The sequence below is a fragment of the Strongylocentrotus purpuratus genome, unplaced genomic scaffold (assembly GCF_000002235.5).
Source record: "Strongylocentrotus purpuratus isolate Spur 01 unplaced genomic scaffold, Spur_5.0 spur5_scaffold_21, whole genome shotgun sequence".
Classification (NCBI taxonomy): Eukaryota; Metazoa; Echinodermata; class Echinoidea; order Camarodonta; family Strongylocentrotidae; genus Strongylocentrotus; species Strongylocentrotus purpuratus.
In genome coordinates, this window is record NW_022145607.1 from 30,047,221 (window position 1) to 30,119,309 (window position 72,089).

Here is a 72,089-nt window from a genome sequence, read left to right on the forward strand (position 1 = left end):
GGGGTCAGAGAATCTGAATATAAAGTTCTTTCATCGATTTGAGATCTCCTTGGGGCTGTCATACTGGTAATATTAGTCAAATCCAAAATGGCCGCCATCTGCGTTACAGGTCAAGTGTATCTACGAAAGGAAATGGGCTAGTATGATAAAAGTTTATACATTAATGGGGTTTTCGGGGCCAGGGAACCTGATTATGTTTTTTCATCGATTTGAGGTCTCCTTGGGGCTGCCATACTGGTCATATTGGTCAAATCCAAAATGGCCGCCAACTGATATTAACAGGTTAAGTGTAGTTTTGAAAGGAAATGGGCTAGTATGATAACAGTTTATATATTAAGGAGGTTTTCGGGGTCAGAGAATCTGATTATGATGTGCTTGTATCAATTACAGGTCTCCTTGGGATTGTCATGCTGGTCATATTAGCCAAATAGAAAATGCCCGCCATCCGGGTTAAAGGTCAAGCGTAGTTTCAAAAGGAAAAGGGTTAGTATGATAAAAGTTGATAAATTCATGGGGTTACCGGGATCGGATAATCTGATAATGATGTTCTTTATCGATTTTATGTCCTATATAAGGCTACAATGAAGTCCATTTTCTGGTTGAAGAAGATGAAGGAAGATGCGCCAAATTCACACTTGAGTGGGTATAAATCTTGGCCTGCGCCCATACGTTTCATCATTATGTTCTATTAGTCTGACATCCGCCCTCGCATTTGCAGAGCATCGTTTCACTGGTTACCCCGACGTGGTCTAAACCCGACCAACTTAGTGAGTCGCAGACATCCTTCATCAAAACTGTTTCAATTTAATTCAGTTATGTAAGTCTACTTATTACTAATGCCCTTACATTGGAAATACAGACGTACCAGTAATGAAGTATTGTTGCTGTTCAACTGGTTGGAAGTTTTACCAAATGGTTCTAATGGCTCAGCTAGACCAGTTGAATTATAACTGGCCTGGATCAACTGGATCATTTAGCCCATTTCAATTTCCAGGGTTACCAGTTGGCATTAAATGATTTATCAACTGGACCAGTTGCAACTAGCTTTCTCTTCTGGGATGTTTGCACCCACCACCACCCCCGCCCCCAACCCAACCCCCTCTAATCCCAATCTGCTTCCGGCGCGCCTGGACGTAATTATGGAAGATCCAAGACACGATGTTTAGAAACGGGATGAGAACGTCATTATTTTGGTTCATTTATTGTGTAACATTTGCGTAATTATTGGGTTGAACGCGGGTTACAGTAACATACTTCCTCTTCGACGTAAATTTCACGTGAATGAAGAACATGATTCATCTCATGTCAGCCTCGTAATATTCACGTGAATTTCACGTAGATATTTTGACTAAAACGCTTCACTAACGCTTCACGTGTTTCTGTGACGCGATAATTTCGTGTATGAAGATGTAATTTCATAACCAAACAAGCACGGGAGTATTAGGTTTACAAACCATGGTCTCCAAGGTAGGGATAATCACGTTATTATAATGGTGATATTGCAGTGACGATTGCGTGATTTAGTGTACGTGTGTTTCAAGTTACCTAATGCAATAAACGTATTAACACATTTACGTAAATGTCCGGTGTTTGAAGAACGTAACTCTCTTCAAGTCGATACCTTGATATTGACGTGATTTTCACGTGATTTTGTTTATTGGGTGGATTTAGAGGAGACACATCCTTTTTAAAACCAATGCACCAACCTATACACAAAGACAAGCTGCGCCATCCTTTCCATTTCTATCTAAAACCACTTGTCAAATATGATTTTTTTTTTTTTATCTGACTGAGTTTCAGAGCTCTTTCACCCCCCCCCCCATCAGTCTTACCATTCTGCGCCATTCGGCCCACCCTCCCCGAAGTATTTCCTTGGTACAAGTGCATATTGAATTCTCGTCCAAGTAGTTCATAGATGGCGTATCCTGTGTGTGCTTCACGAGGGGGCGGTGAAGGGGCGGTAAAGGGGGGGGGGGGTAGCAGCGTTGCCATCATAACATTGGATAACAAATTAAAAAATCTATAGAGTAACATAGATATGCAATAAATTGAGTGTAAGATTAAAGATTACAATAACCAGGATTGATAAAAATTAACCTACTACTGCAGCATGTCTCTTCTGGAATATAATACAGGGATAAGAATAAATTATTTTACTGGTAATACTTTTTACACTTTGTTTTTCTTTCTTTCTCTTTTTTTTTTAATAAAAAGGAAAAAGAAAGAAGAAAAATTTACAACATGACAGTAAGACAATATATAGCCTATATATATATATATATATATATATATGCTTAAATGATTACCAACTTCTCCTACGAGATGACCCAGGCAATAAGACCCTATTTCAAACTGGTGGGAGACAGTGAGCATGGGATGATATATAATGCTTTTTCCAATACTAAATTCCATCAAGATTAATAATAAGGTTACACAAAAACAAAAAACAAACAATCTATTCCTGTTTTCAATGTGTATGGTGAAATGATAGGTGCAGGCCCGTACGCGCATATTTTTTTTACACAACTGTTTAGCCATTTTCGCGGAAAAAATTCCAAGAAGTGCTCTGGTGAAAGAGTCTAGGTCGTCAGCGCACTGTGTGCAAGCACGTATACACCCAGGGAAGGGAAGATGATAGAAAGTGGAAAACAAGGATAGTGGAGAGGATACGGAGATGGAAAAACAAGGAAATACATAAGGACAGAATAGAGGATAAGTCAAAGGAAGAACATAGAAATACATAATTGAAGAGCTAAGAGGATCATAGATCTAGACTAAGGAAAACCAGGGAAATACATAAAGAAGGAGAATTAGGGAATCTATCATATCATATGGAAGTCGATGTGAAAGATCCATGATGTAGGCAGCTCTCCCAATGTGCTCTGATATTCGGACACTTTTCACCGTAAGAGGGAATCAATCTTGTGTAACAATTAATATCATCTTATGAGGTATTCGCTATTGAACAATCTGGAGCATTCAGAAGTAGTTTTGGGTGAGTCATTTTGATAAAATTAACTGATTTCTCTTGTGAAAGTAGTTTACTCATGATCATGACACGGAGCAAGCGTTCAAGCAAGGCAGGGAAGTATCTCCCCTCATCAGGTATGGAGAGTACAGAAACAAAACAGCAAGCATCCCCCAGACGCCCATTTGCAGCTGATGTGGTCACTGACCGCAAGGTCGCTGCCCAACGAGGAATGGCAGCTGCGGCCCATGCCCCGGAAAAGGGGATGTTCATCAATTTTGACATTAATGAACACTTGCAAGATTTGCAAATTGGTGAAAAGGAGAGGATGGGAGATATTGTGGAAAGGGTAGTTAGGGCCACGGTGGAGGCAGCTGTTCCAGCCATCATCAAGGCAGTAAAAGATGTATGTCTCACTGCAGTGAAGGAGGAGGTGAATCCCCATCTCCTCCGTCTGCAGTACAAGACCGACCACCTAGAACAAATAAGCAGGAGAGACAACCTTAGAATAACAGGCATTGCAGAAGAGGGAAGAGAGGATGAATCTGAGGAGCAGCTTGCAAACAAAGTTTGCAAAGTTGCAATGCAGGCAGGGGTGGATCTAAAAGAGGTAGAAATTTCATCTTGCCATCGTTTTGGGAAGAAATCAGCAGATAGAACGCGTCAGACTTTTGTTCGTCTGAACAACAGGAGGCAGCGAGATCGCTTTTACGATGCCCGCTTCGCACTGAAAGGAAAGGATGGATGTGAGGGAGTCTACATCAATGAGGACCTCACTCCGATGCGATACGCTGTCCTGAGGGCAGCAAAAAGTTCTTCGTCTGTGAAGCGTGTTTCCACGAAGAACGGAAACATAGTATGCAAGAAAAAAGATGATGAATACGTAACGATTGCTTCACCAGATGACCTCTTTGAGGTTGGCTTCAACGATATTAATTACAAGGACTTCAAACTACATTTCATGGAATAAAGCATTTTTTAACCACCCCATGTGGGCACACTTTAAAACATCCTCAAAATGAACGATATGCTAATCTCTCATAAATTGACTCCTAATTCATTTGATACTGCTCTTAAATTTGATAAGTCAAACTCTTTAAAATTATCTCACATTAATGTTCGTTCTTTGTCTAAAATTTTTGAATCGTTTAAATTATTGTTTGAAGAATGCATTTGTACAAAGTTTGATATTATTGGTATGTCTGAGGTATGGAATGTAACCAACAAGTCAATATTCAGTTTGGAAGGATATTCGTTGGAAGTAAATTGCCGTCCTGGTGATTCAAGAGGGGGAGGAGTTGGAGCATATATTAATACATCTCTAAAGTACACGCGCCTTGAATATCGCGTCATTCATGCAGAATCCCTCTGGTTGCATATTGATATTACAGATAATGTAAAAGTTACAGTTGGAATAATCTATAGAAAACCTAATACAAATGTTAAGGAATTCCAAGATGATCTGTTGAGTGTGTTACAAGAAATGAGAGTAGATAAACATAAATGTGTACTTTTGGGTGACTTCAATGTTAATTCTTTGAGTGAAGAAGACACAGTAGAAGAGTTTCTGACATCATTACAATGTATAGGCTTGGATCAATTGATTCAATCACCGACAAGGGTAACAAAAGAGTCTGCTACTTTAATAGATCATATATATTCAAATATTAATATATCTGAAATTCATTCAGGTATTATACAATCTGATGTGTCCGATCATTTCACAGTTTTTGCAATCTTCAAGAACTTAGCAAAAGTGCAGTCTAGTAAAAAAATAATTCAATATAGATGTTACAAGAAATATGATATAAATGTATTTAGAGAAGATCTTGCAGCCTATAACTGGGAAACGGTATATAATTCAAAAGATGTCAACACAGCTTATCTCAATTTTTGTAGTTCTTTCTCAAACCTTTGTAATAAACATGCACCATTGATTACTAAGCAGTTAGGAAAGAAGAAAGCTGCCAAAAACCATGGATATCTCGAGGGATCATGAAATCTATTCGTGTAAAATATAGAATGTATTCAAAAGTTATAAAATCAAATCATCGACAGGATCTTGTTGATAAGTACAAAAAATACAGAAATGTACTGACCACTCTACTAAGAAATGCAAAAAGAAATTACTATTGCGATTTGTTACAAAATAATATGAAGGATACAAATAAAACTTGGGCCATTATCAATGAATTGTTAGCTGGAAAAAACAGATCACCGAGAAGCACTGAAGTGGACAAACTAATTAAGAAGGTTCATGGAGAAAATATGCAACTTACATCTCAATCTGATATTGTGAATGAATTTAATGACTTTTTTGTAAATATTGGACCAAATTTAGCAGATGAATTGCCGAATACAGATGTAGCATATGGTGATTTTTTGGGGCAGAATATAGAGCAATCTTTATTTTGGAAACCAATAACTGCAGTTGAAATTAAGAGTCAAGTTCTGCTACTTGATACCAAAAAGGCTTGTGGTCACGATAACATGCCAGTGCAATTAATTCGAGATAGTGCTCCATATATTTCACATCCACTAGCATATATATTTAACTTGTCATTAGAAACTGGCAAGGTTCCAGATGAAATAAAGATTGCAAAGGTTACTCCCCTACACAAAAAAGGGCCAAGAGAAGATCCAGGTAATTATAGACCAATATCGGTTTTACCTGTCATCGGTAAAGTTTTAGAAAAATTGATAAATATCAGATTAATACAATTTCTAGAAAAAAATGATATATTCTATTACCATCAATATGGATTCCGAAAGAAATATAGCACTAAATTGTCTTTGATCAACTTGATAAATTCAACTTTGAAATCTATAGATCAGGGAAAAGTAATTCTGGGTATGTTCATCGACTTTAAAAAAGCATTTGACACAATTAATCATAATATATTACTAGGTAAACTATCTAGTTATGGCATTCGAGGGTTACCTCTAGAATGGGTTAAGGATTATCTCAGTAACCGATTTCAGTTTGTCCAGTGTGGTCAAACGTTATCAGGAAGGAAAAAGATAAGATGTGGTTTTCCACAAGGATCAGTATTAGGGCCAACTCTGTTTTTAATCTATATAAATGATTTGCCAACTGTTACTGATTATTTCAATTTTCGGCTGTTTGCCGATGACTCCAATCTATTTCATACTTTTTCTGCTGACCAGGGTGAAATTGATGTAAATGAAGTGAATAACAACATACATAAGATACATAACTGGTGCACTGCTAACAAACTTACAATTAATTCAATGAAAACTAATTTCATGTTAATATGTAGTAGGAGGAAAAAAATAGGTATAAATGGTAAACTAAAAATCGCTGACGAGGAAATTAAAGAGGTTGATGTTGCCACTTTTGTTGGGGTTCACATTGATAGACATTTGTCTTGGAAGAGTCATATTCGTTTTGTAAATCAGTGTATTAGAAAGAAAGTTGGAGTGCTATTTAGATTGCGACATTTTGTTCCTAGCCGTACTCTGATATTATTATATAAAGCATTTATACAACCACACATTTCTTACGGAATAGAGGTGTGGGGAAGCACTTATAAGACTAGTCTAAGAAGTATATTATATTCACAGAAAATGGCAGTTCGTGCCATAACATTTAGTGAATGGAGAACTCCTTCAGATCCATTATTTAAAAGATTGCGAATCCTAAATGTGTATAATTTACATGATTTATCCATTTCTACTTTCATGTTTGATCTAGTCAATGGCAATTTGCCTCATATTTTGATAGAGTACTGTGACATTATAGAACATAGCTATTCCACAAGACAAAAAGAAGATGGACAATTACGTCTTCCAAAATTAAGAACGACACAAGGTCAATTTTCATTGTCTTTTGTGGGCAGTGAATTTTGGAATAGATTACCTGTTGATGTCAGATTGACAAGGTCGAGAAATAGGTTTCGGAATTCTGTTACAAGTCATTTGTTGAACAAGTCATGAATCTATGTTAGTTATGAATTCATATTTTACATTATTAGTTTGTATATTGTAAGACATTGTTGAGTACTGATTCTTGTTGTTTTTTAAAGCATCGATTGTAAAGGTAAATTCATTAATTTTTGTTTTGTTATATTCTCTAAACTGATTTGTACCAATATACTTTGTTAAGCTGTTTAAGGGGTTAGGCTCGACTAGCACATGTGCTATTATCTGGCCCCTTTTACCAACCAATAGTTTCTCTTCCTGTATATGTAATTATTGTATAAAATGTATGAAATGTATTGCTGTTGGTAAATAAAATCAATCAAAACAAAGAAATAGATGCATGACGAAGGAGAAAAGGATAGATTGAAGGAGAAACAAAGAAATACATAAAACAAAAGATAAGAGGTTAGAATAAAAGAGAACAAAGAAATACATAACGAATGAGAACTGGGGGATAGATTGAAGGAAAAACAAAGAAAATTAACGAAGGAGAAAAAGGATAGATTGAAGATTAAAAAAAGAAATGCATGACAAAAGAGAAGAGGGTAGATTGAAGGAGAACACAAAAATACATAATGAAAGAGAAGAGAGGATAGATATATTAACCCGAAACAAATAACGAGTATGTACACATGTACAACTCCAGCAATCTAACAAAACTGCTAAGGGTAATGCTAGACTCTGTCTCTAGTCGTTTTTACAGTATATTTGACTGAAGTGGCTAAACAGTTGTGTAAAAAAAATATGCGCGGCCCGTACAAACTAGGGGTTCGGGGGGGGGGGGGGTTCGCGCGAACCCCCCCCCCCCACCCCCTTAAAAAAAAGAATAATTTAAGGAAACGTCAAAGCTTCCCCGCTTCGCGCGGGAGTGGAGGGGGGGACTGAATTCAGACAAGTAGCCCTATTAAGCCCGTCTGTGCTCTAGTTTGGCTAGGGAGAATTACACCTCCCCGCAAGGTCACTGACACCGGGGCACTGACGTGTGGTTATCTCACCAAATCAGCCCTCAACTAACATAAGAAAAGGGGGATCATGGGGGAGCAACAGGCACAACTTAGGCATTGTTTGCTATATAGAGGGCGCAAGTATCTATAAGTAGTGCATTGTGGCTTTAATAGTCGAGAACGGTACAACTAATCGCCTTCTTTCTCTATAATTTAAAGAAACGTCAAAGCTCCCTCGCTTCGCACGGGAGGGGGAAAAGTCCCCCCTTCCTTCACCCCCCTAGGAAGCGCTCTTTAAGTGATTCGCATGTATCGCGTGCTCACTACCGCCCCCCTAAGATCCCGACCCCCCCCCCCCCACTCCGGGGTCAGAGGGACCGCATGCGTGTTCCCAAAATGTCCGGTTAACGCACCAAAGTCCGGCTCGTAGTACACAAAAAATCCGGCCCGTATTGACTTTACACACCGGACTTAGGTTTTTTTCTTCAAAAGGAGGGAACATGCATACGTGTACCCTAAATAACACGCCGTGGCGGGTGCCAGATAAAAATATCAGAGGTAAAAATGTCAGAGGAAAAAATGTCAGAGGTAAAAATGTCAGAGGTAAAAATGTCAGAGGTAAAAATGTCAGAGGTAAAAATGTCAGAGTTAAAAATGTCAGAGGTAAAAATGTCAGAGGTAAAAATGTCAGAGGTAAAAATGTCAGAGGTAAAAATGTTAGAGGTACAAGCAAAAAAAATGAGTGCCGTCATAATATCTCAGCACTTTTATCAAACAGAATGTCGAGACGTACAGCTACTGCATGGGCTAGTCTATTATATTCTTTTCTTCCATAATGTAAATTTTTATAAATGGCTGTGTGTTGTATTTCGTACATGTCCTGAGGATAATACAATGTGGAAAATGGATTTTGAAATTGATTTTTTTGTTGTGATTAGGCTTGCATATATATTATGTATGAATGTCTTTTTTTGATATTTTAAATTGGTTGATGTGTTAATGTTTGTGACTCGGACCGGTTTGGCCGGTGGCAGCCTACAACTAGCTAGCTCGTGTAACGTTCCAGAGACGAACAAAGTCCAAACGAAGAAATGAAAGTTCTCGACAAAAGTCAAGTGTTAAAGTGAGTAGTGCATTTAGTACAAATAATTACATATAATCACAAGGAATCACGAAAAGTTACATATATAGGCTGGGCGCCCCGAACTCTGCTAAAGCTTTAGCACCTCATGGCGGCAAAGGAAGTGGAGTAAGAATGAGAAAAAACAAGAAGTCGCCCGAAAAGTGAAAAATCGCTCCGAAAACTAAAAACCCGCTCCAAAAAGTAAAAGACCGTCTCGATTCAGAAGCTCATCCCCATTTTAAACCCTCCGACACGTGTGACCCCTTATAAGGGCGTGTCACTACGACGCATTGCGTCAAAATAATCCACTCCTCTGTGGCGAACGCAATTATTCTACTCCGAGCTTGGGGACCGTTGTCGTAGAGGAGGAACTGCGTTGGGTTGGGCCCATCCGTCATCGTTTGTTCGGGATCCATGTTCGATTCTGCTAGAGTTGCAGGCTCCAGAGGTCCTCTGCGTTGATTAAGGATTGTCCTTCTGATAACGGTGCGGCTTGGCAGATTTCCCTGTACTTCTCTAGGCAGATTTCTCACCGTATCCGTATATATTTGTTTGGGCGTGTCGTTGGTGGTCGAGGCCCGTGCCTTCATTTGCTGCCGCGCTTTTGCTCTCTCCGTGTGGGTTGGCTGTGTGCGGTTGGGCCCGCTTGAGATCTGTTTTTAAGGTTCCTTTGCACCCACGTGTACGCCTCACACACTTCCAAAGAATGGACACCTTGCCCTCAAATACTTTTATGTACATATGCCCCTCATTATTATGACCTTCATTCCACCCTTATTTGATGCAATTACCTCCATCGCATGTCATTTGTCCTTTTTGATATCTATACGTTCATGTCGAGGGAATGATTGATGCCCATTGCTGTTCTCACAGACTATTTATACCTCAATAGTAATCCACAATCAACTTTTTTGCACATCATTATAGAAATAACGATGTAACTTAAACCGAACCTCTGCAAAGCGCGCGCTTCTCTGGAATGTGATGGTGCGGTTGGCATTTAAAGATAAAGTTGAGTTCAGGGCCCCGTCTTACAAAGAGTTGATATCAATCGCAACTTATTTGCAATTAATATCAATCGCAACTATGTACATAAGAGATAGGAGACTGCAAACTTGCGATTGATTAGAGGACTTGCGATTGATTTGGATCAATCGTAACTCTTTGTAAGACGGGGCCTTGGTCTTGCGATTGCACTGTGAAAGAAACGGTGTGGAAGCAATCAGAAAAGGTTGATCATCTAGCATAAACATGTAAGTATTGGTGTGTAGTGCAAGGTTTTGGAGTATTCAAAATGATAAAAACTTTGGTCCAGTCTTGGTAAAGTAACAAGCACTGTACACAGAAAGATATTGATATGGGACTACACAAACATATGGCATTCAAATCGGGCCTCATTTTAAAGCTGTTACTTGTCATATCTATGACATGAAGTCATTTGAAATAGATTTTCAGGGAATAACTTTTTTCTTTGATGTTCTTCCACACTTGCATAATAAGAATGATAACAAACGCTCACAAATTATTGTTCACCTTGAACTCAACCTTCTCTTTCATTGATGTAACATGGGGGGCTTTCTGCTTTGTATCGGAGTAACAAAGCTGCTTATTGATTTTCTCTCAGACTATTTGATACCGCAATAGTAATCGACAATATTTTATTGCAACGCGCGCACTTCGGGAATGTGATGGGTTAGCACTGATAACATGGCTTTCAGCTTTGTTTCAGAGTATCAAAATACCAAGCCCACAAGAAAGTGGAATTGTCGGAAATATGCATTTATATGCATTTATTGTAAATTACATATAATAGTAGTCATTGCCACGCAGTTAAAATGTCCAACAATCTTCAAAAGTGAAGGAGAAGTGGGGGGGGGGTTCATAGATATCTGATCCTATTTTGGGGGCTGTACTGACTTTTCTTTTTATTTAATAATTACACCATGCATGGAGCGACAACTCAGCCTATAAAACATGGCCAAACTTCTCGATTTTAGAAATCTTTTTCCCCAGAAGTTTGCTCAGTGTACCAGTACCATTTGCTTTTACAAAAGCATAATATACCGGTATATAAATATTGAATAAGGCAGACTTATGGGACATGCATGGTTGCTACTCCGAGTTTCACGCCTTGCAAGCGATCATCAGACAACTGATAGCATTCTTACATGATTCCGCTGCAACCTTGGTACAAATACGCTCAAAATAAGACTTAACTAATACAATACCTGAATACAATATAATAAGAATTACTCATGAGTAATTATAATTGTATTTTATTAGTTAAGTCTTATTTTAGGGGTATTTGTACCAAGGTTGTAGGATAATCATGTTTAAGAATGCTATCAATTGCGTGATGATTGCTTGCAAGGCGCGAAACTCGGAGTAGAAACCATGTCCCATTAGTCTGCCTGCTCTGCCTAGGCATTGACCACTGTTCGGAAGGATTTATTAGCAAAGCATAATATAAGAGGAAGGGGGAGACTAGCCGGGTCACCGTGCCCCAGAAGAAGAATATCCCCCCCCCCCCCTCGTCTTCCTTCGGCAATAATCGGGCAAAAAGTCACCATTTGGGGACATTTTTACCTCTGACATTTTTTCCTCTGACAGTTTTTTACCTCTGACATTTTTTTCCTCTGACATTTTTACACCGAGCCGAGTGGCGGGGGGGGGGCCTACGATTATGACTAACTTGACAAAATAAATCGTATATTTATGTCGTCTAGGAAAATGACCATCTGCGCATACCCGAGTACTATAGATAGTTCATAGGAAAAATATTAAATTTGTAGACATTTAGGACATTGGTCGATGAAGGATAATAATAATAATAATAATACTCAGTTATTTTATAGCGCATAAAACATTACAGGATAGCATGTCCCTATGCGCTTCAAATAGAAAGGAAAGAATTACAAGAAAAAGTCATACAAATTAGAAAATTCACTTAGAAGCAAAGAAGTACATGTAGTGTTGGACGCTGAGTTCATGAGTGTACACTTTTAACATTGAATAAATACGTTTTAAGAGAAACCTTAAACTTGTTTAAATTATTGTGATTTCTCATGGAATCTGGAAGTGAATTCCATAAAACTGAGGAGGCGTGCGTAAAAGAACGTTCACCGTATGTTTTTGTTGAGGTGGGAGGAACAATGAATAGATTTTGAGCTTGATCTTAAAGTACGAGTAGGCCGATATAATGATAAAAGTTCACATAAATAAGAAGGGGCAATGTCATGAAAGCATTCGTATGCAAAAACTAATAGTTTAAACAAAATACGGGAGTGGACAGGAAGCCAATGGAGATTTCGTAGTATAGGTGTAATTGATTCGTATTTCCGAGGTCGGGTCACTAATCTTGCCGCTGAATTTTGAATAGTTTGCAATTTTTTGATTTGTCGCTGAGGAAGACCGAAAAGAAGACTGTTACAAAAATCAATGTGGCACAAAACAAATGCATGGACTAATTTTTCAGTGGTGGGCCTATCCAAAAAAGCACGTATTTTTCCAATCCTATACAAAGCATACGAAGCTGCACGACATTTTTGAGATATAAAATTCTCAAATGTCAACCGACAATCAAGAATCACTCCAAGGTTTCTACAAGATCTGTTTGCATGTAACAATGTCGCATCTAGATCTATAGACTGAATAGATTGCGTTTCTCGAAAACGTGAAGAAATGTGGAGGAACTCTGTTTTACTACTGCTTAGCTTCAGGCTATTTAGCCGTTTTGTCGTTAATCGATGGCGTCTACACCCCCCCCCCCCCTCACTGAAAAAGGTCTAGCGATGCCCCTGCTCGCAATGACTCACTATCACCTCTGGCTCAAAGTTGGCAACCGTAAGAACCCCCCCCCCCCCCCCCCAAAAAAAGTTTGTACAGGCTTGCAGGTTGTGTGTATTATTATGATGTGTATGTTCTATAAATTTCTATCTTGTTTCAAGACAACCTACCTCAGCCTCATTCTTCGTTTGGTTTGTTCCTTTTATTGTATTTGCTTTTTTCTTTTGGTTTGGCTATTTAAAGTAAATTATTCTTTATATTTCGTGTGTGAACCTTTATGCATGTATAGATAGACTTGAATAACTATTACATTTATCATGTCTCGAATTAATTAATGTTTAACTTTTTCTGAACCTGCACGCATATTTATGTTTACATTCTTTCTTTCTTCCTGTGTTTGTTCTGTATTTATCATTATAGCCTACCCCCTTGTTGCTACGAGGGCCAGATATCCCATTGTTGATGCACTATATATACCTTAGCAGACCTCCTTACCCATCACAACCACCATCGCCCCCACCCTCAACAGAAAAAAGACAATAAATGTTCGGTACATATTCGGATTTCATTACCTCTTTGTACGCTTTATATGACGCGAAAACCTTCCAAGGTCCAAAAACTAAACATAATTATAAAGTATATTAAACAATTGCTAGTTTCTTTAATAGCAAAGTCAGTCCTTAACTACTATGATGATGGGCCTGCTTGGTCTACTTAATGTCCCAGTGGCGTAGCCTGGATGAAATCAGTCGGGGGCAGGGGTGGGGCAAGATTTCCAACAAGGACGATATATAGGATTATATGTGTGTTATGTTTCATTTCATGCTTTCGTCCCAACAGGAGCGGGGGATGTCTCTATAAAATTATAAAATATAAAAGGTAAAGATAAACCTACTTTTAAAAAAGACAAATATTCAGGGGCATGTGTCGCTCCCCACAAACACACCTACGCCACGGTCGTGGGGGTGTCCATTTGTTATGAGCATTTCGTGTATTAATTAGGCCTATTTAATTTTTATGAATTACAATCCTCACTCATTTCGTATTATGAATAGCGACCCCTACTCCTATTATGAATAGCGACCCTCTACTCCTAATATGAATAGCAATTTTCTAGTCCTGTTATGAATAGCGACCCTCTGCTCCTAATATGAATAGCGACCCTAGTTTCGTATTTTGAATAGCGACTCTCTTCTATTATGAAAAGCGACCCTCATCCCGTATTATGAATAGCGACCCTCTTCTCCTATTATGAATAGCAATTTTCTAGTCCTGTTATGAATAGCGACCCTCTGCTCCTAATATGAAAAGCGACCCTCATTTCGTATTATGAATAGCGACCCTCTTCTCCTATTATTAATAGCGACCCTCAATTCGTATTATGAATAGCGACCCTCTTCTCCTATTATAAATAGCGACCCTCATTTCGTATTATGAATAGCGACCCTCATTTCGCATTATGAATAGCAACCCTCATTTCGTATTATGAATAGCGACCCTCTGCTCCTATTATGAATAGCGACCCTCATTTCGTATCATGAATAGCGATCCTCTTCTATTATGAATAGCGACCCTCATTTCGTATCATGAATAGCAACCTTCTAGTCATATTATGAATAGCGACCCTCTTTTCTTATTATGAATAGCGACCCTCTGCTGATATTATGAATAGCGACCCTCTTCTCCTATTATAAATAGCGACCCTCATTTCGTATTATGAATAGCGACCCTCATTTCGCATTATGAATAGCAACCCTCTGCTCCTATTATGAATAGCGACCCTCATTTCGTATCATGAATAGCGATCCTCTTCTATTATGAATAGCGACCCTCATTTCGTATCATGAATAGCAACCTTCTAGTCATATTATGAATAGCGACCCTCTTTTCTTATTATGAATAACGACCCTCTGCTGATATTATGAATAGCGACCCTCTGCTCCTAACATGAATAGCGACCCTCATTTCGTATTATGAATAGCGACCCTCATCTCCTATTATGAATAGCGACCCTCATTTCGTATTATGAATAGCGATCCCCTTCTATTATGAATAGCAACCCTCATTTCGTATTATGAATAGCGACCCTCTTCTCGTTTTAATGAATAGCGACCCTCTCCTTCGATTATGAATAATGACCCATATGAATAATAACCCTTATGAATAGCGAACCTCGTTCTCAATTATGAATAGCGACCCTGATTTCGTATTATGAATAGCGACCCTCTTGTGGTATTATGAATAGCGACCCTCATTTCATTTTATGAATAGCGACCCTCTTCTTTTATTATGAATAGCGACCCTCTTCTTGGTTGATGAATAGCGACCCATTTCTAGTATTATGAATAGGGACCCTTATGAATAACGAAACCGATTTCGTATTATGATTAGCGACCCTCTTATCATATTATGAATACCGACCGTCTTCTTTGAACTTGAATAGCAGTCCATATGAATAATGACCCTTATGAATAATGACCCTCTTCTAAAAGTATGAAAAGCGGTCCTTATGAATAGCGGTCCTTAGGAATAGCGGACCTTATGAATAGCACTCCTTATCAATAGCGACATTAACCCCAGGGTCCGCCCCCCCCCCCCCCCCCCCCCCACTCAGTGTTATTTAGGGTACGCATATGCATGTTCCCTCCTTTTGAAAACACCCCCTTAGTCCAGTGTGTAAAGTCAGTACGGGCCGGATTTTTGTGTACTACGAACCGGACATTTTGGGAACACGCATGGTATCCTCCGTTCACGGAGTGGGGGGGGGGCGGGGCCCAGGGGCAGTGAAAATAGGGTACTAAGCGGTTAAATGGATAGTTGAGTTCTGTTGCAGACGGCGATATAAATCAAGAAAAGACAATTAAGGTCATTGATTTGTTTAAAGTATCAATATTAAACAGCAAGTTGTCTTGAAATTCTTAAATTGAATTAAAATCTGTGATCAAATGCTCACCTGTAATATATCACGCTGTTGTACGGTAACCCGACACATGCTCCGGTGACGATCACTCCGGTAACAAATGCTCCGCAAAAAGCGACAATTGCTTCACGTGATTTGCTCCGAGACATTTCCTCCGACGTCAAATGCTCCGCCGACAGTTGCTCCGCCGACATTTGCTCCGACGACATTTGCTCCGCCGACATTTGCTCCGACGACATTTGCTCCGCCGACATTTGCTCCGCCGACAATTGCTCCGCCGACATTTGGTCCACCGACATTTGCCCCGCCGACAATATTTCTTTCATTGGTTATTGTTTTTGTTTTGTGTGATTTGATTTGTTGTTGCTATTCAGGGCCGTAGTCAGCATTTTGAGAAGGGGGCTGCGTTTTAATTATACGATCAGGAGACACTGATGGAAAAAAGTGATAAACCTTTGAAATTTGTTCCGCCGACAATTGTTCCGTCGACATTTGGTCCACCGACAATTGCCCCGCCGACAATATTTCTTTCATTGGTTATTGTTTTTGTTTTGTGTGATTTGATTTGTTGTTGCTATTCAGGGCCGTAGTCAGCATTTTGAGAAGGGGGCTGCGTTTTAATTATACGATCAGGAGAAACTGATGGAAAAAAGTGATAAACCTTTGAAATTTGTTCCGCCGACAATTGTTCCGCCGACATTTGGTCCACCGACATTTGCCCCGCCGACAATATTTCTTTCATTGGTTATTGTTTTTGTTTTGTGTGATTTGATTTGTTGTTGTTATTCAGGGCCCTAGTCAGCATTTTGAGAAGGGGGCTGCGTTTTAATTATACGATCAGGGGACACTGATGGAAAAAAGTGATAAACCTTTGCAAAAGACGCAATCCTGTTTTCGGGGGGTGGGAGGTGCAGAAGCTTTTAAGTAATAGATAAACTTGTCTCAACCTTGAGTAGACTTTCATTAAAAAAATAATGATTACTTTTTTCTTGGGCACAATATTACAAATATTTATTCCCTTTTGGTAAGCGATGGTATATAGCGAGAGAGAAAGAGAGAGAGAGAGAAAGAGAGCCCCAAAATGTAGACTAAACATTATTATTGAATAGCATCTTCCTGCTTAATTTCCCTCCTTAATTAAATGAGCCTGTTTATACCATAAACCGACGAGCGAGCGTTTTAAACCAAATAATTGTTTTCCAGAATAATGAGTATCAAACAGAGTTTTCTTGCTGCGGGATGGGTCGGGCACATTCATAGTGAAGGCGATGTCAATTTCATTTTTAGCGAACGGGCGGTTTTAAGCTTATTTTATATTTAATATCATCCACCTGCCTTCCGCCCTTCTTCGTCTGACGTTTAGGAGCTGCAAATTCTTCAAATGAATATGTTTAAAACTATAATCGCGAGTTAGCGTAGCAAGTAAGCGATTTTTTTAACACTTCTCTTTTGATAATAATTATAGGCATAATTTTGCCATTAAGTGACTGTGTCTTGTTGTCCCGAGAAACGGAGGGCACAGATACATTTAAGGGGACGTTTGTTTTAAATATTATTATTTCTTTATTTGGCAAACAAGGAAGGTAAAAATCATAGGTTATAATCTTGAATAGAATCTTTCTACATTACACCCTTTTTAATCAAATGGGCAAGTATTATTTCAGAATTATTGTTTACCCCATGTTGCCGGGCGAGCTTTGCGAATGGTCGAAGTTCTTTGGCTTGCCATTTCATATCGAAAAGCATATGCGTGCCTAGCATTGCTTTTCTTAATCAATGATTATTTCACGAGCATGTAGGCCTATATTTCATACTCCATTCATGTCTTATTTTCCCCTACGTGTCGCGACGCCGCACCGGCAGGATTAATCGTCATTAATTATACCGACATCGTTCCGACACAAAGTTGTAGACCAATGCAAAAATATGGAAATTAGGTCTTCCTCTATTCTTTTTTGTGTCCCTTTTCCCTTGTCTTTAGCCTTTTATTTTCTTGGAGCATTTGAATTTGTTGGAGCATTTGAATTTTGCAGAGCACTTTTGGGGGCGGAGTTGTCGGAGGAGCAATATTGTCGGCGGAGCAATTGTCGGCGGAGCAAATGTCGCGGAGCAATTGTCGCTTTTTGCGGAGCATTTATCGGCGGAGCAATCGTCGACGGAGCATGTGTCATGGATTCTGTTGTAAGGCTCCCTTGCCACGTGGGGAGTGAAAGAGACTGGAAATGAAAATGTGAATAGCTAAATATACAACTATGACTATGTTTTCAAGCACAAATTGAACACATGCCAAATACGCCCTGGGTACAAGTCAATATACTATATCGAACAAATATTGGTAAATTTATTTGAGCTGCTTACCTATGCAAATATAATTTAGGATGAATGGTTTGATTTATATGAAGCCTTTGATATACGCTAGATAGTGCCAAAAAGGGGTTTCCATTTTAAATCTCCTCAACGTGTGTCTGACACACAATCCCACATACCATCTCTTTCCCATTCTCTCTCTCTCCCTTTCTCTCGCTCTTCTCTCTTTCACCATTTCTCTGACCTTTAAAGCTATTTCTTGAATTTGAGTGTAATTCGCTGCGATTAAAACTCCCACATACACAGGATACCTTGTAATGCCTTCACTATAAATAGCTATATAATAAATTATATATCACAGTTCTTCAAATTCGTATCAATTGTCAGGTGTGATTTTAGTCAAAGTATTAACAAAATTATTTTGAAGTGATGGCGTTATATTTTGCTTTAGTATTCACTATGTAGGCCTATAGCCCAAACACAGGTTGTTATATTTTTACAATCGCTTAAATATCGGGTTCTGTATGTATATGTTTGCTGTAGTTGTACTTATATATGTATAGTGTAAATCTTAATTTTCTTAATGTATATTATGCCTTCGCTATCCAGCTGTCCGGTTACGGAGATGTGTTAATAAATCTCGAATCCTCTGTATTTTGTTCTACGTTAAGAGTTATTAATACCTATCAATTCTAACTACAATGGTAATGATAATTTAAAAAAAAATCATATTGAAATAATGATGATGTTGATAATAGTTATGATGATGATAATAATAACAATAATAATAATAATAATAATAATAATGATGATGATGATAATAGTAATAATAATGATTATGTTAGGCAAGGTTTGTGGTCACACCACGTATTCTTTCGACAACATTAGTTGGCCTTGAAAAGGGCCACTCATGCTCTATCTTGACATGTCCATAGGTTGTACCTACAATGTATCGTATTCACGAAGAGTGTGTTGTTGTTATTGTTTAGTGCTATCGACGTTCATTCGTTGAGAATATATATCTAAACTTTACGTTTTTTACTCTTGATATGATAACATTTTTGTTCATCATGATAATCTTTACAAATTTTAAAGAAATTTATACATATATGTTGTTTTATTCTAGGAAGATAACAGAGGAGTAAGATCTCAGATCTACTGGTTCATAAGCTGGTCTGAAACTTGAATGAAATTATCCCACTTTCATAATTATGAAAACAACTTCATAAGTGGGAAAACGGAAGTTCAATTCACTGCGATATTACACCCCCATTGAGTTACCTGTTTAATGAGACACCTTGTAAATATAATGTTTATTATGAAGATAACAGACTTTAATTTCGTAGTAGTTCTAAGATATCCTACTCATCAAAGTACATGCCCTTTGACCGTGAATGGGCAATGTATGTTTGCTTAAGAGTAAATGGAAATTCAGGCTGTGCTGATAATTCTCCCGCCAAAACTTTGCCCTTTGAAATAGCGTCTGTTTGGGGCCCTCAGGGGGTAATCTCTGTGTTTAAACAAAAATATGTACATAACGCCCTTCTGGCTAATGTGGCTTTTTTTCAATTCAATTCAATTCGATTTATTTCAAACATAAAAATACATGTACAATAATTCATGGGAATATACAAACATAGGGTTAGGAGCCCTATAAAAAAGTTTGAATACAAACTTGTCGTTGGGGCACCAATCATGACATATATCTCGAAAAATTAATGGGAAACAAATATATACCAGAAAAAGATTATAAAGACCTATATGACTGTGAGCATGAAACATTTATAAACAAAGCACCTGCGATGAGCGCACATGGCCACGGCGTCAAGCGACACTGCATCCCTATGCTCCCTAATGCCTAGGTCACATATAAACCGGGCCCCGTACGATTTTCCCTACCCGGCGGCTTGCCGTGGATTTAGAGAACGTACGGGAACCGTCCGATTTGCATTTCTACGGCATGTGTGGTCACATATTCTGCGGCGCCCGGGAGGTGCCCGGAGAAAATTGGTCGAGTGAAATGCAAGGCACCCGTAAGGGTGCCGGCAGTGTGCCGGCCGAGTGCCGGCCGGTAACCTTACGGGCTCCGTCCGATGAGCAGGTGTACCGATGGCTCCCGGAAGGTACCCTGCCGGGGCCCGGCCGTGGTCCTCAAGGCGCCCGGCCGGGTGCAGTGCGGTGCACTGAACTACAGAGTGAGTCAGAAAAAATGTCCCACTTTTTAAAAGTTGTATTGTTTGAAGTATGAATATTTAATCATGGGTTTCATGATATATCAAGATAGAGTTATCCTCCCAGTACATTTAGGTACCATTTTCATTTGAATCTCTGCATGCATCACTGAATATCAGACAATCTTTACAAGACTGCCAGATCTCACTTGCGCCAAGTTATGCCTAGGTCACATATAAACCGGGCCCCGTACGATTTTCCCTACCCGGCGGCTTGCCGTGGATTTAGAGACCGTACGGGAACCTTCCGATTTTCTTTTCTACGGCATGTGCGGTCACATATTCTGCGGCGCCCGGGAGGTGCCCGGTGAAAATTGGTCGAGTGAAATGCAAGGCGCCCGTAAGGATGCCGGCCGATAAGCTACGTGCTCCGTCCGCTGAGCAGGTGCACCCGTGGCTCCCGGAAGGTGCCCTGCCGGGATCCGGCCGGGGTCCTCAGGGTGCCCTGCCGGGGACTGGCCAGGGTCCTTAAGGCGCCCGGCCGGGTCCCGTGCGGTGCACTTAACGATGTGTCCTCTGAAATCCGCACCTCAAGGTTCCCGTAAAGATTTTTCATGAGAATTGACCCCCAAAAATCGTGAGGGGCCCGTCCGGACACCGTCCGGAGCCCTCACGGGACCCGTAAGGTGCCCTGCGGGCCCTTCACGGGCTCTCTACGACCTAACGGTCAGATAAAAACGCCGGGAGAATTGGGAGCAGCCGACTCAGCACCACGGCGCCCGTACGGCTTCAAAAACTGTCCCGGCGCCCGTAGGATCTTTACGGTAGCCGGCCGGACACCGGCCGAAAATTCCCAAAATGTCTGTTTTTACTAGCCGTACGGGCCCCGGAGTGTATATGTGAAAGCCCCATTACTGGGTGAAAAATAAAACAGTGCATTGAACAAAGAAAGTCACACACACACACACGCACACACACACGCACATACACACACACGCAGGCGCGTACGCAGGATTTTTTCAAGGGGGGGGGGGGTTTAACATTTATAAATCGGGCCGAAAATTTCGCAACGACTCAGCCAGCCGCTGAATAAGGGGGGGGGGGGGGGGGGGGGTGGGGGTGGGGGGGGGGGGGTAATAAGAGGACATTTTTTTATATTTTGTTGGTCCCAAAAAAATCGCAACGACTCAGCCGACCCGACCGCTGAATAAGCGGGGGGGGGGGGGGGGGGGGGGGGGGTCTCAAAATTTGAAAATTAGACATTTTGCTCCGTTGGGGGGGGGGGGGGTAAGGTCACCTTTTTTAGGTCAACTATGGTTGTTTTTGTGTTTTTTTTACTTTAAAAAAAAAAAAAAAAAAAGGGGGGTTTTAAGGTGTTTTTTTTTTTTTTTTTTTTTTTTTTTTTTGGGGGGGGGGGGGTTTACACACATAAAAATACCAAAGAGGGGGGGGGTTAACCACCCAACCCCCCCCCCCTGCGCCTGCATATGATATGAAAGGGCCGAACATGAACTTTCTATAAATGTGATTTTCTCTCTGAAATTCGGATACCTCCCGCCTAATGACCTTTTGGTTTTCTCTCTTCAAATTGTTTTTAATCACTCATGCATGAAATATGCATCATATGACTTGCATCAAATGAAAGAAGTGGATCAAACCTTACAAATATGTGTCATTTATTAATTATTATTGTGATAAAACAACGTTAATTCTCGGTTTCGTTTTTTTCTGGGAGGCATTGTTTAATTAGCATTTGTATCATTAGTATTATTATAATGATTGTTATTGTTATTATTATCATTATTATTATTATTATTATCGTTATCATTATCATTATTAGGATTATTATTCTTATCAGCATTATTATTATTATCATTATCATTATTATCATTTATATTATTGACATCAATATTTATATTAATACATCAACAAAAATTCATTTTAATTCAGAACACAATTTCAACAAAAACCAGTCTCAGAGCTATTGCACGATCATAATTTGACAGATGAAGGTTAGCCCTATAGCATGTATATGAAAATATAAAAATTTAGATCATACTAGTAATAAAATTTTGGAACGGTTTGGAATGGTTAAAAATAGATTGTGTACACTGCAAATTCGTTGTGTAATGACTTTACACAACCATTAGGAAAACATCTCATTTGAGCTCTGCTCACCAGTTCACCATTTTTCCTGGAGCTACCATAATCTGATAGGAGCACTGACCACTGATAAAGGGATTACCAGTAGGGTCCATGGGGAGAGAGACAGCGGTCAATCATAGCCTAGTTACTGATAAAGGGATTACCAGCTGGTATCTGATATCCAGTCCAGATTCATAGTCTTCTCATCGCAGACCCTACACCTATATTTATAATAGGCCTGGATTCAGTGTGTCTAAAGTCTCACTTCATATTTTTTTTTTTAGCAAGTACTAGCTATTTAAGTTTCTTTTACGTATAGAAGAGAACATTGATGTGCTTGGAAATGGAAAAATGCAGAAGGAAAATATAAAGGGAGGATAAAATAGGGAAAGACGGGTGATAATAAGGAAAGATGGAAATGGAGGGAAAGAAGGAAGAGAAAATAAAGAATAGCATAAGGAAAGATGGAAAAGGAAGATAAAAAGTTTAAAAAGAAATACATAAGGAAAGATGGAAACAGAAGATAAAGAAGGTTAGAAAAAAAAAGAAATACATGAGAAAAGATAGAGAGAATAAAACAAGGTGAAAATAGAGGAATACATAAGGAAAGATGAAAAAGATAAAATTAGGAGAAAATAAAGAATAACATAAGGAAAGATGGAAAAGGAAGATAAAAGAAGGTTTAAAAAGAAATACACAGGGAAAGATGGAAACAGAAGATAATGAAGGTAAGACATAAAGAAATACATGAGAAAAGATAGAGAGAATAAAACAAGGTGAAAATAGAGGAATACATAAGGAAAGATGAAAATTAGAAAGACGGAGAAAATAAAGAAGGGCATAAGGAAAGATGGCTAAAGAAGATAAAATTAGGAGAAAATAAAGAAATATATAATGAAAATTAGAAAAGAGATGTTGAAAGAAGGAGAAAAATAAAGATTAATATCAGCCGAAAGGTATATAGAACAAAGGTGATAATAGTGAAAAACATGAGGAAACATGGAAAGGAAACATGGAAAGGAAACATTGAGAAGATAAAGAAGTTAATTGGACAAATAAACTTTAAAAAAAAACACCAACCAACAAGCGTTAACTGGACCAAACTTTGATTGGTCATGTTGCTGCATAATAACCTAAAAAGGGCGACTTGAAATAATCGCACTGTCACAAGTATTTTAGTTTTTCTGCATAAATATAATCATTACCTTAAAACATAAAGGTTAGATGGCTTATGTATTGAACCAAATCATTAATAGGCAAGCTTGCCCAGTACCTCTTTGATCAAACGACACGGCGAATTTTTAAGAACACTAAAAGAAAATACACTGAAAAACGGCCGCTCAGAGTGCCGGGCGCATTCACGATACTGCATGTGGCAAGCTGTTCCGAATTGGGTGGTGGAGTAACGCCTTTAACAGAGGCTATATTTGTCGACCTTACCCGACTTTCAAATGGAGAATCTCACTTTTCGGTGAACGGGGACCGAAATACCCCACTTGCGTGTCTGGTATTACAGACCGCTTTCTTTCCCGATATCTTCGCGTACACCAAGCTTCGTGAGAATGAGCAATCTCAGAATCTGGATGAATGTTGTCCTTGTAGTGTGAGGGGTGTGAGGTTCATGAGTAATTATTGTTATAAACTACGACATATAGTATGGATGATAATGTTTGTCAAGTTTATTGCGGACTATGTCATCCTCATGAAAGTATTAGATCAAGTAAAAAGGCTTCAATTAAAATAGTTAAACATGACCAGAAATCATTTCGATGTTAAGATATTTTTGACGCACTTCTCGTCATGATATTGAATTTATAACATAGAACGAAACGAGGACATCATAATCATAAAGACGTTCGTTGTGCAGATATGTATTTGCTTATTAATACATACAGTGACAAATAGAATAATGCGCTATAATCATGAGCAAAAAACCAAGAGGTTTCGGAGAAAGGTAAAAAATCATCAGAGCAGTCAATTAGGCAATTCTTCAACAATCTTTAGTATCAAAAAGTGAAAAGGTTTAACTGTCGTGATAAAAATGAGCTTGTCATAGAGATTTATTATACAAGTGAGCATCGAAATGTTTCTTTAACGGACTGCTATAAAATTTTGAAACCAAATACACTTGTGCTGAAATTTCATATCCTCAGTATCGAGAAGCATAATGTTCCATTATGGTTGCATCAACTATTGTAAAATAGATTAAGTCCTTCGATGTCTTGTAATGCCCTAATTACTCGGCTAATTATTATCTTTCTAAAGGATTGAAGATTTGAGAGTTTCTGTTTCTTTCGTGTTACATGCAATGGACATTCAATCATCACGGCTTGATGTGTTGTGGGGAAATAAATATTGTATCCTATACGTATACAGATCATATTAAATCGAATAAAAGTTTGATGAAATTCAATTCTTATCTTGCCAGAATCATCATTTTTTTAAATACCGTCTTTATAACGAATTCCAAGAAATATGCCGTCTGCCTAAACAACCACCCCCCCCCCCCCCATTTCAAATTTGACGTCTGAGCCCCGGCCACTCCCTATTTTCAAATCCTTGATCTGCCGTTTGGGGGGGGGGGGGCAAGAAATAGGCAAAGAAAGTTGAGTAGACCTTGAGATTACGCACGGAATAAATGTAACGAAAAAAATATTTACAACATTCTATTCTTGCTTTAATACCTCAAAAATATTTAATGGTCAAACCAACAAAATGTATGTTTTCCCGGCCTTTCCTTATAGGCCTAGGCCTACACCATTTTTCTAAACGCGTTCGAGTTTATTTCGTCTATGCGAATAAATTTGGTGGCGGAGTAACGCCTTTAACAGAGGCTATATTTGTCGACCTTACCCGACTTTCAAATGGAGAATCTCACTTTTCGGTGAACGGGGACCGAAATACCCCACTTGCGTGTCTGGTATTACAGACCGCTTTCTTTCCCGATATCTTCGCGTACACCAAGCTTCGTGAGAATGAGCAATCTCAGAATCTGGATGAATGTTGTCCTTGTAGTGTGAGAGGTATGAGGTTCATGAGTAATTATTGTTATAAACTACGACATATAGTATGGATGATAATGTTTGTCAAGTTTATTGCGGACTATGTCATCCTCATGAAAGTATTAGATCAAGTAAAAAGGCTTCAATTAAAATAGTTAAACATGACCAGAAATCATTTCGATGTTAAGATATTTTTGACAATTTTAGACAATATCATATTTAATTGTGTCCATGTACTATATCGAACTAGACAATTATGATGAAACTTGAAAGGAACATAATTATCACCAGGAAGTTCCTGATATAACTATGCTTATAAAGTGAAGCAAGGAAGATGAAACTGGCATCTCCCATGTATACCGGTAGCTATGAGAATGGACATAATCCGAACCTATATGAGACTGCGAATAAGACTAGAACATCATGGAGGAGTTCCAAGCAGTACTTATCAAGGTTGGGCTGGCGATGTCCTGGCAAAGTTTGTTTATACTGCAGATTGCTCTGTGGTGAGCTTACCACCAAAATGCACCCCACTTTCGGGTCCAAAGTGGGGTGAAGTTTAAATGGACTGTTTTCGTCATGATTGGGTGGATCACTCCTTACTCAGGGGTTGTGTTAAAGGGATAGTTGAGTTCTGTTGCAGAGGGCGCTACACAAAATATTTTTTTGTGAGATAATGAAAAACTGAGTGTCAAATGTGAAAGAACATACAATTTCAATGACAAAATCATCTTTGTTTGATCAAAATCGGTTCAGAGACGGCTGAAATATCCATAAATATAACGATTTCTAATAGTTGTGTACCACCACAGATATAAGATCATTTGAAAAAGCCGTTGAAAAAAACAAAATAGCGCCTTTTACGTCGTATTTCAGCCAATGCCGATGTTGGCTTTTTTGTTGGCATTTTCGTGTTGGTTATATTACGCAAACAGCCGACCCATGTATTGTTATTTATAATTAAATAATTAATAAACGGTCACCGTATTTTTTGAAAGTGGAGCTGAATTGGTATAATCGTATTGGCTAAAATTCACACATTTTGGGGTTTACAATTACCTTCATAGCAATTTTAGGATCTAAAAGTGCACTAGAAATGTCATAGATAAGAATAAGAGCAATAACCATGCACTTTGAAGGCATTTGCGGTCTAAAAACAGAACTCAACTATCCCTTTAAGTTGTGTAAAAAAGAAATAACACAACTTTACACGACGAATTTGCAGTGTAAAGTTGTGCAATTTAAAGAGAAGGTTGAGTTCTGGGAAGAGGTGAAAAATAATTTGAGAGCGGGAGAGTTTCTTCAGCCATTTTTGCCTTGTTTGGAATTCAGTACGATCGAGATTGCGCTTTTTGCCGTATTAAAAATACTGACCATTTTTTCGCACACGTACGGTATCCTCGATCGCCCAAACCAGTTTTTAACATGTGAACCTATGGGTATTTCACCAAGACTGAACTATTTTCTCGGTAACTGGAATTTTACCGGGAATTTTACAGGAATAGTTAAAACCATGACTGCAATTTTGACCAATCAGATGGCTGGATTTCTTAAGTGAGGTATATAATCATTACTGTCAGTTATGACTTAGGGCCGTAGGTCCACTAGTTGATAAGCATAGTAGCACACACGTGTTTTAGCAGTCACGTAACACAAAACACTTGCAAACTATTATTAGATTAACAATCTGAGAATGTATACTATTATCTAGATCTATTAAGAATAAATCATTGTAAAAATCATTCCATAAACTCGGGTAAACAAAATATTATTCCACCGTTATCACCAACAGTGTACTTATACATATTCAATTGAATTGAATTCAATTCAAAAATGGTTTTTATTGTAGCACAAACATGATTCATACAGGTTGAATTTTTACATGAAAGACAGCCATGACTGGAATATTCATGTTTACATTTTAGACACATTGAATAATACTTTTAGAGATATATACATGTACAAACTAGCAATATAAAAATAGGAATTAGATTCTGTAACTAAAAACCATGAACACATTGCACAAGTTTTCAACAATACAACAAAAACACTCATGAGCTGTTATGATTTAAAAATATCCTATCGAGTCATAAAGTCAACATAGCAAAGTTCAAGGTACAATGAGGGGACAAATACTGTCTAGACAGCATTTGTCCCCTTATTCATGTTGAAATCCTGTACTTTAAACATTGCTATATTATGTACGTTTTAATTAAAACGATAAAAATAAGTGACTTAAAAAGATCAACGTACAATTTTAATGACGAATTTAAAGTTAACCAATGTAGATTTGTCCACCCTGTGCCCTTTTTTCAGACGTGGCATTGCCAGTGGCCACAGGGCCTTCTAATGGGCAATTACGAATGAATACTATATAAGAATGCAGTCCGGCACTGGCGTACTGATCGGGATGCTTGGGGGCAGTTGACCCCCCCCCCCCCCCCCCCCTCGATACCAGTGAATTACAAATGATGCTGAAATGACAAGATTTTCCTTTTTTTTCTCTCTCATTTTTTCCCATTATGCCAGAGACGGCACTCCCGGCGCCCCCACTTTTCAGGTACCCCTAAAAGCCCCATTTTACATAGGACAAGTGCCCCTTTTCCCCTGTCCTTTTCCTCTCTTTTCATCTTGGATGAGTACGTCTTTTCAGGTGCGAAAAATTCTCCTTTTCACCTCTGATATGTTTGCCTTTTTTCCCTTTGACTCGTGCCCCTTTTCCTTTTTAATAAGTGTACTTTTTCCTTCTTAATAAGAACCCCCTTCACTTTCTCTTAAATGCCACTTTTCACCTCTGAAAAGTTCCCCTTTTTTTGTCACGAGCACCTTTTCTTTTCAAATAACTGTCTTTTTCCCTTTTGATAAGTGCCTACTTTTCCTTCTCTATAACATGCACCCCTTATTCAAGGCGACTTAGAGCCCCTTTTTCTTTAATTTTTCATAAAGCTCGCTCGCTCGCATTTATAAATGTTATAGTTATGTTACTTATAAACAAAACAAAAAAAATCTTTCCTCATTAAATTGTGCTTAATACTCATCGGGGTTTTTGTGTCTTCTTAATAAGATGTAATATTGCGCACTGGGACCTCGCAAATCACTCGAAAATTAATATTCAGACCATCACATTAACTGCAAAGTATGTTGCTTAAATAAGCAGTATCTTGTACCACGTAAAGAAAGAAACAAAGATTGATATCATTCCTGGTAGTGATAAATGGTAACAGACTAGTGCAAGTCAACCACTTCAAGTATGCAGTGTGCTGACTGAAGATGGCAAGTCTGCAAAAGAGGTCAACTTGCGCTCAGCTCTGGCAAGAGCTGCCTTCTTTCAACGACAAGATATCCTGATGAGCCACAACATTGACCTTAGTTTGAGAAAGCGTCTTGTGAAGTCTCTAGTATGGAGTGTACTGTTGTATGGGGCAGAGACGTGGACACTTGCCAAAAAGGACATGCAGTGATTGGAGGCGGTCGAAATGTGGAGCTGGCGCAAATTACTAGGTGTGTCTTGGAGGGACAGAGTTTCGAATGAAGAGGTGTTGCATCGAGCTCAAGAAAAGCGAGTGCTGATTCAAATTAATTAGAGAGAGACACACGAAATGGCTTGGACATATAATGTGGCATGATGAGGGCTTGATGCTCAGGGTCATAGAAGGTCGTATTCATGGAAAGAAGAAGAGAGGAAGACCTCGTAAAGGCTTTCTAGACGATTTAGGGGTATATACCAATGTCTAAAAATGGTGTAGGTTTTGTTGACGTCTCCTTTTGTACGTGCCCCCTTTTTCCAGAAAGTGCTCTTTTTGGTTGGTGCCCCCCCCCCCTCCAATTTTGGAAGACGCTCCGCCGCCCCTGCATTTTTATTCATGCTACTTGGTGGTGATAGGGATTTTCTTTCCCCCCCCTAACGTTTTTGTTCATTACGCCGAATTCTGCGGTCCGGTAACAGGTTCAGTTGCTGATAAGTTGGGTGAAGTTGTTTCATTCGTCCAGTAGTCGCACTGTGTAATTATTTGGTCTGCAGTTTGCGTCGTTAATCCTATCTAGCCCGGGCTAATTTGAAACTGCATAACCCTGCCCCCCTCCCCCATGATCTCGGCCGTTGAACGGCCGATCGCCGCGAAAATTAAGTGTATAGATACTTCACTCATTTGCATATTTATGGTAATTTATGCAAATAAGGTAATACAATTCACATTTTTACCTATAAATCATAATTGCTTTCACTACATATATTCTTTAGACCATTTCAGATAATAATACCAAATAAATTGGAAGAGCCAGGTTATTCCTTATGTTTTCTATTGATTTTATAATTTCTTATGTATTTCTTTGTTTTTTTAATCTATGTATTTCATTGTTTTTGTTGTTTTATTTTAATTCTAATTATAATTCAACTTTTTTGAACCCCGAAATAAACACCTAAACTATAAACAAGACCAAATAACCAATGTTTTATCTCTTTCGGGGAAAAATGAGATTTCCAGATGTTTTGTTCACAAATCACGAACATTTCGCCGGGCGTTCTTATTCATGATCACGCCACCTTCGGCTGGCAGCAAGTATGTAGGTGGAGGTCGCATATTGTGTTGGTGTGGTGGAGATCAAAATTTAAAAATGCCAGATTCTGGAGGAGTTTTTAAAACTTTTTTTCTTCATTAAGTGATATCGATATTCATTCTTTTTCGGCGTTTTTAATGCCAGGATCTAGGCTCTGCTTGAAGGGAAAGTCCACTGTAATAATAAGTTTGTTTTAATACGAGGGGGAAATGAGAACAACAGATCATTGAAGGTTTGAAAAAAATCGGACAATAAATAGGAAAGATAATGATTGTTGGTAAGGGACATTAATTTTGTTTAAATCCATAACTTTTCATGCAATACTTCGAATCTGTAAAATTAATGTAACAGTTAAAAAGTTGTCTCATTTCAGTTAGTACATTTCTTACCGTCTTCCTTATCCACTATTGCATGTTCATTTATATATTTGCATTCTTCATTTGCATATTTATTTTCCCAGCTCATGTTCCCTTTTCATTCACCATCTTACAGCACAGTCTTTCAGTTGCACTACTGCCACACCCTATTTTCCTTCCAACTCGTTCCTAGCTTTGTTGTCTTCTCATTCTCTATACATCGTTGCCTTTTCCTGCCCTAGCAACGTGCACTTTCTCTTCTCTCATTCGTTCTCTTTGCCTCTCACCTTTGATCTATCTAGCCTGTTCACCTCATTGGTTTCTCTTATCACATGACTTTCCCATGATTGGTTTATTTTGTTATGATGCCTGATTTGTACTTGGACACATGTTATAATTTGGGAAATTAAAGTGAGTTCTGTTCCGTCCTTCTTCGAGTGAGGTTGTCATTATCTACTGGCTTGAGTTACTTGAGTTTAGTTGGAGAGATTATTTTAATTTTGATGCAGCATGTTTGATGATTGATTTTGGTCAGCTATATTTCCCTCGGTTAAATAAACACGTTACATTAGCAACGCGGTCTTTAGATATGATGTCACCCCTCACATATTATACTTTGTTGAATGCAAGAAATGTCATTAAATTCCATTTTGATCAACAAATATATTTTCTTCATGCCTATCTCGATCAAAAACACCAATATATGATAAATCTACTATACCATTAACATTCAGGGAAATTGAGATTTTGGGTCATACTGTCGTTTAGATCAGGGGTGAATTGTGCGGGGATGACATCACAATTTCTGACCGCATTGCCAATTTTTCTCAAAGATTCCAAGATTTGCATAATTTCGAAAGATTCATAACTTTCTTATTTGTTGTCCGATTTTTCTCAAACTTTAACTGAAGTGTTTCTCTAAGGCTGCGTTCATGCTTAAATTTTGAAGGCAGAATGAGCGATCTGAAACGCTCATCGTAAACGCTCATCGTGATCGCAGTTCCACGATGTAGTGTTCATGCTTACTTCTCTGGCTCCCCAGGCAATTCTCCGTGTGTGGCCTTAATTGGTCTTCCAGCTGGATTCGCAAACCTTCACTGTGCATGCTACGTAGACCCACTAGAGGTCAGTGCGTTGACCCCATTTAAACGCGTTTACAAATTGTAAACGCATCTTTTTGTGAGTTTACGATCGGCGATCGTGATCGCCGTTTTTCGGTGATTCTACAAAAGTGAGCTAAGACGCAACCGTGTTTTAAACTAAACGCGTAACAGATGCCTGATTCTGGCCGTCAAAATCAAGCATGAACGCGCCCTAAGTTTTCTTCTACTATTAAAATCAATTCAATATAAGGGTGAACTTTCCCTGTGAGGCTTAATGAATTGTCGAAAGGTGTCAAATTAGCTGCATACTAAGCAAAGACTGACGTAAACCGTTGGAATGAGGAGGGCAGGGGGCACACTGCCCCCCCCCCCCCCCCACTTTTTCAAATACCCCAAAGTGCCCCTTTTTACAAAGGAAAAGTGCCCCTTTTACTTTGACAAGTGCCCATATTAGTTTTTAAAAGTGCCCTTTCCCCTTTCCACCTCTGATAAGTGCCCTTATTATTTTGACACGAACGCCTTTTCCTTAAACAAGTTCACATTTTCCTTTGCAATAAGTGTCTTTTTTAATCTCTAGTAAGTTCCCCTTTTCAGGTACAAGAAGTGCCCCTTCCCCTCCTGCTCTTTTCAGCTTATATAGATGCCCCATTTATGTTGACACGCCTCCCATGTCCTTCCTAACAGATGCTCGTTTTCCTTCTTATGAGTGCCTCTTCCCCTTCTCATAATTACCCCATTCAATCTTTGATTAGTGCCCCGTTTATTTAAACATGTGCCTCTTTTTCTTTTTTATAAGAGCCACTTCCCCCTTCTCTTTATAGATCCCCTTTCACCTCCGATAAGTGCCCCTATCAAAATCTGATCGGTGCCCCTTTTTTCAAAAAATGCACATTTCCCTTTATCATTAGAGCCCCTTTTTCATTCTCATAAGTGCCCCTTTTCACCTCTGATAATTACCCTTTTTAAAAATGATATGTGCCCCTTTTTCCTTTCTGATAAGAGACCTATTCTTTCTCATAAATGCCCCTTTTCACTTCTTATAAAGGTCCCTATAAAAAAATGCCCATTTCCCATTCTTATAAAATCCCTTTTCATCCCTGGTGCGTGCCTCTTTTTTTGGGTGTAAGAAGTGCCCCATGTTCACCTCTGATAATTAACCTTTGTACTTTGACACGTGCTCCTTTTCTTTTCTAATAAGTGATTTAACCCTTTCGATAAGTGTCCCCTTTTCCTATCATCATTAAACGTGTCCATAATTTCAAGCGACTAAGAGCAATTTCCCCGCAAAGCTCGCTCGCTACGCTCGCTCGTAGTTATAGCCAAATGCTATAATTATGTAACTCATCAAAGGTCTTTTTAGTCTTCCGTTATGAAAATGTGTTATAACCCCATCAGAATTGGGGTTTTCCTCTTTAAAAGATGTAATTTTTCGCACTGCGACCTCACAAATCTTTGAGATTTTCCTCGCTCGCTTTGCTTGCTCGCAAATGAATTTTCAGACCTTCATACCCAACTGCAAAGTATGAAAGCAATATCTTATATGACGTAAAAAGATAAACATATATTGAAATCGTCCATGATAATGTAATGACAATATAGGGTATTTACCAATGTCTAAAAATTGTATATTTTCGCTTTGAGGATTTCCCTTTGAAGGTGCCCTTTTTTGTTGGTGCCCCCCCCCCCTCCCCTCCCCCCCCCCCCCCCCACTTTGAAAGTCGCTCCGCCGCCTCTGCCGTTATGATTCACCTACCTGGTATACGCGTGTGATGATGTTGTACATATAGCTAGTGTGTGAGCGGGCGCACACGTCAGTAGGGCGTACGAATAGGGAACAGACCTTTGTCATTAAAATGCATAAGGTAGGACCATCACATGATTTTTATTTCGGTGCAAGCTTAAAAGGTCTCTCCACTTTGATGACGACTTGAAAGGTAACAAATTTCCTCCGATATTATTTGGTTTTAATCTTTGTACTTTAGTATTCTCCAGAAACTGTTATAATCATACTGGAAGAAGTAATACTTGATTATCAGGGACAAGAATGATTGATGTACGGGGGAAAAATAGAGAATTTGAATTGCTGCATCGACAAATCGGCGCCATCTTGATTCGTTAATTCTCTCCTCTAATTTACGTTACTCTCGCAATCCATTAAAGCTTTTGATGATTTGGGTTTGAGAACATTTTACAGTATGAAGCCCACTTTGACAATGTCCTACTTGCCCCCTCTATATAGAAACATTCCCTAATCGGTGCCTGTTGGTCCCAAATGATCCTCTTTTTATTATGTTAGTTGAGAGCTGAGTTAATGAGATAGCCACCTGTCAGTGACCTCGCTGTGTGGTCTAATCCCTTCCGGCCCAGTAGTATTGACGGTCTTTAACATGTCATATTCTCAAGAAACGTAAATCGGGACAAATCAATTGTTCACATACTTGAACAATGACAAAGTTTGGATATTAGCGGAGGGACAAAGTTGTTAAGTTGGTTGCCACTACCACACAAAATAAGCGCACTTTGTTTAATCGAAAGATTTAATCATAATACACAATATTCCAGAGGTGTTTTTTTAAATAATTTGTAGCGAACACCCAGAAATGATATATTTTGTTTTTAATGAATTAAAAAATCTGTAACTTTTTTATTTTTTTTCTAATTTTTCTCAAACTTTCACTTATCTGTTCTTCTCATTTTTCTCCTTGTATCAAAACAAACTTATTATCAGGTTTATCGGTGGTAGTAAGTCCTCTCCGAGGAGTTTAGGGCTAATGCCATGTCAAAAGAAACTGGTAAATCCACTTGGTGTCATCATCTCACTCTTGAATGTGTGTGTGGGTGTGTGTGTGCGCGCGTGCGTGTGTGTGTATGTGTGTGTGCGTGTGCGTGCGTGCGTGTGTGTATGTGTGCGTGTGTGTGCGTTGTCTGTGCGTTTGCTGAAACGTTTTTCATGTAAGTTAGTGTCCCATTTTATTCAACCATGTACATTATCTAAATTTACCAAATGTATTTTTTCCTTTCCTGTGTAATTTGCAGTGTTGTAATATGTACTCGCTGTTTTTCAAATGAGATGTGGACAAAATTAACTTGAAACTTGAAACTTGAACTAGAATAAGAAGTGAACAAACCTCCTCTATTCAATCCTATGTTCTATAGCATCACTATAACATATTGGATGGGGGCTGATACGAACATACTTTGCTGAACAGATATTGGCATACTGTCCAGAACGCCAGGAAAAAGGGGGCATATCTACCTTATCTAGACTTGCTATGATGCACACCATGTTATAACTTTAAGACCAAATTGAAGGATACTCAGGAAATGATGGAGATGCTGAGAACTGTTGAGGTCACACTCAGCTCCAGCTATGCAACCCTAAGTCGTCAACCTGCGCACAATAAAGAAATTATGCACAAACAAACTTTAGTACGCGAATTTCAGTTCAGTTCAGTTCATTTATTTCAATCATAAAACCATAACATAATATATATACAAAAGTAACATGAAACAATCATAATCTTATAATATTGGAATTAAGAAATTGGAGACTAAAAAGGAAGTTTGAAAAACTTGTAAGTAAAATAGTCCCCTGACATAAATAATAAATAACGAGATTACATGGTTGTATACGTTACGACAATAATAACAATATATAAATAATATACTACACATTATAGATACACACACACACACACACACACGCACACACATGCATGGTACATTGCAAGAAAAAGAAAGAGTTAAGGGAAATAAGAAGAGACCAACTGTCTCTTCAATAGAACTTTAAAGGATGATATAGTTGTGCATAATGTTAGCTTATCAGTTAAATCATTCCAAATCCGGGGACCATTATGTCTAAAAGAGTAAAGCATTAACTGGGTAGAGACCTTTGGATAATGATATTTGATACAGGAACGAGTATTATACGAATGAACAGATTTATTAAGGATAAACATTTGACAAACTCTTTTAGGTACATAATTATTATAAACATTATACATCATAATAGCACTTTGAATTTTATGTATATCATAAATATTGAGTGTTCTTAAGCGAAAAAACAGGGGACGTGAATGAGCTTGATAATGGGAGTTTGTACAAATTCTTAAAGCTTTCTTTTGAAGTTTATGGAGAGGTTCTAGTTTAGTTGTTCCCACACCGGCCCAGGTGATATTACAGTAATGTAAGTAAGGCAAAATTAAACAATTATACAACATAAACAATACTTTTTCAGGCAGAAATACACGTAATTTACAAAGAACACCAATGTTTTTAGATATTTTGTTAGTTATATACAATCGATGATCCTGAAAAGATAAAGTATCATCCAAAAGGATACCACGAAATTTAACAGAAGAGGACACGTTTAAATTTATATTGTTTATAAATATTTGTACATCATTAATATTGCAAGGATTAGTTTTATTATGGAAATAAAGTACACTTGTTTTGTCATAATTTATAATCAATTCATTAGCATTAAACCATTCAACAACCTTTTCTAATTCTTTATTTACTTCTGACATTAATTTATCAAAATCATTATGAGATGCAATCAGGTTTGTGTCGTCAGCAAATAAGACAAAATGAAAAAAAGATGAAGCAGAACTAAGGTCATTTATGTAAATTAAAAATAGGAGAGGACCCAGCATGGAGCCCTGTGGGACTCCATACTGGATCCTCTCTCTGTCAGAAATAAAGCTGTTGTATGATGTGAATTGAATACGATCACTTAAATAGTCCCTGAACCATTCCCAAGCAATACCGCGTATACCAAAATGTTTTAATTTAGTGAGGAGAATATCATGGTTAATAACATCGAAAGCTTTCGACAAATCAAGAAACAAGCCTAATGTATGCAATTTATTATTTAATTTATTGAGTATGTAATCATGAAGGTCAATTAGAGCATGTCCACATGATGAGTTTTTTCTAAAACCATATTGAGAAACAGTCAGAAGATTATTTTTATTAATATGATTAAAGAGCCTATTATAAATTAATTTCTCCAGTATCTTAGAAAAACAGGGAAGTAATGTTATTGGTCGATAGTTAGAGAATATGTGGGGATCACCTTTTTTAAATATGGGTATGATTTTTCCTACTTTAAAATTCTTGGGAACTCTTCCTGACAAGAAGGAAAGATTACATATAAAAACAATAGGTTTGACAATGAAATGTATAACATGTTTTATAATGAACTGACTTATTCCTTCAAAATCTGTGCTCTTGGTTGAATTGAGCAATTTGACAATATTCAAAACTTCTGTTACATTGGTAGGATGAAAAAATATTGATTTGCTACAAGGATCTCGTAAAAATGAACTAAAATTGCATTTCGGTTTCTGAATATGTTGAGATTTTAGTTTTGTAGCAATACTAGAAAAATAAGAATTAAATTCATTCACAATCAATTGACGATCAGTTAACTTGTCCTTATCTTTAAGAAAATAATTAGGAAATTGGCATTTTCTTCTCTTTCCTAATAAATCATTAATAACTTCCCAAGTTTTAGACATATTATTCCTATTCTTCTGTAATAAATCACAAAAATATTTTTTTCTTACAGACTGCAGGATTGAGTTTAATTTATTTCTAATTTTTTTATATTTACATTCATTGCTGTCGTTTCTTTTCTTACAAAATGTTTTATATAATCTATACTTTTTATTAATCTTTTTTAACAGTGAAGGGGTTATCCAAGGTTTTCGTGGCAGTTTTCTTTTCTTCACTTTACGAACAACAAAGTTATGATCATACACAGTTTTAAATATGTTTAAAAATGAATTATAGGCCTCATCTACATCACAAGAAAAAATACTTCATTCCATTCTAAAACAGATAAATCTCTCTGAAATGAACTTAAACTTAGAGGATCTGTTTTCCTTATGTGGAAAAATGACGATGGTCTATGACAAGGACTAATAGAGAGGTTGGTTATTTGGAAAATAGGTAGATGGTCCGTTATATCACTATAGAAAATACCAGAGTGAATGTCTTTAGTGACTACATTTGTCAAGATATTATCGATTAAAGTGACAGACTTCTTACAAATTCTTGTAGGTTTGTCAATTAATGGGCGAAATGAGTTGTTATACATAATATTTACAAAATCATCAATGCATTGAAGCGAATTATATTTAAGTAGATCAATGTTATAATCTCCCATTATATAAACTGATTTTTTTTCTAAAGATATTTTTTCAAGACAAGCATTCATATTCTCATTGAAATCACAAATGGGTTTATTAAGGTCTCTGTAAATTATACCAACAATTATGTTTTTACAATTATCCAATATGATTTCAATAAAAAGATATTCACAGAGAGTTTCAGGTAAATAAATATCATCTCGAACTTTAGCATCAAATAATTCATTAACCAGGAGTGCAACCCCTCCACCTCTCCTACCTCGTCTGTCATTATGATAAAATGTGTAACCATCCCTATTAAATAATAACATTGTGTTATCGTGAATCCAGGTTTCACTAAAACCATATATAGAAAATTGTAAGTTAAGTTGACTAATAAACTGATCAACAGCGTTAAAATTTTTATTCAAACTTCTAGAATTAAAGTGGAGAATGCTAAATTTTGGTTTATAGTTATTAATTAAATCTTGGTTCACATTAAAATCAACAGGTAGCCAGTACTTAATGGGATTATTAGATGTGAAAAAATTATCATCTGGATCAATATCATTAAGCGACCCATTTTCATCTGTATCAAGCCATGTCGAAAACATATCAAAGTTCATATCATTATTAGTAATATCATATTGCACTTCAGAAAACATACATTTAAACTCTATATCATTTACTTGATTGAAAGGAAATACATGCTGAGATATATCCATACAGTTTCAATAGCACACAATCACACTTCATGCACACATTCACGCACACCAAGATAAGAGATACAAATTACAAAATAGCAGATAACGCAAGTTAACACAAAAATATAATGAAAAAAGAAATACAATTAACTCAAAGTGAGAGGAATAGGTCATTAACCTAGGATGTAATTCAAAATAGAAAAAAATTAGACTTACATAAAATTTTGGAAAATATTGATGACATGTCTTTTTTTCAAGATATCAAATAGGTAACTTCAAGAAAGACTTGTAATTTAACTTCATGCAGGCAGAATAAAATGTTCTTCATCATTTCATCAGTTTTCATATGTTTTCAATGTCTTTCACGGAAAAAAATCCGCTTCTTCATTGTTTCATTGTCCCCAGTTTTGATGGATACAAGTATGCGTCCATCCATTGACCATGCCGACTCTATCTTGCTTTCAGGTTTCCAGCTAGCTTTTTGGGCCTCCCACAGAATAGATCTGTTTGCAGCTGTTAGGTCTTCGAAGATGCTGTACCCAGTTTTGTTTACTTTGAGTTTTTTCTTGTTTTGCAGCAACAGTTTCCGAAGTCTGTAGGAAGTGAGTTTAACGATGATAGCACGCGGTTTACGTGCCGATCCTCCTGTCGGTTCTACCCGTCGACGCACTCTATGAATCCTGTCAATGTCATCCTCTCTGATATTTACTCCAAGATGATTCCTAGCAATATCGCAGACCAACTCGTCTGTGTTTTCCTTTTCTTGCTCTGGCACCCCAAACAGGCGTACGCAATTTCTTCGAGAATATTGTTCTTGCGCATTTAACTGATGTTGTAACTTCACATTTTTATCCTCACATGTCTGCCGCTGCTTCTGTAGGTGCTTTAAATCATGTTCAATGATTTCCATTTTGCTTTGGAGATCCAAGATGACACCATCCTGTTTGTCAAGCCTGACAATTAGATTTTGGAATTTGACATCTAGAGCTTGACAAATCGTTCTTTTGATTGTTGATAAAACCTCATCATCCATCAATACCTCCTTAACTTGGCTCTTTAGTATACTGTCAGAGCGTGTTTCAGGCATTGTGCTTGAAGGCGGTTCCAAGTAGCAGTCCAAGGTGAATGATCAAAAGGTACCAAAATCTAATCCAAGATGAATGGAGTTATTTCACAAAGGCACCATAGACTTAGTAAAGTAACCACTCAATTCAATGATGACCAAGGGTCGATGACCAAGGGTCCAAGTCAGCTTTGGCTTGAACGAAGATCAAGTCTACTCCAAAACGTATAGATGGGGCTAGGTTGAAAAATCACTCACAGAAGCAGGTATCAGATCCAACAAATAAATGACACAAGATTTGCTTACATGCCACCAAATTACATCCAGGTCATGATCAAGTAGACTAAAAAACTCCTATACTTCACAAGACATCTCACCTCTAATAGAAAAACATCAAATTCTGGTAAAAACAAGCAAAAGTTCACAAAAGTTCACAATTTATCACTAAGCACGGATTTGCTTTCTTATTTTATCTGGTCTTCTTACTCTTGCCTTCCGACTCCGCCCAGTGAATTTCTTTCTTTCCTCTCTACGGAAATACAAATAGACTACCTATTATGTGGCCCTACTCTTACCTTCTCATCCTTTTTTGTGTTTCATCACATGATTTTTCTTTTCTTTTCTTGTCATCTATTTAATTTTTCTATCGTTCATTATACGCTTGTACAAAATACTATTGGACCATCTTCGGCGTGTTGTCTGGTTTTTCCCGTGTTTGTTTCCGGAAAGTCTCCGGACGCGCGGGTTCGGCTGCCTATGCCGGATCTTTGTAGTTCTTTTGTCGGGCCTATTCGGTGCGCAATATTTTCTGCTGTTCGTTGCTAGGTCGGATAAACCTTGAGCTTGCTCGACCTGGCAGCGGCAGACTGATGTACGCTGAATGGGCCTTGGCGGGGGGAGACCCGATGATCTGGCGCGGGCGTGTGGGTTCGCGCGTCTCTGGTCTCTCTGGCAGCGGACATGTGCATATTTTGATGCACGTTGTTGATGGTCCATTATTTTATTCATACTGGGAATCTCGCTCAACAAGCCGAGCTTTTCTGAGATTCCCTTTTTTCCCCTCTCAGTTAAATCAAGCAATATACAATATTTTGTTTTATTCTCAAACTTAAATGTACTCTGAGACTGTAAACTTATTTGATTACGAACATACTTGTCAGTATTTCGTTACTTGTATAATTCATTTGTTCGATTATATATTGTATTATTGTATGGTTATATATGTCATTTAATTTGTGGATATTTGAGTGGAAAATAAATCAAATCAAATCAAATCAAATATTGTTTTTTACTCAGAAAATCCAATTGTGCACTTTACAATCAGACAATGACCTTAATAAAACGTTGAAGAAAAGGAAAAAGACCTTGCATACATGCCAATAATGAGTATGGGAACGGGTGTAGGGGATTTTTTTTCTTCTTCTAGATAGGTTACGATGCACAATATTTTCCCTTTTGAAAAGAAAACAAAATGTTTAATATAACACAAATACATGTAGGTTGGAAAAAAGTCCTTTCCCACATTATGAATAATCTGGGATTATTTTATCCATAACAACGTGATTATAATTGTGAAGAAAATGATGGATGAATGCAGCATATGCATGTATTTTATAGGGTAAGTGTGAAAGAAATGTTGGAGACATTAAGACCCCAAAATTGCTTACGTTTACAATGCTTGATTATCATCAGTTTTTGCAAGAAATAAAAAGAGCACATCCTGGATGAGTTTAGTAACGAGTCTCCCACCCCAATCACTAAGATTTGCAAGAAAAGTCGAGATTGAAAACTCCCGAAATGTTAATCAAACTTGTGAGTTGACGTCAGTGATGTCAACCCCCCATCCCCACCCACCCACCTATCTCTATGAGACATCGACAATTTACATATGGATTTCCATTATTACAAGTCAAGCAAGTACAAATGTTGTCATAGTGAATAATTTATGACTGGTAAACTATTTCCATTCAAGATTGACAGACACTAGACCATTCTCGTAATGTAATCAAATGACATAAATTGGTGCTAGGTAGCACAAACAATATGGCTTGTCCTACCTAACAACACGTAATTTATGCAATTCAATTTCTGACTTTTAAAATACAAATATTCATAACAGGTGAATGAAATAAATTGTAACCAAGCACTTAACAAAGATTCTGCATTAAATTTAATTACATAAAGAAAATGTCCCTTCAGTAGCCTACGTTTTCAATGCGTGCAGGTAATGTTCTTATAAATACTGAATGAGATAGGCAATGTGTGTCTGGGAATGACACTCCCAGTAGGTACGTGAGACTTGAACATGAATTACGAGGAGTTCCGAAGGTCACATAAACAAATAGTATCCAAGGAACTAAGCAAAATAATGAATGTACGTATCACACTGTACCACTCAAGAGATTCAGTCACCGCCCTGTACCATGGACCTACTAAAAGAAGGTTAATGCTTGTATATACAAACACCAAGTGTGGAATGGATATTCGATTTGTTATTCATTTATAAATCCTGAGTTATATGTGGACAAAAACATGATATATACATACATATTGATATTTATATAGAGCCTTTACATAAACATGCTCAAAGCACTTTACATCAGTAAATAAAACAGAATATTTATTGTGCTCTCCTAGTGCATAGAGCGGCCTGTGGGGGCGGCGTTACACAACGAAGAAAAAGAAAAGAAGAACGCGTTTACATAAGAATTTTAAGTCCTTTCTTGTTCACAAATCGGTATATGCCAGGGCATGTCAATCCGGACCCCTGCTGTGGGCAGGCTTTTTTTTCTCTTTTGCTTTTAAACTCTTAAAGGACTCGGTAACATTGTTGAAGGTTGATAAAAACAGATGTGTAATTTTTGTATGAAATGTTACTTATTATATTCCTTCTACTGTACATGCAAAGAATTCTGAGAAAATTCTCAAACCATAAACTTTATGGTTTGAACATTTTCTCAGGATTAAGATATTTATGGTTTTCTTTGAAGGCGTCACAGTGCAACACCCTATAACAGTGATTGACAGTTAATTTTCCCACTGAACCACCTTTGAATTTTCCCAACCTTTTTCAATGAAAAAAGACATAAGACAGGCTTTTAAAAATCTGTCAACACTTAAATGTCTTAAATGGTACATATGGTCAATTCATTGCTTTGTGATGATTTAGATTCACCTAAAATGTTATCAAATTGTAATAATATAGTTGGGAGAATTAAGGAATCGATCACATCAGTTTTTCACAATATTTATCATTAATCATTGTCCGTTTTCAATCAAACTTTCAGATTATACATCTAGCATTGAAGTCACTACCTTAGCACCATTTTCTATCATCTGAACAATGTTACTAAGTCCCTTTAAGGGGCAGGGGTCACAATCCACATTGCTCCTGTCGTTCTTGTACCAAATTTATATAATTCCGACCAAAGGGTACCGTAGATTCTGCGTAGTGTCAACAAATTACCGCGCTGCCAAAATGTACATTTCTCCGTAAATGATATATGAAGGGTGACCAAAGTTCGCGGAGATTTTGACAATATTATAAAATGTGATATTCGATCTATGAATTCTAATATTCTACACACATTCATTCATTTTAATTATTACCAAATGGGCGGCAACGTTTTTCACTACAAATTGGTTCAACTAGAAAATTTATCGTCAAAGGATTCCGGAGATATCGCGATCTAAAATTCGATTTCGGATCAGCGTGCGCGCTGCAACTAAAAAAGTCATCAAACAACGAGACCTTACTTCGCGCACGGGGGTCTACAGCTGATTTATCTGATTTAAGAAATGCGATCCATCAACAATAAGGTAATATCATAACTTGCAAGGCAGGATATTATGCAATCAGTTGGTACCACTTTTGCTTTACAATTTTGAGGATATCTGCTCTCAAAATGAAGATTTCCAGACCCTTATCGGTAAGTTGATAATTTTTCGGAACGGACGCAAATGAATGCAAAACTTGCCGATATTTTGTCAATAATTTCACAATTTCATACCCAATTCCAAAGAAAATTACGTCTCTGGGTAATTTTATAATCCTCTTTCCACTGATGATATCAGATTTTCGAAATCTTACCAATTTTTTTATTGAGATAGCGAAATTAGGTCCCGCGAGAACTATGGTCACACGTCCATACTGTATACAAAGCAGAATTACCGCTTTGCTGATATGTGAACAGTTAATTAGTAATCATTCAAAAGCCATTTTTTTTTATAGATAGATATGAAAATTGTATGGACATGTATAAATGCACGTAATATGCCTCAAAAGATCGCGATGTTTTGCGCTGCCGTTTACACTTGTGCTGAAACATCACCGACTGAAAAGATCAGTGATGTTTTGGCGTGTTTTGGTTGGTAATGCGCATGTGCGGTCCCGACCTTTGACCCTGGCCCTGCCATTAAATAATGGTTAAAAAACGGAAGTGCCGAAGGTCACGTGCCAAACATACGATTTTCACCTGCTACCGTTTACATTACCAAATATCACTAAACATTACGCGGACATGAAAAAAACAAACACATTCCTCATTGGAATGTTTCTGGCTAGGCATCTTTGGCGGTTTGCCGATCTTCCAAGTAGGCAGCCCCCCCCCCCCCCCCCCTTGACTGAGAGCTCTTTTCGATTGAGTTTTGGAAATAAAATCATTTGAATTGAATTGAATTGAGTACCACAATAACCCGGCCTTTTCAGGGTGAACTGTAACAATTCGCATAAGATCAGGTATATAGACCTACACACAAGCCTAATCCCCCCCCCCCCCCGTAGAGTATGCCTCGCCGGTGTGGAGTGGAGGCCTAACTAAAGAACAATTGGTTCGATTAGAAAGGGTGCAGAAAAGAACTCTGAAAATAATATTGGGACCTAATTACCAGTCATATGAGACAGCACTGAATCTAATGAATCCGTCTTCTTTGGCTAACAGAAGGAAGGAACTGTGCCTGAGCTTTGCAGAGAAACTGATATCAAACGAGAAGGTATCTTACCTCATATACCTCCTTGTAAGAATATTAGAAGCCTACGCAAATCAACTGCCAGAGAACAGATAAAATTTCGTAACAGTCCAGTTCCCTACCTAATTGACTTGCTAAATTCACAGTAGTGATCATGCACTTTGTACACATTTGCATAACATGTAAGCTTATCCCCATGGAGCCTGTCTAGTCCTTTTAGACTTTTCATCTGCATTTGATTGCCTGGACCACGCGACTCTCTTCAATCGGCTTGCTACGGCATAAAGGGATCCGTTCTGGAGTGGATAAAGTCTTATCTTAGTGGTCATTTCCAGACAGTAACTGTAAAGGGGTCACTGTCACAATCCTTTCCTCTCCGTTGGGGAGTGCCTCAGGGGTCGGTAGTGGGCCCCCCGGTATTTACCGCCTATACTGGTCCTCTTTGCCATGTGATCAGTTCGCACCATGGTATCCAGCACGCCATGTACGCAGATGATACCCAGCTTTACCTCGTTATGACAGCTGCTGTCGGTGACAGAAGAGATGCCATTAGTAGAATTACAGATTGTTTACATGATGTCAAGACATGGTCCTCAACCAACAACTTGAAACTTAATGAAGCGAAGACTGAAATGCTGCATATATCTTCTAGGTTCAGGCAGCAGTCTGATGATTTCTACCCTCTGGATATTTCTGGAGTTTGTGTGCAGAAGTCAGAGTGTATACGAGATCTTGGTGTAACTTTCGACAAGCACCTCTCCCTTGCTCAACATATACGCAACAAGTGCAGGGCAGCTTCTTGGGGAATAGCCAGGATTGGCAGAATCCGAAAGTATCTCGACAATCCTGCTACGGAAAAACTTATCCATGCATTCGTTTCATCTCACCTCGATTATTGTAATAGCCTTCTAGCCGGTCTACCTCAATCCCACATTGCACCCCTTCAACGCATCCAGAATACTTCCGCTAGACTAGTCACACGTACCAAGAAATCTGAACACATTACCCCAATCATCCAGTCTCTTCACTGGCTACCGATACAGGAACGCATTGTCTTCAAAATCCTCCTCCTTGTCTACAAAGCTATCCACGTCCAAGCCCCATCATACCCACAGAACCTCATCTCACTCCGAACCTCATTAGCTTCTTCTGCATCTCGACGTTTACGCTCCAATGGTACTGCCCACCTTCAACTGCTACCTGGACCTCGCACCAAGACACGCTACGGAGACCGCTCATTTACAGTTATTTCCCCCAAGTTATGGAATAATCTCCCCATTTATATACGAGCAGAAGCCCTTACATTAGAATCATTTAAGTCTCTCCTGAAAACCCACCTCTTTCCATAACTGTGATTACCCTACCTCTCCCCAAGTTATTTATTTTAAGCGTAATTAATAATACCTTGCAGTTTAATGATATTGTAATTTCTATTGCATAATCTTGTATTTAAGATTTAAGATGTATAATTATCATATTGAATGTAAGAATTTGTATTTAAGTTGTATTTTAATATTTCACATGGTTTATGATAATTCTGATTCCATATCTGGTTTATTTATAATCTCAATCAATTTTGATGCAGTCCTTATTTTGCAGTTTAATGATATTGCAGTTTAATGATATTGTAATTTCTATTGCAAAATGTTGTATGATAAGTATTTTAAGATGCATAATTCTTATATTGAATGTATATAATAGTTTGCATTTAAGTTGTACTTTAATATTTCATATGGTTTATTATAATTCTGAGTCCATATCTGGTTTATTTATATATTTCAATCAATTTCGATGCGGTCCTTATTTTGTGTAATGTCATATTCTTCTTTGCCGTTTACTTGTAATTCAATGTTTTTAAATGTTCCTTTAGTATTTCTCACTTTTCCTTCCTTATCCTTTCTTCTTTCTCTTGCGCTTAGAAACATTGTATTGAGCGCATTATAAATGTAATGTATTATTATTATTATTATTATTAGTGATGAGGTAGAGGTGCTGTAGAATTATTTTATTTTATGTCAAATAGTATATAACTTTTTGTTACCAAGACAATTGTACAACCTTGATAATTGATAAATGAAAATGATGATATAATAAAGTAAATCAAGATTACCATTGTTACCTTTTGAAATGATTGAAACATACTTACCACATATTTATTACAAGAAAAATCTCAAAATTACAATATTTCATGTCTTTCATCTGATTGCATACCGACCTATCAATTTACAATATATGTTATCCATAACTCACCATTGGAAATGTAAAATGTAATTTATTAATTTTTACAACCAGTATTCTCTCTGTCGAAATTGTACTTTTTACCTTATTTTCGATATGTCTGATATACACTCTCATCCTCAGCATTATCTTATATATATATATATATATATATCTCGCTTTGTCTCTCTTTCTCTCTTCCTTTCTCCCTTTCTCTCCCTCTGTCTTTCTCTATCTCACACTTTTCCTGGATATCCTATGCTGTCTGCACTATTATCCTCCGTACCTCTCTTCTATATTTCCCTCCAGCCCTGTGATGATTGTGGAATAGAATTAAGCGACTGTTAGCTGTTAAGCGAATTTTATGAATTTTATTAATTTGTATATACTGTATATGTGTACACTGATTCATTCACTGCGTGATATGTCTTAATACGTTTTATGTTTGTATAAATATTTATGTTTTTACAATGTACAAAGTTCTGCAATTCAGCCATCTGGCTACAAACGAATTTTTAATAAAACCATTACCATTAATTCAATTCAATATTGGCTTATTATGCAATTTCAAAATACATGCATCTTAATTGTCATTTTACATGAAAAGCAGCAGTAGCTCGATTGTTCATGTTTACATGTTGACATGATAGAGTGATAAATACATATAGGCCTATATCAATCGCATTTTTAAATATTTACACGTTAAAAAGATTGTTAAAAATACATTTGAAATAACATTACACATTAAAAATGACAAAAAAAAGTTTCTTGACATTAGCATCAGTATACGGAAGTGTGAGGTGATCCTGTTGAAACTTCCGGTCGTTTAGATAGTATGTCATAAATTACTGTCGTTACGTACACCTTTATTTTCATCTGGCTCGAATTTTGCTTGGTTATTTGGTAATGGAGGATTAACGTGAAATAAGATTACATTTTTTACATGATCGCACTATGTCTGATTCATTCAGTTTCTAATGTTTTCTGACTGTTTTCAAGACAATTTCATTTTTGTCAATCGTAGTTTTATCTAGCTTTATGTCCCATCCACGGTAATATTTAGGGAAAGCAATATTAGCAATGATCGTTGCTGAATTTTAGATGTAGAAATAGTCTGTCCTTTTCTAAAAGTTGATACACTATGACATTTATACTTCATCTATATGTTGCATCATTAGAATATAAATCATTCTCAGAATATTAAGTTGTTACCATGGCAACAGCTATTCTCAAGCGTGACCATGACCCTGGATAACCCCTGTGTTATTTGCAATCTAACATGTAGCTTGATTTATATATATATTTACGCTTACAATGTGCTTCTATGTATTTCATTTTAAAATATGTTATATTCTGAAAACAATTATTCATTGTCATGCCAACGTTTCTGGCAATGTCACCAAAACCACGTTTAATGTCAAACAGGCAGTTAAGAATAGCCAGTCATCTGGGTTCCACGTACAATTTTTGGTCAGTAATAACACTTACCTTCAATATTAACATCTCTGAATATTACACATTACATTATTTGTGTTATCTCCATATCCGCCTTTTCAGCATCTACCAAAAACACGAATGCTCCAGAATTTCCACGATGGTGGATAGTATTTCAAAACCGAGACTGTACTTCATCACAGTGTGCTTCGTTGTCATGACGACCTGTGTCTATCTGAATAGTGTAACTATCGGTACGAAGCTATACAGCCACGGCAGGTAAGCACTCTCCCGAAATAATTGTCATGTTTATCCATAATTTTAGGATCAGCTCAATACGCCACTCTTACCAAAAACGGGCTAAAAAATGAAGAAAAAAAAGACGTGTAGAATAATTTTTGACGGAGATTCCGAACGCGACAATGATTTTTAAACATGACTACTCAGAACGCTTAGGAAAAAAGCCCAGTTTCGGAGCTGTGTTGCGCAATAGCATATGACGTCACTGCAGGAGCCTCTCCGGTGAAAAAGAGGGTGATTTAGGCATTAAAATGTCTTTATAAAGGCAAACTATGATATTAATTGAAGAAAAAAGACATTTATCCGAAAAATAATATGCACTTTATAATCTCAGTACGTTTCTGGCAATTTCGCCATTCCTAATAATGAATTGCAATGATATTGTAAGATCCTCAGATGCGTCATCAAGCCACGAGACCCTAAATGGATGGATAATGTAATTTTGGGGTCAATTTCGAGATTTTCTGAAAAATCAGAGGCTGGAATATTTAATAAGTAGAGGTGTATTCATGTTTTGAATGACTATGTTAGTAGGGTTAGAGTGGCCCTTTAAAGTCTGATGACATCCAAATTTAAGTTGATTTCTGTTGATGTGCAGGGATGCATAAAACTCATATTTTGTTATTCAAACATCTAAAAATATTTTATCGAATTTGAGATATTAAAGGGAAAGTCCACCCCAGGATTTTTTTTAGCTGACGATATAGACCTAATAATACCATGAAGAATGATACAAGTCTCATTAAAATCCATGATCACATAACGAAGATATATCGACTTTTTTAATCGAAAATCAGCCGCCCCCCAAATGCAAATGCGTTACATGGGCATGAAACGATCGCCACAAAATAACCGATAGTATCGAAATTGTGACGTATGTTGCGAGCTGCCTTCTTATTTCGCAGACATTCACTTTCGCTCGCGGTACACTGTTATCGCACTGACACGACGAATCATGAATGAAAGTGAAAGCGAAAGTGAATGTCTGCGAAATAAAGAAGGCAGCTCGCAACATACGTCACAATTTCGATACTATCGGTTATTTTTTGGCGATCGTTTCATGCCCATGTAACGCATTTGCATTTGGGGGGCGGCTGATTTTCGATAAAAAAGTCGATATATCTTCGTTATGTGATCATGGATTTTAATGAGACTTGTATCATTCTTCATGGTATTATTAGGTCTATATCGTCAGCTAAAGAAAATCCTGGGGTGGACTATCCCTTTAAACAAACAAATTATTTAACTTGTTAAGCCGAGGTGTATTGGCGAGTTATGACGAGTTGTGATGAGTTGCCTCAAAGAGGCACTCGCAATACTCGCGAATAGCTCTTCTTGTAAATTGGGATAACTCGCGACAACTTAGTATGGCTCGGCGTAACCTTTTACAACATTTAACGGCTCTCCTCGAAGTCGCGAGCAGTTTCAGAATTTTGAACATGTTCAAAATGTTCACTGACTCGTTGAAACTCGAGGTGAACTTGCTTACACTCGCAATATAATCGCATTACTCGTAACAAGCTTGCACTGCACTCTTCATAACTCATAGCATCTCGCCACCTTCAGGTATACGCGAGTGCTATTCGAGTTTCCAAGAGTGGAGTACGAGCACGACGATCGTGCTGCGTGTCATGCCGAGTTGCCTACGATATTAACGCGAGTTTAGATCGAGTACGGGGACTTACGACGAGTTTCGTATGAGCATGAGCAGGGTGCAAGGCGATCATATCGAGCATGACGAGCGCACCATGATACGCCAGCTGGCCTACAATATTGTGCAGACGATCAAGGCCTGTTCTTTCTCCAACATATCGAGCAAATATGCTTCTGGCATCCATCTTTATTTTGGAGAGCGCCAAGATCAGAGGCAGCCCTCTTCGGGGGACAGGAGAGCAGGGAGGGGTGCCGGGGGCACATTGCCCCCACTTTTTTAAGTACTCGAAATGTGCCACTTTCTACATAGGAAAAGTGCCCCTTTATCTTTGAATTGTGCCCCTATTAATTTGTAGAAGTACTCCTACCCCTTTAATAATGATAAGCGCTATATACAAAATTAAATATTATTATTATTATTATTTTTACCTCTTATATTAAAGTGCCCTTTTATTTTGACAAGTGCACCTTTTCTTTCGACAAGTTGCCATTTTCCTTTGCAATATTTGCCCCTTTTCACTTTTAATAATTGCCCCCTTCACGTCTGATAATTTGCCTTATTTAAATCTGAGATGTGCCTCATTTATTTTGACAAGTGCCCTTTTCCTTTGTAAGAAGTGCCCCTTCACATGTTAATAACTCTCTCTCTCTAAGTGCCATATCGATTGACTTTGGCGATCATGCTGTTCCACAACCCTCGGTTCCTAGCCTTCTGTATTAGTACCACTCCCAGTTCTTTCATTCCTCTCTGTTCCAACAATTTCTGCAGACTGTCCATCCAAAGTATCCTCCTTCTTCCCCTGCTCCTTCTTCCCACAATTTTCCCTGTCAAAGCAAGATTCTCTAGGCCTTCTTTACGTGTAATGTGACCCATGAACTTCTACTGCCAAATCAACATCTCACGTATCATTTTCCTTTGCACTCCAGCTCGTGTAAGAACTTCCTCATTACTAACTTTGTCAGTCCAGGGATTTTCATCATTCTTCTTAGAAACCACATTTCGCAACTTTCCAAACGCTTTTTAGTATCAGAGGCTAAAGTCCACGTTTCACTACCAATACATAAGTACTGGGTAGATGTAACAATTCAATACTCATTGTTCGATTTGTCAGAATTTTCCCTAGCTTTAAAAATGCAGATTTAGCGAGAGCTATCCTTCTCTTGATCTCTGTCTCACATCTGGCATCCTCGGTGATCATGCTGCCGAGGTAGTTAAATGAGGAGACTTGTTTAATAATCTGTTCTTTCAGTTTTCATGCAAATACCATACAAATTAGACAATTTCAAGCGAGTTCACGCGAATTTACGCGCGTTCAAGCTCGCGCCAGCTCGCCACAACTCGAAGCTCCAACTCGGCTAAGTGGGAGCCCTGCTTGAGGCTCCACCCTAAAAAAAAATGTTCCCCAGATCTCATTCATATTGTGACTTCATCTGTCAATCATTAGTGATCTAACAAGAGTCGGTGGTATGTAATTTACCTCAGCTCAGCACATGCTCACAAAAGAATTGTCTTCTCACATGCAATACCTCCACATTACCTTTCTTTTCCTGGTGATATTCACTATGAACATGACGGACAAAGAAAGAGGACGAAATATACAGTTCCTCAGGTAGACATAGGAACATCCCTTTCCTGCTATTATGTAAAAATGTGTAGAACAGGTGTCACATGTATATTCACCTGTTCTACACACTTTTACATGATAATAGCAGTGAAGGGATGTTCTTTTGTCTACCACAGCAATTGTTGAGGGTAGAATGAGGAACTGTTTATGTTGTCCTCTGTCTTTGTCCGTCATGTTCATAGTGATTACAGCACGTCTGACATAGCAACTCCTATGTTGGTATTAAATGGTCTATTGTTAACAGGTGGTCAGCCCTGGTGAAGCGTCATAGCAAGGAATAACAAAGTTCTGTTTATTTATAAAAGTAATGCTTGCATTTCCATAATTTTATTAAACGAATTCGTTTTGACTGGGTGCCTGCCGTATCAATAAATAGAGTTGACAACAGATTTTAATGGCTGATCGTTAACGAAACGGATTGGTGAGTAAAAATGATTGATTGCTATTCTTACGTCTTCTTTGTTGTTAGGGGAGTTGTTAGGGCAGTCAGCATGTGGAACGGATTCGTTTAATAAAATTATGGAAACGCAAGCATTACTTTAAACAAACAGACGGCCGGTTGAGCATTACAATATTGGCATTATGCGCTATGCATGCCTGCATGGTGGTCTGACCGCTCTCATCCATATAGCTATCGCTGTACTACGAAGTAAGAGCGGGGTACACGCCCGCACCCACTGGACTCGAGTGCGGCGTTTTAATACTTGTGAACAGTGCGAGTACGTCGCTCTAGTAAATCTTTGGGCCGAGTTTCGGCTAATTAAGCTATATATCGTTATACTCGGGGAAGGGGAGGGGGTCCCAGTTTAACAGACAACTTCTCGACAGTGGGCTAATAAAAGAGCTAGCACCACCTTTCTTTCTTTTTCTTTTTTTTGAGGGGGATGGGCCCGGGGGTGGGTGGGTTGTAGTTTCATTATGTTTACTCTACATTAATGTACTTATTCATGATACTTATCTAGATAGAGATAGCAGGCTGAGGATTATATTTTTGCTCATCAGTGAAGGTTTTCAAAAAGTGGAACAAGTCCTACATTTATATGGAAATGTCTATAGTACATAAATGTACATTGTGCCCCACGCGTTACCACAGGTAAATAATATATTGTGTTAATTAGATAAATCTGATCCAACCTCTTTTTAATGGAATTGGGCTGTCCCAAGGTATTAAGCTCAGAACTTATTAAAGTTTCACTCAAATTCAATGTCGCATCTGTAAGTAATTCAAACATATTGGCCCGAATTCACAAAGCAAGGTTTGAGCTCAGACCAAGGTTTAAGTTTAAACCTCCTTTTGTTATTTACAAACCAGGTTTATAAATAACAAAAGGAGGTTTGGCGAAACAAAAGGAGGTTTAAACTTAAACCTTGGTCTGAGCTCAAACCTTGCTTTGTGAATTCGGGCCATTATCTTCAAAAGGTAACGCGTGGACATGCACATTTTGGAACATCCCTCATTTGGATATTCAATTGGTTGACGACCTGAAATTTCTAATATGGATGACCTATCCCGTATGCTATATGTCTTTGTTGATAATATATATTAAAAACTATTGAAATACATTAAAACGGATGAGGTGTTTTTTAATGTCCCACGCGTTGGATTACATATGAATATATAACTTTGGCACGTGACCGTGATTACTTTAAGAAAAGGTATGAAAAGACGAAGTGTGATTGTTGCTTTGGAAAATTTCAAGTATTATAAAAACAAAACAAATAACCTAAACAAAAATATTTGAAAAGAGTCTTACCAAAACGAGTTCTCAGAATGCAGAAATGATTTGAGCAAAAATTGGAAGGTTTTGAAAAAATTCATGCCTTCAAATCAAAAGGAGATAAACAACACAATCTTGATTGATGATAACAAATAATTACTGACAAAGTAAAGGTAGCAAGTTTATTGAATGAAACTTTTAATAATGTGAGTTCAAATCGACACACTGGTACATGTCCTAGCATTGTAGATGGTAACTTCAATTCTTTACAAACGTTATTTCAAACCGATTTTGCTTTTGAATTTCAAGGAATCAAATATGAATTTGTTAGAAATGAACTACGCAACATTGATTGTAAAAAGGCTATAGGAATGGATGGTCTACATCCCAAGTTACTCAAATTAGCTGGAGATATCATTGCAAAAAAACTCACTATCTCATTTAATCAATCATTAAAATCTTCACGATTTCCATTTGATTTCAAAGTTGCAAAAACACTCCGATACACAAGAGAGGTACCTTTGGTGTGGGTAATTTCAGGCCCATTTCAATACTGCCCTCTTTGTCAACAAATCAAGAGAAAGCCGTACATAAACAATGTATTCTTACCTTAACCAAAATAATATATTATCAGAACGTCAGTCTGGATTTAGACCGCTTCATTCCTCAACCACATGTCTCACAGAAATTACTGATTACCATTTTTTAATAATATGAATTCAGGTCAGATTACTGGAACAATATTTAACGATCTTAGTAAAGCGTTTGACGTTATTCCACATAAAATAATACTTGATAAACAAATTTTCGAAGGCATGAGTAACAAGGTATATGAATGGTTTAAATCTTACTTAATTGGTAGACAAAATTGTTTTACTATAAATATTTATTGTAGCGAGTATTTAACTGTTAAATCCGGGGTGCCACAAGGGACAATTCTGGGCCCCTTGAATTTTTGTTTGTATATTAATGATATTAATAATTTAAAATTCATAATAACTCCAAGATGTCACTTCTTGCTGACGATACTGTCAATTTAAATAATTCTAACGATTTTTCTGAAGTTCAAGAACATTTACAGAATGACTTTGATTTAATATGTAAATGGTTTGATATAAATAAGATGTATATACACCCTCAGAATAACTATGGCGATGTCCTTTGGATCAAAAAAAAAGTTGGAGAACAATCGTCTCTCAATTAAATCAAATGGTTATAACTTACAGTGTGTCGAAACAATAAAATACCTAGGAGTTATACTTGCCTCACAATTTACGTGGTCTGAACATATAACATAAATAAGTACTAAGATATCCCGTTCTATTGGATGTATTCCTCAAATAACAAGCCTAATACCCCAAAAAGGGATAAGGTAGAGGTGTTGTGGTCGAGTGGATACGTCGCCGAACTGTCGATCACAAGGTCCGCGGTTCGCGTCCCGCCACCGCACTAATGTCCTTTGGCAAGACATTGATCTACATTTTCCACACTCCACCCAAGTGAAGTAAATGAGTACCTGGTAGGAATTTATTCCTTGAAATGCTAAAGCGCCGTATGGCAGCCGTGCTAAAGCCAGGGTTATAATCGGGAGCGTCAGGAGGGTCAAATCTGACTGACATGAGCGCTATACAAGAACCCACTATTATTATTATTATAAAACTTTTGTAAACCTCTATTTTGCATTAATGTTACCACATAGCGACTATTGTTGTACTGCTTGGGGAAACTGCTAAAAGACAAATCTATCGAAGCTGCAAAAGTTACAAAATAGATTTGCGAGATTAATTTTAAATAAATATTTCGACACACCACTTTAAATTGGCAATCGGTCGAACAAAGATTACAATATCACTACGTCACTACGGTTTGTTAGTTTTTAAAATTATAAATGTCATGGCCCCAACTTATTTAAAATCACTTATCAATTATCGCACCTTCAAGTACTGTACCCGCTATTCATTGAATTCTCTTCTTGACATCCCATACCCGAATTTAAAAAAAAAATCTGTTATAAAGCAAGCAACCTGTTTAACAAACGTCCTTTCTCAATTCAATCAACCAAATCAATTGAAACATTTAAGCGAGGATGCCAATTGGCAAAGCATTTATTATAGTAGAGTCTCCGTTCTGTTTCCCTTTACCTGTATAATTATTTTTTTCTGATGTTATATATATTTGTACTCTAGATGATGTCAACTATGTCAATATTTAGTTTTTATGAATGTTCTTTTTTCATGTATTCCTTGTGTTTTTGTGTAGCACATGTTTGTTATGTCGTCCTAGAGGGCGTACTTGGAAAGCAGTTTTTTACTGAATGTAGTCCTACCTACCGTCTATTTTAAATAAAACTTAAATAATAAATCATCATTTTCAGAAAGAGGATTATCATTATTATTGTAATTACTATTATTATTTCGTCATTATCTCAGCTTGATCAATGCTGCTTTTATCTGATTAGCATACTGAGGGCAAGCTACAACCCGTAGCCTTAGGCCTCAATTACTTTTCATAAGAGTCTTGCGGTACCAAGCAGAGCTGCTTTCTGCAGGAGCTCTATCTTTGTCGTAACCCAAATCTTCTTCAGATGTTTGGGAAGATTGCTTGTGATAATGCCTAATGCACCAACCACCACGGGGTAACCTACATCATATTCATTATTAGTATTATTCATTAGTAGTAGTATCAACGCTAACGTGTTGTTGTATTTTTCCGCCTTTAGAATGATGCCGAATGCAAGTTCATGGCACCCTCATCGTCCACCTGACCCAAACGTCAACTGGACATGCAGTCCAAAACAGCGGATTGTATTCTGCAAGACACACAAGACCGGTTCGACAACCACTGCAGCTCTTCTGGAAAGGTTCGGTTACCACCGAAACCTGAGTTTCGCTATGGGTAGAAACAGTCATATTATCTCCCACACTAAACTATTTCATCATTCTATGGCTTTCAAAATTCCTAATAGAACACGCCAAGACTTTGATTTCCTGGTAAACCACATTCGCTTCAATAGAAAAGAGATGGATATTTCGGTGCCGAACGCTAAGTATATTTCGCTAATTCGAAACCCGATAACCCAACTCGAATCAGAATTCGGATACTTCGAAATGGCAGATAAGCTCAAGATCAAAACCAAAAATCCGTTCATGACCTTTATGTCGAATCCGCAGAAATATTATCACATGAATTCAAATATGTGGTGGCGACGGAGAAACGGACAGTTGTACGATTTGGGACTCGATCATAAATACGATGAGAATTTGACAGTCATCAAGGACAAAATTCAACAATTATCCACCGAAATAGATCTCATGATGATGAACGAATATTACGATGAATCAATGATTCTTCTGAAAAAGATGATGTGTTGGGATTTTGAGGACGTTCTTTACATTAAGATGGGAGTTCGTAGCGACTCGCACCGTTATCCCCTAACTGAAGGCGCAGTGGAGAAAATCAAGGTATGGAACGCGGGCGACGTGATGCTCTACGATTATTTCAATCGCACTTTTTGGCAGAAAGTTCGCGCTTACGGCTCGACATTCTCCCGTGATCTCGCCCATCTGCGGACCATGCTACGTAATGCGTCTGATCAATGTATACACTCTGATAAGAAAAACCTTAAAGATAAACGGGTCGAACAATTCGTCCTTAAACCTAACGCATCGAAATATTGTACAGATTTGAAACGCGGCGACGTCCAATACACAAAGCTGATAAGGAACGAGATGATCGAACGGGGTCGGCTTGAGTTTGAGAACAAAAATCGTTCCCTCGGATAGGTAAGTAAACTATTGAATATTGTAACATTTACTTTCTCTTGAGTGGTATCTATGAATAGAAATGTGACATGAGGAGAATGTATTACCGCAAACTTATGAATTTATACACACCAACATGCATCACCAAACATTTAGAGATCTTCTTAGGATGGTATTGTGTAGGGCAATGACCAGCGTGAGTAAAGCACAGTTGGATTGAATGATCACGCTTGTGAGGCTCTTTCGCACCGTCCAATGCAGCGAAATATCAAGCGGTCAAGTATTGCACATAACCGATTCAAGAAATCCTTTGCATTCGATGCCATTGGTAAACTTTGTATTTGAGAGGGGAAGTCGGTGAAAGTGATAAATACAAAGAATGATGTATGTGTGAACGATTGGCCGCAGTTTATCTGATTTGATGAAGCCGATTTTACAATGAAATGGAAACAATACCTGTCATGTTTGTACACCATTAATTTCTCATGGTTACGAATGAACCTCACAGAGACAGAGAAGCGTGATCTTTCAATACTGTGCTTTGCTCAAGCTCTTAACGAGCATGTTATCTCAACCAACACGGATTTTGTATAGATGTAATAATTTATAAACTTATGATGGTTTTAGTAAAGTTGGTAAAGAATAAGAAGTGATACGAATGAATTGAATTATGCATAAAGCCTCGGCTAGATCTGACGCGGTAAACCGCAGCGGGTTTTATTTTCTGATGACGTCAGTATCATACGCTTCATATTCTGTATCTTCTAACACAGAGAACTTGAAGAACTTTGATTTAAAGAGAAGGTTCATTGATTTTAAAAACTAACTATAATGTCATTAATGCAAAGGTAAAACTTTGATTAGACAAGGTTATCACAATTCCATGTTTGGAAACATTCGAAGTAATGATTATTATCAATTACAAAAAGCTTCAATACAGCCCCGGCATAGCACCTGAAGAGCTTTCCGAACGCAGTTGAGATGTGTGACGTCACATGTTAAACATGATTTGCACATTCAGACAATGTTCCATGACATCTCACATATTTTTAGTGCCTGTTTTGTCATCTTCTCTTCAGTTATTTCTTTACTTCACTACCGTCAGTCTAAATGTTCAATCTATTGCCTCACTGATGAAAATGCAAAGATAACAAATTTAAGGAATCCGTCGCTTGTAAACCAAATAAGACGCCATTGTATTTTCAGCTGCATACACCGCGGTATGTTTGGCGTTTCAAGGGCGAAAAATGCCGTCCATCCTATTATTCCGGGGGGGGGGGGTTAAATTTAAAAGTGTGGTCTCTTTGATTGTTCATTAACCCCTATCCTGTGTATTTACAAACAAAAACAATTTAGTTATCAGAATCGATTTCATATCCCTTTTTGAATGGTGTAAAATGCCATTACATTTATATACACTAAACTTATCATCATTTGAGAAATAATAGCATTGCAATTATGTAAGGTAAAGCAAGGTAAAACACTTTGAATTTGCATAATTATTTCTAAGTTTATTCCGAAAGTATTTATCGTACTAATTTTTGCTATGTTCATGATGCTTGATTATGATTGAGTGATATTCAGTTGGTATGCCGTGTATATTTGTTTATACAATGTATTTGTTTTTGTATGTGTTTGTACTTCAGAACCTGAAGAAGGCCTCACAAGCCGAAAGCTCGTAATAAACTTGTAAAGTACAGCTACGTGTCACGTTCCCAGTTCATTTTCTTCACGCCTATATATACAGTGCGTCCCAGAAAAAACGAAACCGAGAAGTATCGATGTTCTATCATAACTTAATCACAACTATAATTAATGAATGATACATATTTGGAAAGCTTAGAGTCTCCTCTTTCAGTTGATGCTACTCCCGTGATGCATATTTCACGCATAAGTGATTAAAAGCAATTTAAAGGAAGGAAACCAAAAATACATTTGGCGGGCGGTATCTGAATTTCGAAGAAAAATTCACATTTCTAGAAAGTTGAGTTTCTGCCCTTTCATATGACACCTCAATCAGGAAAAATGAGCAAGGAATGACAAAGTTCTGTTTGTTTAAAGTAGTGCTTGCATTTCCATTATTTTATTAAACGAATTCGTTTTCACTGGCTGCCTGCCGTATCAATAAACGAAATTAACAAAAGACTTAACTCCGTTTCGTTGACAATCAGCCGTAGACGAGAGTCTTCATGCATGGCTGATTGTCAACGAAACGGAGTTAAGACTTTTGTCAAATCTGCTTTTTGCTACGGCAGGCACCCAGTGAAAACGAATTCGTTTGTTAAAATTGTGAAAATGTAAGGGCTACTTTAAACAAACAGAACTTTGTTATTCCTGGCTCATTTTTCTTGATTGAGGTATCATATGAAAGAGCAGAAAATGAACTTTCTAGAAATATGAATTTTTCTTTGAAATTCAGATACCGCCCGCCAAATGTATTTTTGGTTTCCTTCCTTCAAATTGCTTTTAATCACTCATGCGTGAAATGTGCATCACGTGAGTAGCATCAACTGAAAGAGGAGACTCTAAGCTTTCCAAATATGTATCATTCATTAATTATGGTTGTGATTAAGTTATGATAAAACATCGATACTTCTCGGTTTCGTTTTTTCTGGGATGCACTGTATATATATATATATAAGCAAGTTTAGTAAAACTGCAATTTCTGACAGTGCTCAACTGTAGGAGCAAATGTAGATATAGGAGTTGGAAGGTTACACTTTATTGGTACGAGTTATACAGACTGTTTCGCCAGAAGGCTCATCAGTAACTAAATACATTATACAATCATGGCGAAGTTAAAAACACTCATGTGCAGTCAGGCAAGAATACAAAAGAGATACAAATAATACCCAAGTAAGGGTGAACGCAATAATACAATAGTGGAATTAAGTGGTTTAAGGGTAAGGGGAAAGGTCATGGTGGTACAGGGGGGGGGGTTTAACCCTATTTAGAGAGTAGAAACTTTCTCTTATGTCTACATGTGGAAATGAGTTCGGTTCTAGAGTTTAGAATGGTGGATTTATCAGAGTGATGATGTGGTACTTTTCCCATAGGCAGAGATTGCAGCGATTTGTTCTGGGTGAGTATGGTTGGGCGTGACGGATGATTCTCCATGATATTGTGTAGGGTGTCCCGTCGTCTTTCAGCATCCAGGTGTGTTTGCTTAGCTCGGTCTGGTATCTCTTTTCTTGGTGGGTGAAGCTTGCTTTGTGCGTTGCATATCTGGCTTTGAAGGAGGTGGATGTGAGTCCAATGTAGAGTTTCTCATCGTTAGGGGTCACAACCTTGGCTTCATAGACGATATTTTTGGTTGTGCATTTTCCTGGGAGGGGGCAGTCATCTTTCTTTCTGCAGTTGCAGGTTGCTGGATCTCGGTTGGGGTTGTGGTTGATGACTCTATTGTTGTGGGCCTTGGTTATTGTCGCTATATTATCCATGCAGCTGTAGCTGATCTTCATTGTGTTTCTATTCTTGCCTGACTGCACATGAGTGTTTTTAACTTCGCCATGATTGTATAATGTATTTAGTTACTAATGAGCCTTCTGGCGAAACAGTCTGTATAACTCGTACCAATAAAGTGTAACCTTCCAACTCATATATATATATATATATATATACTTAGCTATACAATGGTTTTACACATATATATACTCAGTTATACATACAGTATATTTATATATAGAGAGATATATATATATGTATACATGTATATACCTTCGTAAAGAAAATGTGATACCTATCCGAATGAAGTAATTTAAAATTCTTTTCAAAGTTGTAATAACTTCAAATGGACAGGTACCAAATCTTCTTTAACTAAATATGGAAAAAAATTCCTTTCACCAATTTACCATCATGCTTTCAATATGAGTATATTCTAGACAAATATTAGGTAAAAGCAAAATGTTATGATCACTGTTTACCCTATATTTGGTAGATACTATATTATTTGTAGATTTTAAGTGAAACATTGCTTTGTCTAGTTGACAATCAAATTCTCTCAAGTTATAAACTAGGCACCAGTATGATTTCATTAAACTTTTTGTTAAATAGGCCCTGTTTATCAAGCCTTGCTGGCAACTAAATCCTCTGTAGTTTAGTATTATTGAATCTCTCATGTCGTAAGAGAAGTATCACAATGTTTAGAAAGTGGGTTTATTCCTGTTTTAAATGATACCTCATTTGTTGGGATTTTCAGTCATTGAATATGCAGTAGGTCAAGATAAGGGTGAAGGTAAAAAGTGAAAAGTTGCAAAAATGCACTGCTCTTGTTCGTCTGTGCATTCAAATTGCCCTATTGCACTGGCTTATCAAAGGGTGTTAACCTAGGCATGATGCTTCAGAAAGTTGAGGACCAAATAGTCGCTTATCTTGCCTGACATCCCACCGGTGTGCATGCATTTCAATGTCTGATTTCTTAGAATTTGGCATTCATGATTAATGACCAGTTGGAAACAACAGCCCCTCATTTATAGAAACTCACAGAATGCTCTACAAAACAATATCAGTGCTTACCGGTTCATTTTGCAACTTTTCTTTTCTGACCCAGCCCCTCGATATAATGTACTGCTCACTCCATGACAGTAAAATCATAACAAACATGGCATCATTTTAAAGACGAATAAGTGCGCTTTCCAATGATAATAATCAAAGCAATCCGTATGCCGTGGTAAGAGATCTAAAATTGATCTAACTTGAGTTTCCAACCTTTTTGTTGATGGTTTTAGGAATTGTAGTTGGCTACTAGGGCTGGTTGGCAACTAGCCTAGTTAATTTTTATGACTATGGGTCCTGGTGTACTGTATTTACTATTGTGTAGCCTTTTAAAAAATAATTATATTACATTAAGATCATTTTTGGCTACTTTAAGTGCCATCTGTACAGATTTCCAATGGCTTTCGTCTTTCCAATGAAATAAAAATGAATTCAACGTTACCAAATGGATTTTTCAATCATTTTGTGTTGTTGAGTAGTGCATAAATATATACAGAGGGGTAGCATTAGTTAGATTCGTATTCTTCAAATTGGCGTACTGGTGCAAAGAGGTAGGGTGGGGATGGGCTTTCTTAATAGGTTAATTAAATGCACGAAAAAGCGGACATATGTTGACACTGGCGAATTGGGAGGGCACAACCGGAAGTTTAGACTTAAGAAGCACCTCAAAGAGATGGTGACCTTTTTGTTAATGTTACGGGTTGATGAATACGTGAGCACATAATTACAGGTATCATGGTCTGGAAGAAGGAAGATTAGTATTGATGCTTGGAAATTAAAATGTATCTACAGCTATTACCTTACGCCAAATATCCTTCTACCTTGCACTCTGAAAGTCTCACTTGCCAGTAATTGGATCAAGGTGTTCGATATCCACAGACTTTAAATGTTCCACTTTTGTTTTCCCCTTCCACAGGGTTCTTTATTTTCAAAACAAATTCCATCATGTACAGTATATCCATACCAATAATACAAATAGTTAAGGAAATAATTTCCATACATAATGGCTTAAACACAGATAACGATCATCACGACCGAAAACTTTGTGGCAGATTTAAAAAAAAGAGTACATTGTGTTACTCTGTCGTACATCACAATGTAAAAAGCTTAGTAAATGTATAATGAAGGTAGAAAATAAAATCGAACCAAATGTAATCATATCAAATCAAATCGAATCAAATGTAATCATAAAAGATCAAATCGAATCAAATTATATGAAGTAAATCCATGTGATTTCCATGATTCCTATGTCCATCTCGAATTTCAGTATCGTCGTTTTCAGAACGTAATAATTTGGTTATGATGTACTCATATAATCTCAATTTTAAAAGTGTTTTATTTTAGTTCTATTCAAAAAGCCCCTTAACTCTTATCCTGCCACAGGGCTAATCCCCATTGTGCCAAGCCCCAAATCCCCCGTGCCAGGTTGTTTTGGAGATAATCTGATTAACTCGATATTTCTATGAATAGCGCGTGCAAAACACTAAGCACAGTCCAATGGGCATAAACAATAACTGCTATTACATTTGCGTGCATGCAGCCTTATGGCAGGTTATGAGTCAAGGAAAGAATCACCTTGTTGATTTTTGTTATTAATTGATAAAATGAGTAGTTTTGATGATAGTAATACACTGTTACTACTACAGGCGACAACGACTTCTACCATCGCAACAACTACTACTACTACTAATAATAATAATGATAATAACATTCATGATAATAATAATAGTAATAATAATAATAATGGTGTTTTCTCAAAGAGCTTCAAATTACAATAAAGATTATGAACGAAAGGGGTCGTAACACGTAAATATTTGAAGGCCGTTGTGAACAAAATGTAAACAAATAAATACAATGATACAATAACGTTTATTCATGAAAAGATAATTACAATGATGTACTGAAGTTTATTCATGACAATAATGCAAATAAGTTTGTTCATAAAAACACATAAGTACAACGATGATAGTAAAAGCTGTAAAAAAAAAGTGGAAAAAAACATGAGCAAAAAAGAGTGACTGAAGGACGAGAGATAAAAGGGGAAAGAGAGATAGTGGGGATGGAGAGCGGATAAACAGAGAAGAGGAGAAGGAGAGAGTAGTAAGAGAAAGAGGAAAGGGAAAGAGATAGAGTGGACGAGGGGAGACTATGATAAAGGGAGTGGTGAGGCAGAGGGGATAATCAAAATACATTTAGTTAACATCTAACAACAAATATGTTTTTAAAATATTCCAGAATATATGACACAAAAGATTTTGACATGACGTAGTACATGGGAAATAAAGAATGCATCCATCCCCCCCCCCCCGACTCTGATCGACAAACGATAAAGAAAGTAAAAAAAGAGGAGGGAAAAGTAGTCTAGTTAGTGTGTTACAGCTTTGTTTTAGTCATTTCGGTATTGTTTTTATTATTAGTATTAGTATTTGTTTTGTATATTGATGGCATAAAACTTAAACATTGTACATTCCCGATTTAACTATTGTCAAGTGAATTTTAGTTAAAATAATGATAATACAAATAGTAATGGTAATGATAATAATAACTATAAAAAATGATAACAATAATAATAACTACTGTATTTGCTGCTGCTACTACCACTATTACTAATACTAAAAGTAATAATAATAGCAATGATGATAACTACTAGTGCTACTTCTAATAATGATAAGATTAATAATAATGATACAATAAAAGACGTATTAGTAATGATAATGAAAATAATAATAATAGTTGAAATAATTTTTGTAAATGTCCTATTTATTCGCCTGTGCTTGTACTAGTTATAATAATAATGATAATAATAATAATTATAATGATAATAATAAGAAGAACAAGAAGAAGAGGGCGCTGCACCGTAGCGACCGGTTTACATGCATATATTCTCTGTGACTATTTTGGTGAAATATCTCGTTTTTTTTGACGTGTTGTGGCTATTTCTGTACTGTAAACATGTATGTTTGTAACGTGACTATAACCTGGATCTGTTTTATGGTACTATTTGTCTCTCGGTTCTTGGGAACCCAATGTAATGATGTACCTCTCCAGCGGACAGCGATCAAATATGACCGACAGTATTTGTTACATCTCGCTGAAGCACCCGCGTCGAGTACTACTCCGCCGGATCTCCCCGAGTGGATACCGACTAGAGATGACCAACATTCGCCTGAACAAACACGAAAGCGAGGTAAGCGGGGTGGTGTTAGACAAAGAGTGCGGAAAAGGGGACACCGACCCCCTCTCCCGTCTATTACCCTTAGCAACGTGAGATCCCTGAGTAATAAGATGGATGAATTACGTGCTAATATCAGATATAATAATGAATTTCGGAATACGAGTCTCATCTGTCTGACTGAAACGTGGTTGACTTCTGACATTTCTACAAACACCATTGATATACCCGGTTTTGGTGTTGTGAGACATGATCGCTCCTATGAAACATCGAATAAATCAAAAGGGGGAGGACTATGTGTGTTCTACAACAAGCAGTGGTGTAACAATGCCAAAATCAGATACTCAATATGTTCTGAAAACTTGGAATTACTGTGTGTCTCATTCCGGCCATTTTACCTCCCGCGGGAATTCACACAATTACATGTTTTCGTGGTTTATATTCCCCCCGATGCCGACGCAGGTATTGCTTCTACCATGATACAGACGAAGATTAATGAGATGGAGGACCAGGCCCCTGATTCCCCCAAAATTGTTTTAGGGGATTTCAACCATTGTCGGCTGGAGGACACTATGCCCCATTATCACCAGCATATCGATAGACCTACACGAGGTGGAAATATTCTAGACCGTTGTTATAGCTCAATAGAAAACGCATACAAAGCTATTACACGACCACCACTTGGACGTTCCGATCACAATGTGATCCACCTTCTGCCAAAATACAAACAAAAGCTAAAACGGGAAAAAACGGTAAAAAAGACCATCCGTGTTTGGAATGTTAAGTCAACTGAAGACTTGCAGACAGCCTTTGACATCACAGACTGGGAATTGTTCTTTGGTTCTTGTGAGAACATTGATAAGATCACAGACACAATTAATAGTTACGTCATGTTCTGTGAGAGCCTTCACATTCAGTCAAAAACTGTTACTATCTACCCTAACAATAAACCATGGATAAACACTGAGCTAAAATCGATCATGCGTGAGAAAAGGGCTGCCTTTGACCGTGATGATTTTGAGCAGGTTAGAGATCTGAATGAAAAACTAAAGAATGCAATCAATCGGGCGAAAAGATGCTACAAAGAAAAGCTAGAAAGCTGCTTCGAGAATAATAACTCAAAAGGAGCATGGAAATGTTTAGAAACCATGACTGATTATAAAAGAAGAGAAAATGCTTTTGTAAACATCGATGATCCAAAACAAAAAGCTGATCAATTAAATGTTTTCTATTGCCGATTTGACAAACACGACTTTCATGGTACTATCAAGGAGCAGGAAGTATTGCTCCGATCAATGAATGACCAGCCGATCTCGATCGACGAGCAAGAGGTACGAAGGCAGTTCAAAGCTGTGAACCCCCAAAAGGCTAACGGCCCAGATGGCATTAGAGGTCGAGTGATGAAAACGTGCGCCAGCCAACTGGCTACCCCGTATACGGCGCTGTTCCAGATGTCCGTTGACCAATGCAAAATCCCGGCATGCTGGAAATCATCCGTCATCACTCCAGTAGCCAAGAAACCCCGCCCTACAGAAAACAACGACTTTCGACCAATAGCGTTAACGTCGATTGTCATGAAATGCCTTGAGAGAATTGTCTTGAGAAATCTCATTGGACCGATTCGCTCTAGTATTGACCCCCTTCAATTTGCATATCAACCGCAGAGATGTGCGAATGATGCCGTTCTTTCTTTTGTGCACACGCTACAAGAACATTTGGACACACCGAGACGTTACGCAAGGGCATTGTTCGTTGACTTTTCATCAGCCTTCAACACGATACAACCGCACCGTCTTATAGAGAAGCTGTTGCATCTGAAAGTGAAACCGTCTCTTATTTTGTGGATAACGGACTTTCTCCTCACGAGAAGCCAGAGAGTGAGAGTAAACAACATTTTGTCCGAACCCCTGCACACCAACACTGGATCACCCCAGGGTTGTGTACTTTCTCCGATTATTTTCATTCTATATACTAATGACTGTCTATCCCATTTTAACAATGTTCATACTTTCAAGTATGCAGACGATACTGCCATATTAGGGCTGATTAAATATGATGAAAAGGATTACAGAGATTGTGTAGATAACTTCAACTCATGGTGTGTAGAAAACTATCTAGAACTGAATGTGCAGAAAACCAAAGAGATCCTGTTTGATTTTAGAATCAAAGTAGAAAGCAAACCAAGTGACCACCCTGTAAGCATTAAAGGGCAAGATATTGAAATTGTTACTTCATACAAATATTTGGGTACAAACATTGACAATGAACTGGTCTGGAATGGACATACAAAAGCCCTCGCAACAAAAGGGAGCCAGCGAATGCACTTTCTGCGAAAGCTGCGTTCATACCATGTTGATAGGACCATACTGTCACTTTTTTATCGGTCCGTAGTTGAAAGTATAATGACCTATGATTCTGTAGTGTGGTACAACAGTGCTAGAAAGAAAGACCAAGGAAAACTCAAAACCATTGTGAAACAAGCAGCCAAAATAATAGATAGACCAATGGATCTTGATGATGTTTGCAGAAACAGAGCAGTGGAAACGGCTGTCAAGTTGTCAAGGGATTCCAGTCACCCCCTGAATGGAAATTATGTCAGGTTAAGAAGTGATAAAAGGTGGCAATCAAAGAAATCCCGCACTTCGAGGTACCTGAACTCTTATGTCCCGTATTCTATCCGTCTGCTGAATGAAATATAAAATGTAAAAATGTATCACCCGTATCTTATTTTGTTCTAATTGATTGTAGGAAATGATCAAAATTCCATTTGTATTTATTCTAGGACAAGTATATTTAAACTCTTACAATAGCCATCTTTTCTCAAATTAAATGAAAAAGTTTCTTTTTCTATTTATACTCACATGTCGTAATATATTGCATGTTTACTAATAATTATCTCATACTGCCTTCAATAGGTATTCATATCTCATACATACTGCACTGAGTGCACTCATATTTTAGGTTTCATTTATAGGGACAATAATTGTTGTGGATCTATCAGAATATCAGGATATATACATGGTTATTTTTTATTTCTTTCCACCATATAGTTTGTGTTTTATGTGTGCCTTGTTATATTTTTTGTTATCATAATGATATAATGAGTCAAACTAATGATAATAATAACAATTCAAACAATAATAATAATAATAACAGTATTAGTAATATTGATAATGATAATAGTAATAATAGTTTCAATGTTATATTGTTCTGGTAATTACTCTGGATACATAAACAAATATTGAATATAATGTAAATTCAAAGAAAATATCTATATAATGTGAATGTTAAAGTGCTATATGTTCATTCTCTCTATATACTCGTTGTATGTTGTATGTATCATGTTACATGTACATTTTATTTATTCTTCTATGTGAACAATGCATGTAAACGAAACGAATTTCCTTTTGGACCAATAAATTTGAATTGAATTGAATTGAATTGAATTGAAGAACAAGAAGAAGAAGAAGAATAATGATAGTAAAACCAACACATTGAGGCACTTTCTTGAATTTATTCACTTCATTAGAGATAGGCCAACTTATAAATCAACAGAAAGAAATGAATGGAATAAATGTAAAGCAAAACAAACCCAAATCCATTGACATGTCTGTCATGAACGCCATATTAATTTTAGCGTCTTCACGGCCCATATTCATCGGCATTTTCCCCTCCTTCGAGGCAAGATTTGGCACGTATATTGTAAAGAAATTGTTGGTTTCCAACCTTTGTAAATATTGATTTGTTCGATATTCATTAAAGGTACAAACACTTGACAGTCGCAGAAGGCACTTACCCTTGTCACTCGCAGAAGGCACAACGCTTGTCAGTCGCAGAAGGCACTTACCCATGTCACTCGCAGAAGGCACAACCCTTGTCAGGCGCGGAAGGCACTAGCCGTTGTCAGTCGCAGAAGGCACAACCCTTGTCAGTCGCAGAAGGCACTAACCGTTGTTCCTTCCCAAACCAAAGATGGTTGACAGTTTGACCAATCACAATACGTTTTAAAGGTCAAGGTTTAAGGAACCATACTCGAGCTACAGGGAAACTTCACTTGCGTGATAGTTTTCATCTTAAGTTAGAGTAAGGACACTTGTAAACATTTGATTGAATGATATACACGAACTTCTTAAGATGGTAAAGTATTATTAGTACTTTATTCATTCAAATAAAAATAATAACATTATAGTTTTTCTTTCAAGGACCTTCCTAAGATGACAAAGAATTAAAAGTAAAATTAAGAGGAGGGCGTGTGTTTTTCATGATTAATGCAACACCAATTGTATCCATTATTCACCGTAAATGGGTGTGATTAATTGGAATACGTGAACGATTTCGAATTACCTTCAAATGCGTACAGTGACAGATAGTATCAAATGATTAAATGTGTCGTTATACCACCTCAAAATGGAATCTATCAAGCAAGTGTAGATATGTTGAGCTCGAGTGGATGATCATTCAATCTTGACGGATTAAAGTGAGTTGTAATGGGTCAAACTGCATACCAAATTTTGTCCTCGATTTGCATTTAAAACAGGGGGACACCTTAATTCGTACCGACGATCGACTGTGGATCACATCTAATTATTTATTCTCATCGGAATCAACATTTAAAAAAATGTACTTCATAATACTGATAGTGTATTCGTTGGGATTTTTCTTCCTGGCGGGATGTTCACAACCGTTATATTTCTCTCGCAACTTGGTGACCAAGCCGAACATGAAGGCAAATCGGCATCATTTCTTTGTACCATGTGGTCAAAGGACACCTTTCATTCATATGACGTATTTTGGGAGAACAGCTTCACCGAGAGGATGGTAAATGGTGAGGAGTTCACCATCAAAACCACGTGCAACCTTAGCAACCAGACTGTGTCATCTGAACTTGTTATCGTCAGAGCGAGGAGAGATATGACTTTGCTGTACAGGTGCTCAATTTTACTTTTAAATGAAGACGCCAGCAAGAATACCATAATCCCATCTGAGTTTGGATCTCTCAACGTTCAATTCTTCTCAGAGAAAGATTTAGCTTCTAGACTAGTTCACGGAAAAGAGATATACTGTGTAGAAACAAGCCAAGCATTTCCTGATGTCAGCATAAACTGTTCAGTTGGACCATATAGTGTTTTCCATGTTCCTGTGGTACGGGTCCGTCCGGGTTACACTGCACAGATGCCCCCGACTCTGTACTGTTCAACCACAGCGTTTCCTCCGGTAGATACTTTCAGATGGTCATGTCAACCCAGTTATGCGATTCCAGACTGATTCATTTGAACAAAACTTTACAATTGCCATCAAACGCAATTTATTGAACTTAACTATTTACGTTTCATGTGAAGCGACTAACCTCGTGGGCACTTCCAGTGCCAGTTCCACCATTCAGATCAGACAAAGTAACGATTCCATCGAACAATGTAAATTTAACAAAACATTCGATCCTTTGTCGGAAAACCATCCTCAAATTGTGTATGAAAACCGTAAACACTTTACTGTATTCTACTGTCATATTAAAGTAGGAGATATGAATAAGGTAATTTTTCGATGGTATTGCAATAGCTACACTGTTACGGAGGAAAAGGACATTCCCTATATAATATCAAGCAATCAATCGATGTATACCATCTTGTAGCTCACAGTTCCATCCAAGTAGCTGAAGTTAGTATGATAACTTGTAAAGTTTCTCATGCAAAGTCACCTTCTCAGAGTACTTTTTGTGCCATGTCAAACACATTGCGTGTGTGTGTGTGAGTATGTGTGTGTGTGTGTGCGTGCACGCTTGTGTGTGTGTTGTTTTACCTCATTAAGTGTGCATCAGATTGCACGATTTCAAGTTCAAAATTGCAAAAGCTCCCTACCGTGGGAGGGGGGACACCCCCCTCCCACACCCTCCCCCGCTCGGTCGCTTCGCTCCCTCGCTCGGGCGCTTCGCGTCCTCACTAGCGTTGGCAGCCCAGTCATCCCCCCCAGATGTACGAACCTGTCTACGCCACTGGGCTCTACCAACACAGATTCTCACATCAGGGCCTTTGTGGGGCACCTGATTGTGGGGTATTTCTGTGCGTTCCAGATATACCTTGTGGTCCCCTACTAGTGGGGTATGTACAACCTGGCGATAACAACCCGGCGGTGTGCTTACGATGTTACCATAAAAAAGTGTGCAAGTTTTAGCACACGCTCACAAAGAGTCATTTATGGGGTACCACTTCTAATGCCCCGCAGGGCATAGGACACCGAATATACAGTCATTTGAAAGACTTTACTCTGTGGGGTCCTGAAAAAATACCCCACAAAGTAAAAATGCCTCACAAGGGGTATGTGAAGCGCACATAAAACCCCACAAGAATGCTGAGGTGAGAGCACGCACGCATTCTCACATCAGGGCCTTTGTGGGGTACCTGATTGTGGGGTATTTCTGTGCGTTCCAGATATACCTTGTGGTCCCCTACTAGTGGGGTATGTACAACCTGGCGATAACAACCCGGCGGTGTGCTTACGATGTTACCATAAAAAAGTGTGCAAGTTTTAGCACACGCTCACAAAAAGTCATTTATGGGGTACCACTTCTAATGCCCCGCAGGGCATAGGACACCGAATATACAGTCATTTGAAAGACTTTACTCTGTGGGGTCCTGAAAAAATACCCCACAAAGTAAAAATGCCTCACAAGGGGTATGTGAAGCGCACATAAAACCCCACAAGAATGCTGAGGTGAGAGCACTCACACACACACACATACGCATACTCACACACACACACACATACTACGCCTTGAATGGACAAACATACATCGACAAGATCTACACACCGTGGCATACGAATACAGAATGGACTGACACATAGTATTGCATATTGAACCACACTACGTATTTATTTATCTCTGTGAATTTTGCTGTTACACCTCTTCAGAAAAAAAACCAATGTCAACTGTGTACACGCAGGTATAGTCTTTGTTGTCTTGATAGGAGTATGTGGTTATGAATGAAAACAGCCTCTGTGGCCGTTTGTGAATAGAACACATAAGCAACAAACAAATAACGATTAAACTTTGAACAATATTTCTGTTAATTATAAAGCATAATGAATACGTACATACTATGCTTTTTTTACCTCAAAGAAACAGGCATAGTATCCATAGATGGATATTGGCTGGCGGCTCATTAACATACAGATACAAAAAACATAAACAGTATCACTATGATCCATGGAGTAACAATACTGCTTTGTAATTTTGTGAAGAAATCGGAACCATAACGGCATTGCATCGTTTCAAATTAGGGCATTATTTACTTCTATTTGATCTCAGTCTTATAATAGTAATAGTAATAATAATAATAATAATAATAATAATAATAATACAAATAAAAAATAATACTAATACAAATAATAATGCTAATACTAATAGGTTCCTTTTATCTCGCATTTCAAGACAGGGTAAATTCACACTGCGCTTTACATGAAACAAACTTCTTTAAAAATTTCAAACTTATGTCTTCATGCATCAATCAACATACTTTAAATGAAT

General features: G+C 37.7%; 1 protein-coding gene across 1 annotated transcript; it reads left to right on the top strand.

Moving 5' to 3' along the window:
- Positions 1-33,193: 33,193 nt before the first annotated feature.
- LOC115927998 (galactosylceramide sulfotransferase-like) lies at positions 33,194-57,840 on the top strand. The gene is made up of 3 exons (XM_030994468.1): positions 33,194-33,258; positions 47,968-48,123; positions 55,860-57,840. Exons 2-3 carry the CDS (start codon positions 48,005-48,007, stop codon positions 56,920-56,922), a joined length of 1,182 nt encoding a protein of 393 aa, XP_030850328.1. The 5' UTR covers positions 33,194-33,258; positions 47,968-48,004; the 3' UTR covers positions 56,923-57,840.
- The last annotated feature ends 14,249 nt before the right edge of the window (positions 57,841-72,089 follow it).

Excerpts from the sequence above, each read along its gene's own strand:
- LOC115927998 (XM_030994468.1), top strand. The coding sequence starts at position 48,005 with ATGGTGGATAGTATTTCAAAACCGAGACTGTACTTCATCACAGTGTGC. Across the intron at positions 48,124-55,859 it reads AAGCTATACAGCCACGGCAG|AATGATGCCGAATGCAAGTT; the intron begins GTAAGCACTCTC and ends TTCCGCCTTTAG.